Below are 72089 nucleotides of genomic sequence, written 5' to 3' on the forward strand. Positions count from 1 at the left end.
AGGTACGTAGGCAGGAGATGAGCTGATCTCTCTGGGCGCCCTTTTTCTTTTTCAACCCTTTTGTGTGTGTTGGAGTCTGACATAAGCCCAGCGATTGGCAGTCGGTTTCCTGTGTCTTGTGTGTGTTGGAGTCTGACGTAAGTCCAGCGATTGACAGTTGGTTTCCTGTGTGTGTTTGTTGGTTCGGAGTCTGATGTAAGTCCAACGATTGGTGTTCGGTTTCCATGTTTGCCTGTTTGTGTGGAGTCTGACGTAAGTCCAGCGATTGGCAGTCGGTTTCCTGTTTGTGTTTTGTTTGGCGTGCGTTAGCCGAGCTACGAGTGCTCAGATTCTTCTTCGGTCAGAGAAGATACGTATGCATAGGATGCGACATCCTAGCGAGCACGTTTCCTCTGTTCCCGAACTACGTCGACTCTGATGTCTGTGTCTGACAGACTACGTAGGCCCAGGATGTGATATCCTGCTGAGTCCCGTTTCTTCCGTCTTTCATCTGTGTTTCAATTCAGTGTGTGTGCAGTTTGTGAGCAGTCTTTAGCAACCTTTCTTCTATTCTTTTTGAGCGTGGATCCCGTCGAGTACGACGGATGCGTAGGGGTGCTAATACCTTCCCTTCGCATAACCGACTCTCGATCCTATCAATCTCTGGTCGCGAGACCATTCCTTTCCAGGTTTACTTCGAGTGTTTCCTTTCCCACCTTTGGGATAAATAACGCACGGTGGCGGCTTTGTTGTTTCGTTTTCCTGCCGGTTTTTTCGCGTGATGCGACAGCTGGCGACTCTGCTGGGGATAATAGAGAAGTTGACCTCTTGCTGGTCCATCTTCCCTAAGCGAGTCAGTCCTAGCGCTCTGTAGGATAGGGTTGGTTGCTTTTACTGCTTTATTTATTGCATTTATGATTTTGATGTGATTGTTTATGTTTACATTTATGTTTGCATTTATGTTTGCATGCATCATACTTTCATTGTGCTGGCTGTCTGTCTCTTTGTGGGGTGGGAGTTACAAGAGGTAAAAGGCCCAATACCCAGGCCATGAGTGAACTTTAGGACACCTAGGAATAGAGTGATTCATGGGAAGCGGGTGGTATTGTGCCACTTAGCGGAACATGATATCACGAGCAGTTCAGATCCTAATGGGGTATTATCGGTACCTACATCTGGTGTGTACAGGATGATATTCTTGAAAGGGTTGTTTATCCTGCGTTTCTCTTGACCTTACCCTGCCCTAGATGACACCCGTGAGTGGGGAGGGAATGAATCATTACAGGTACAGTTGGTGACTATTGATCAGTTGGTGACTTGATCTGTTGGTGACTCTTGGTCCTGTTGGTGACTATTGGTTCCCGTTGGTGACTTGGTTCAGAGATATGGGTTTCAGATGACTTTGTGGTTCCGAATTCAAGCCGAAACTTTGAACCTGTGCTCCGTGATACACAGCCAACCAGTCGTGTTTGCATCATTTGCATCATAGCATGTTTATTTTCGAAAAATAATGCAATAAAAAATGATGATAAAAAAGAAAAGAGAAAAGCTAATCTCCTCATGCATATCATTTCTCAGGTTCATTCAGGAGTCTGTTCACTATGAGAGATGGCAACCATTCCAGGGTCGAAGAGGAAGAACTGCACCTACAGTTTTCACCGTGAGCCATTGACATCCTTGATAGAGTTGAGCAATCTGGTGACCGGTTGTAATCAGAAGATGTTTGATGACCAGTATGGGGATATTCTGACACTGTTGAAGATGGTGGTAGATCCAGTACCGTTGCAGAATCTCCTACAGTTTTATGATCCAGAGCTCCGTTGCTTCACTTTCCAGGATTATCAGTTAGCGCCCACTCTCGAAGAGTATTCTATTCTGCTGAATGTCCCGATCAGATTCCAGGTGCCTTTCCTGGATGTGCCAAAGGAGGTTGATTTCAGGGTTGTTGCTAAGGCTCTTTATTTGAGTATCAAGGAGGTGAGTGACAATTAGAAATCAAGTGGTGATGTTGTGGGTTTGTCTTTGAAGTACTTGGTGAGCATGGCTAAGGAAGAAGCGAAGAAGGGGAATTGGGAAGCTTTCAATGCTCAGTTAGCTATCATGATCTATGGAGTTGTGTTGTTCCCTAGCATGCCTAATTTTGTGGACCTTGCAGCAATTACTATCTTCATCAGAGGAAACCCGATTCCTACCCTGTTAGCTGACACTTACTATGCTATCCATAGCAGGCATGGTAAGGGTGGAGCTATCAGGTGTTGTCTCCCATTTCTACTTAGATGGTTCTTGTCCTTGTTGCCAACCAGTGGACCTTTTGTGGATACTCAGAGCACTCATAAATGGACTCAGAGGATTATGTCTCTCACATCCTATGACATCAAGTGGAAAGCTTACAGGTTGAATGTGCGTAGTGTCATCATGAGTTATGGGGAGTTTCATAATGTGACACTCATAGGGACTAAGGGTTCATCAATTACAACCCGGTTCTTTCTCTTCGCCAGTTGGGGTTTGTTATGAATGGAAGACCACTAGATGCTGAGATAGCTGAGAGTGTGTATTTTGAGAAGCGGAGTGACCCGGCTAGATTGGAGCAAGTGGGAAGAGCTTGGAAGACTATTGGTGTCAAAGATGGATCTGTCTTGGGAAAGAAGTTTGCCATTGCTATGCCTGCCTACATTGAGTGGGTCAAGGATGGAGTTGGAACCTTGTTGTTACCCTATGATAGAATGGAACCATTGCAAGAGCAACCACCTTTGATCCTTTCTGAGAGTGTGCCTGCTGAGCACTACAAACAAGCCTTGATGGAGAATCGTCGGTTGAAAGAGAAGGAACAAGATACCCAGATGGAGCTTTACAAAGCCAAAGCTAACAAGTTGAACTTGGCTCATCAACTCAAAGGCATGCAAGGTGAGAGTGCAAGCAGGTTGGGAAGCAAGAAGAGGTCCTATGAGGAGGTAGAAGCAATGTTGGATGGAGAACACCGTGAGCGCTTGAGGTTGCAAAGAGCGGAAGCCAATTACCAGAAGAAGATACGAGACTTGGAAAGGCAGCTTAAAGACAAGGATATTCAGTTGAAGAAGGAGGTAGACCTGAAACTTGCATCAGAGAACCAGCTTGGAGAAGAAGTTGTGGAGCTCAGAAGGCAACTGAAGGAGAAGATCACCCCTTTACCTGATTGTTCAGAGTGCGACCGTTTGATTGATAAATGCCAGTACCTGAAGACTCTCATTCCTGGAGGACGATTTCCGTAGTTTATCTTATTGTTTGTTTTGAGAATCACCTCCAGGATTGTTGGATGGGATCCCTTGTTGTACTCTGATGTTATATTTGATTGAACTATATTTGTATGACCTTTATTGCTCATGTCTATAGATGAGGTTGTTGATGTTTCACCTTTTGTTCTTATCCTGTGTAGGTTGTTTCTTTGGTGTTCTTGTTGCAGGTTGCCATTTTCCCAAAGTGAATAAGGCTCTTGAATGCTTGAGGAATGATAAAACATATCATATGCATCATACACATCATGTGCATCATACACATATCATTCTTACATTACAGGTGTTCTTGAACAAGACTTCTCATTCTGGTTCCTGTTTCAGGCAGGATTGCTGATCAACGTCCGCACCGCTACGCGACAAGGTTGAATCGATAGAGAAGCATGGACCAAGTTCAGGCTGAGTTGGCAGAGATGAGGGCTAACATGGCCCATTTTATGAATATGATGCAAGGGGTTGCGCAAGGTCAAGAGGAACTGCGAGCCTTGGTTCAGAGACATGAAGTTGCAATTCCACCTGTCAACCATACTTTGCCAGAGGGAGGCCCAATCAATGACAACGTTACTGCTACTGCTCCTATCAATAACTATGCTGTGGGTGATGAGTTGAGGGGTATCAGAATCAACGGTCAACCTATTGCTCCAGAGACAGCTAATGCCAGAGTGACTCGTGCTCCAGTCCGTAATCCTGCGCCATTGGTTGATAGGCAGGAGGATATGTTTACTCTCCTCAGTGAGGATGATGAAGTTGTGGGAAGAACTGACGAAAGGGATAGGAAGGTTGATGCCCTAGCTGAGAAGATCAGAGCCATGGAGTGTCAGAACTCTTTGGGGTTTGATGTTACAAATATGGGATTGGTTGAAGGGCTGAGGATCCCTTATAAGTTCAAAGCACCTTTTTTTGACAAATACAACGGTACTTCTTGCCCTCGCACCCATGTGCAGGCTTACTACAGAAAGATCTCTGCCTACATAGATGATGAGAAGATGTGGATGTACTTCTTCCAGGACAACTTATCTGGAGCGTCCTTAGACTAGTACATGGAGTTGAAGAGGGAGTCCATTAGAAGCTGGAGGGATCTGGGTGAAGCCTTCTTGAGGCAATACAAGCATAATATGGATATGGCTCCCAGCCGAACTCAGTTGCAAAGCTTATGTCAGAAATCAGGAGAAAGTTTCAAAGAGTACCCCCAGAGATGGCGGGAATTAGCTGCAAGGGTGCAACCTCCTATGATGGAAAGGGAGTTGACTGATATGTTCATCGGGACTTTACAACGTGTGTTCATGGACCGGATGGGGAGTTGCCCGTTCGGTAGTTTCTATGATGTGGTAATTTATGGAGAAAGGACAGAGAGTCTCATTAAATCTGGAAAGATTCAGGATGCTGGTTCTTCATCTTCAAAGAAGCCGTTTTCTGGGGCACCCCGTAGAAGAGAGGGAGAGACCAATGCTGTGCAACACAGAAGAAATATGAATAGCGGACATTACTGTCAGGTTGCTGTTGTGACTATCCCAGCACCTCAACAACGTCAACCTCAACAACAAAGAGCACCACCACAACAACAACAACAACGTCCGTTTCAGCCGAGACAGAGAATGTCGGATCGTCGCTTCGACCCGTTACCTATGACATATGCTGAGTTGCTGCCCGAATTGCTCAGGTTGGGATTTGTTGAGTTACGCACTATGGGTCCTGTGACGAAGATACCTGTTGGGTATGATGCCAACGTTCGTTGTGACTTCCATTCTGGTGCACCGGGGCACCATATTGAGAACTGTCGGGCTTTTCATCATAAGGTCCAGGACTTGATTGACGCCAAAACAATCAATTTTTCTCCTGTGCCTAATGTTGTGAACAATCCTATGCCTCAGCATGGTGCGCATAGGGTGAATAATGTGGAAGGTGAGGAAGCCTTGGATTTGGTGGCTAACGTTGATGAGATTCAGGCACCATTGCTGGTTGTAAAAAAGCGTCTGCTGAATGGGGGAGTGTTCCCGGGCTGTGATGAGGATTGCTCAGGCTGCGAGGCTTCAGAGAATGGGTGTATGCAGTTGAAGACTGGTATCCAGGGTTTGATTGATGAGGTCTGTTTGTAGTTTGCTATGGCCGTGAGAGAACGTGGGATGGTCTCAACTGTCACCATTTACTTCAAACCGTCTGATTCTGGACGTGGCCAGAGAACTGTCAATGCACCTGTAACCGTTGGTACTCCAGTAACCATATCTGCACCAGTAACTGTCAGTGCTCCCACTACTATTGTTGCTTCTGGAAGGAGACCTGTTGAGAATAGTAGGGCTGTGCCGTGGAAGTATGATAATGCTTATCGCAATAACAGAAGGGCAGAAAGTCAGATCAGACCTGTGAGTCAGGTTCCAGTGACTATTGGTTTGCCGAGTAGAGCTCATGTGATTGTTGGTCCAGTTGTGGACAATGTAGGGGGACCAGGAGGTTTCACGAGAAGTGGTCGTCTGTTCGCACCGCAGACCTTGAGAGACAAAAATGATGAGGCTCTCGCCAAAGCGAAGGGTAAACAAGTTGTTGTTGAGGAAGAAGAACCTGTACAGAAGGAGGCGCCTGAGGGGTCATTTGAGAAAGATGTGGAGGAGTTTATGAAGATAATTAAGAAAAGTGACTACAAGATTGTAGATCAGCTGAATCAAACTCCGTCCAAGATTTCTATACTCTCATTGCTATTGTGCTCTGAGGCACACCGTAATACCTTGCTGAAAATGTTGAATCTGGCTTACGTGCCTCAGGAGATCTCTGTCAACCAGTTGGAGGGTGTTATTGCTAATGTGAGCACAAGGCACGGTTTGGGGTTCACCGACTCGGATTTGACACCTGAGGGTCGTAACCACAACAAAGCTCTGCATATCACTATGGAGTGTAAAGGCGCAGTATTGTCACATGTGTTAGTGGATACTGGATCGTCTTTAAATGTGTTTCCCAAGAAGACTTTGAGCAAGATAGATGTTGAAGGGGTTGTCCTCACTCCAAGCGATCTTCTTGTTCGTGCTTTTGATGGATCCAAACGGTCTGTTTTTGGTGAAGTCACGTTGCCAGTAAAGATTGGCCCAGAGGTATTTGATATTATCTTCTATGTGATGGATATCCAACCAACATATAGTTGCTTATTGGGACGTCCCTGGATACATGGGGCTGGGGCAGTTTCGTCAACTCTCCATCAGAAGCTGAAGTATGTTTGGAAGGGTCAGATTGTAACAGTGTGCGGCGAGGAGGACATTCTGGTGAGTCATTTATCCTCTTTCAAATATGTGGAGGTGGATGGCGAGATCCATGAAACTTTATGCCAAGCGTTCGAGACCGTTGCTATTGAGAAGGTGGCTTTCGCTGAGCAGAAGAAGCCAAGTGCCTCGATTGCATCATACAAGCAGGCTATGGAGGTTGTCAACTCGGGCAATGCAGAAGGCTGGGGCAAGATGGTTGACTTGCCCGTCAAAGAAGACAAATTCGGTATTGGTTATCAACCTCTGCAGGCAGAGCAGTGTGAGCAGAAAGGGTCGAGTACCTTTACCAGCGTTGGGCTGATGAATCATGGAGACGTCTTTGCAGCCGATAGTGAAGACGGGGACAGTGATTGTGATCTGAACAACTGGGTTCGCCCGTGCGCTCCAAGGGAGTCGATCAACAATTGGACAGCCGAAGAAGTGGTCCAAGTTACTCTTCAAACAAAGTAATTTTCTTTTGTTTTTCATTTTGCACAAAACCCTACGTTCTGCCCAAGGCGTAGTGGTTCATTGTAGGGCCTCATCATGTTTTTCAATGATATCATTAATAAAGGACGTTTTGCAAACAATTTTGTGATCCCTGTCTTTTCGTTTTTGTTTTTCATTTTTCAAAACAATAAAAATGGCAATGTTTTTGTTTTTGTGACTTTTTTGAACTCTTTTTTCTAAAATAAAGCATTAAACATGCAGAATCGATCTTACAGACTCCACTATAAACAGTTCTGTTATGGCTCAATATGATTTCAATAATCCCATCTACCAAGCTGAAGAGGAGAGTGAGGAAGATTGTGAACTCCCCAAGGAACTGGTCAGATTATTGAAGCAGGAGGAAAGGGTCATCCAACCTCATCAGGAAGAGTTGGAGATTATTAACCTTGGTACTGAGGACGCCAGAAGAGAGATCAAGATCGGGGCCGCTTTGAAGGAAGATGTCAAGAGAGGGCTGATTGAAATGCTGAGAGAATATGTGGAGATATTCGCCTGGTCGTATCAAGATATGCCTGGATTGGATACAGATATTGTGGTGCATAGGCTACCTCTCAGGGAAGATTGTCCTTCAGTCAAGCAGAAGCTTCGGAGAACTAGTCCTGATATGGCTGTCAAAATCAAGGAAGAGGTTCAGAAGCAGTTGGATGCGGGTTTTCTATCAGTTACTACTTATCCCCCGTGGGTGGCCAACATCGTTCCCGTGCCGAAGAAGGACGGTAAAGTCAGGATGTGTGTCGATTACCGGGATTTAAACAAAGCCAGTCCAAAAGATGACTTCCCATTACCTCACATTGATGTATTGGTTGATAATACGGCTCAATCCTCGGTTTTCTCTTTCATGGATGGTTTCTCTGGTTATAATCAGATTAAGATGGCGCCAGAGGACATGGAAAAGACGACATTCATTACACCTTGGGGCACGTTCTGCTATAAGGTGATGCCATTTGGGCTGAAGAATGCCGGTGCTACCTATCAGAGGGCTATGAAGACTCTCTTTCATGACATGATGCACAAAGAGATTGAAGTGTACGTGGATGATATGATTGCGAAGTCTCAGACAGAAGAGGAGCACCTGGTGAATTTGCAGAAGTTGTTTGAAAGGCTGAGAAAATTCAAACTGAGGCTGAATCCAAACAAGTGTACGTTTGGAGTGAGATCCGGGAAACTGTTAGGTTTCATTATCAGTGAGAAAGGGATTGAGGTTGATCCAGCGAAAGTCAAAGCTATTCAAGAAATGCCTGAACCGAGAACGGAAAAGCAGGTTCGTGAGTTTTTAGGAAGATTGAACTACATTGCACGGTTTGTATCTCACCTAACTGCCACGTGTGAACCGATATTCAAATTGCTAAGGAAGAATCAAGCAATCAGGTGGAATGATGACTGTCAAAAAGCTTTTGACAAGATAAAAGAATATTTGCAGAAACCTCTAATCCTCATACCTCCAGTTCCTGGGAGGCCTCTGATAATGTACCTGTCAGTGACTGAGAACTCGATGGGGTGTGTATTGGGACAGCATGACGAGTCTGGTCGAAAAGAGCATGCCATATACTACCTTAGCAAAAAGTTTACCAACTGTGAAATAAGATATTCGCAGCTCGAGAAAACTTGCTGTGCTTTGACTTGGGTTGCTCGCCGACTAAGACAGTATATGGTGAACCATACTACCTTGTTGGTTTCTAAGATGGATCCAGTGAAGTACATCTTTGAGAAGCCGACTCTCATCGGTCGTGTTGCTCGTTGGCAGATGATCTTAACAGAGTATGATATCCAGTACACGTCACAGAAGGCCATCAAAGGTAGTATTCTGTCAGACTACCTTGCCGATCAACCGATTGATGATTATCAGCCGATGATGTTTGAATTCCCTGATGAAGACATCATGTATCTAAAGATGAAAGATTGTGAAGAGCCCCTTGTCGAGGAAGGACCGGATCCTGATGACAAGTGGACATTGATGTTTGATGGGGCTGTGAATATGAATGGTAACGGTGTTGGGGCAGTGTTGATTAATCCAAAAGGGGCTCACATACCTTTTTCTGCCAGATTGACTTTTGATGTAACCAACAACGAAGCTGAGTATGAGGCTTGTATCATGGGGATAGAAGAAGCCATCAATCTAAGGATCAAAACTCTGGACATTTATGGAGATTCCGCTCTAGTGATTAACCAGGTCAATGGAGATTGGAATACTCATCAGCCGCATTTGATTCCTTACAGAGATTACACCAGAAGGATCCTGGCTTTCTTCAAGACAGTGATCAGCCTCCTATGTTGGAAAAGGAAATGGCCAACATGTTCATGAATACGCTGCCTGGACCTTATCTGGAGCGTCTGGTGGGGTGCAATGCTTCCAACTTTGCTGATGTGGTCTCTACTGGAGAAAGGGTGGAGAATTACCTAAAGACCTATAAGAGCCAGAGTGGAGGTGGATCCTCATCAGGGGTGAAGAGGCCGTTCATTCAGGGACAGAAGAGGAGAGAAGGGGATGCAAATGCCATATCTTCTTATCAGAACAGGGATAACCGGAGGAATAATTTTCAGAATTATCATCAGCAACCGTATGTTGCGGCTGTGACCATTCCAGCTGCAACGCCACTACAACAACAACAATCACAACGTCAACCAGCTCAGTATCAACAGCAGTAGCAACCGGGTAATAGACCCGCTTATCAACAGAGGCAAAGGATGATGGACCGGCGTTTCGACACCCTTCCAATGTCGTACGCTCAGTTGCTTTCTAGTCTTCAACAACTACAACTTGTGCAACTGCGCACTCTGGCTCCTCCTATTGGTAGACTTCCGGTGGGTTTCGACGCCAACGCTAGGTGTAGCTTCCACTCTGGGGCACCTGGCCACAATATTGAGAACTGCAAAGCTTTTAAGCACATAGTTCAAGACCTCATAGATTCAAAGGCCATCGACCTTGCACCGGCTCCGAATGTCGTTAACAATCCCATGCCCCAGCATGGTGGTGCGAACGTTAACATGATAGAGGGAAAAGCCAAGTCCATTAAGGATGTGTTGAAGTTGAAGACTCCATTGTTGGATATCAAAGGATGCTTGCTGAAGGCCGATGTTTTCCCCGGTTGTGGGAAGGGTTGTTTGGATTGTGCCACTCAGGGTGGAGGTTGTTTGAAGCTACAGCAGGGTATCCAGGCCTTGCTCGACAAAGGTATCCTCCAGGTTGAAGATTTGTCTGTCGAAGAGTTTGTGGAAGGGGTTGAGGAAGAAGGATTTGAAGACGCTACTGATGAATTCGCAGATGTTGTTCCTACTGATTCTGTAATCCATGATGATGTATTTATTTTTTCCAATGTGGATGATCTTGATGTAATTGAACTTGATTCCGATGTTTCGGATGCTTGCATTTCAATGAATGAGATTTCCGAGTACGGCTGTGATGTTGCTACTATCACTATTTTCTATCCAACTAATCAGATCAGTGTGCCAGAAGCGCAACCCGTGCCACCAGTGCGACGATCTACTATGACCATCACAACCCCTGGTCCTTTACCTTTCACCAGTGAAAGGGCCATTCCGTGGCATTATGGGGGGAGTGTGTATATGCACGATCATAAGGTGGAACGGCCACTGAAAGTAGAAGAGGGTCAGAAGCCTGAACTTGACGGTCCCGCAGTGGATAATGTCGGTGGAATCGGCCGATTCACCAGGAGTGGTAGATTGTTCTCACCACCGGTTACCCAAGCTGATAATGCTGATGCTGTGGCGAAAACCAAAGGCAAGCAAGTCGTGAATGAGGGTACCTCTGCACCCCAGGATGGTTCTGAGCCCACTTTTGCAAAGGATGTGGACGAACTTCTGAGAATCATAAAGAAAAGCGACTACAAGGTAGTCGATCAGTTGATTCAGACTCCGTCCAAGATATTCATTCTCTCACTCCTGTTGTGTTCGGAGGCACACAGGGAGGCACTTCTGAAGGTTCTTAATGCTGCATATGTACCCCAAGAAATCTCGGTAAACCAACTAGAAGGGATCGTCGCCAATGTGCATGCAAGCAACGGGTTGGGTTTTACCGATTCTGACTTGACACCAGCCGGACGCAATCATAACAAGGCTCTGCACATCTCGATGGAATGCAGAGACACCGTGCTATCGCATGTTCTGGTGGATACAGGCTCCTCTCTCAATGTGCTACCCAAGAGAGCCCTGTCGAGGATAGAAGTAGAGGGTTTGGTCTTGAAACCTTCAGATCTTATTGTGAGAGCCTTCGATGGTTCTAAGAGATCGGTGTTTGGAGAGGTAGAATTGCTAATTCTGATTGGATCACAAACCTTCAACACTGTCTTCTACGTGATGGATATCAGTCCTTCCTACAGTTGCCTGCTGGGTCGTCCTTGGATCCATAATGCTGGGGCAGTCTCTTCAACTCTACATCAGAAGATTAAGTTTCCGGTCAATGGACGAATTATCACCGTCTGTGGTGAGGAGGACATCCTGGTCAGTAACCTGTCTACATTCAAGTATGTAGAAGTAGAGGGTGAAATTCATGAGACTCTGTGTCAGGCTTTTGAGTCAGTTCAAATCAAGGATGCAACTCCGGTGGAAGAGGTTAAAGCGGGTGCCTCTACCTCATCCTTTAAGCAGGCACGGGCCGTGGTGGATTCAGGTGTTGCTCCCGGTTGGGGGCGTCTGTTGGAATTATCAGTGAAAGAAGATAAGTTCGGGATTGGGTATCAGCCAGTTTTGACTTCTACAACACTTTAGGGGCCGATCACTTTCTCCAGTGCTGGCATCATTCAGTATGGTCAAGTCTCTGCAGTCAACGAAGAAGATGGGGATAGTGATTGTGACATTGACAACTGGGTGCGTCCGAGGATCCCGGGTGAAGTCATCAACAATTGGTCTTCTGAAGAGATTATCCAAGTCACTCTTCTTGAAGAGTAATTTTCTTTGTTTATTCATGCATATCCAAGTCTTACGTTCCGCCCAGGGCGTAATGACTCATTGTAGGGCCCGTCTATGTGACACTTGCATTTTTATCATAAATAAAGGACGTATTTTTGCATTCAAATATTTTGTTCCCTGTCTTTCTATTTTTGTAGTTTTTCAAAATAAAAAAATGGCAATGTTTTGTTTAGTTTTCACTTCTTGTTCACACTCATAAGCACATACCATCACTCATGCAGATGCACATCACCGGATCCTATTGATAACGTTTCTGCTACGGCTCGTTTCGACTTTGAAGAAGAGGGTGATGAAGACTGTGAACTCCCTGAAGAGCTTACCAGGTTATTAAAACAAGAGGAAAGGGTTATTCAACCACATCAAGAGTCTGTTGAAGTGATTAATCTCGGCACCGAGGACGCCAAGAGAGAAATCAAGATAGGGGCTGCTTTAGAAGACAATGTGAAGAAAGGGCTGATTGAATTGCTGCAAGAATACATTGACATCTTCGCCTGGTCTTATCAGGACATGCCTGGGCTGGACACAGACATCGTGGTACACCGCTTGCCTCTCAAAGAAGGTTGTCCTCCGGTCAAGCAGAAGCTCAGAAGAACAAGACCAGAGATGGCTGTCAAGATAAAGGAAGAAGTGCAAAAGCAGTTGGATGCAGGGTTTCTAGCAGTCACCAATTATCCGCCATGGGTTGCAAACATCGTCCCAGTACCTAAGAAGGATGGAAAGGTACGGATGTGTGTCGACTACCGGGATCTGAATAGAGCTAGCCCTAAAGATGATTTCCCATTACCTCACATCGACGTTTTGGTGGATAATACAGCTCAGTTCTCGGTATTCTCTTTCATGGATGGCTTTTCTGGCTATAACCAAATCAAGATGGCACCAGAAGACATGGAAAAGACAACTTTCATAACCCCATGGGGCACCTTCTGCTACAAGGTGATGCCGTTTGGTCTGAAAAATGCCGGAGCAACATATCAACGAGCTATGGTGACTCTGTTCCATGATATGATTCATCATGAAATCGAGGTTTATGTGGACGATATGATTGCCAAATCTCAGACAGAAGAATAACATTTGGTGAATTTGCAGAAACTGTTTGAGCGTTTGAGGAAATTCAAACTGAGACTTAATCCGAACAAGTGCACTTTCGGGGTGAGATCGGGAAAATTGCTGGGTTTTATTGTTAGCGGAAAAGGGATTGAGGTGGATCCCGACAAAGTAAAAGCGATACAGGAAATGCCAGAGCCAAGAACAGAGAAGCAAGTCCGTAGTTTCTTAGGGAGGTTGAACTACATTGCAAGGTTCATCTCTCACCTAACAACCACGTGTGAGCCAATTTTCAAATTGCTGAAGAAAGATCAGGCTATCAGGTGGAATGAAGATTGTCAAAGGGCTTTCGAGAAGATAAAAGAGTATCTACAGAAACCTCTGATCCTTATACCTCCAGTTCCTGGGAGACCTCTGATAATGTACCTGTCAGTGACTGAGAACTCGATGGGGTGTGTATTGGGACAGCATGACGAGTCTGGTCGAAAAGAGCATACCATATACTACCTTAGCAAAAAGTTTACCGACTGTGAAGTCAAATATTCGCAGCTTGAGAAAACTTGCTGTGCTTTGGCCTGGGCTGCTCGCCGACTGAGGCAGTATATGTTGAACCATACTACCTTGTTGATTTCTAAGATGGATCCAGTGAAATACATATTCGAGAAGCCAGCTCTCACCGGAATGGTCGCTCGTTGGCAAATGATTTTAACAGAGTATGATATTCAGTACACGTCACAGAAGGCCATCAAAGGTAGTATTCTGTCAGACTACCTTACCGAGCAGCCGATTGATGATTATGAGCCAATGAAGTTTGAATTCCCTGATGAAGACATCATGTTCCTCAAGATGAAAGACTGTGAAGAGCCAGTTGTTGAGGAGGGACCTGATCCAAACGAAAAGTGGACTTTGTTGTTTGATGGGGCTGTCAATGCTAGAGGAAGTGGAATTGGTGTTGTCATTACTACTCCGAAAGGTGCCCACATGCCTTTCACCGCTCGTTTGACTTTTGAGTGCACAAATAATGAAGCTGAGTACGAGGCCTGTATCTTGGGTATTGAGCAAGCCATTGATTTGAGAATCAAGACTCTGGACATCTTCGGAGATTCAGCTCTGGTGATCAATCAAGTGAATGGTGACTGGAATACTCTCCAGCCCACTCTGGTCCCCTACAGAGATTACACGAGAAGACTGTTGACTTTCTTCACAACAGTAAAATTGTATCATATGCCTCGTGATGAGAGCCAGATGGCAGACGCACTTGCTACTCTATCCTCCATGATCAAGGTAATTCGTTGGAACCATGCTCCCAGGATCGATGTGATGCGCCTTGACAGGGCCGCGTATGTGTTTGCTGCTGAACTGGTAGTCGATGACAAGCCCTGGTATCACGATATCAAGTGCTTTCTGAAGAATCAAGAGTACCTTGCAGGGGCATCCAACAATGACAGAAAGACTTTGAGAAGATTGGCAGGCAGTTTCTTCTTGAACAAAGACGATGTGCTGTATAAGAGGAACTTCGACATGGTTTTGCTCAGATGCGTGGACAGACAAGAGGCGGACATGTTAATGCAGGAAGTTCATGAAGGTTCCTTCGGTACTCATGCCGGCGGACATGCAATGGCTAAGAAATTGTTGAGAGCGGGTTATTATTGGATGACCATGGAATCAGATTGTTTCAAGTATGCTCGGAAGTGTCATAAATGCCAGATTTATGCTGATAAGGTGCATGTACCGCCGAATCCTCTGAATGTGATGTCTTCGCCGTGGCCGTTTGCTATGTGGGGCATTGACATGATTGGAAAGATTGAGCCGATGGCTTCCAATGGGCATCGCTTCATCCTTGTTGCCATCGACTATTTCACCAAGTGGGTCGAAGCAGCGTCGTTCGCGAATGTCACCAGACATGTGGTTGCCCGTTTCATCAAGAAAGAAATCATTTGTCGCTATGGGATTCCCGAAAGAATAATTACTGATAATGGTTCTAATCTCAACAACAAAATGATGAAGGAGTTGTGTCAGAACTTCAACATTCAGCATCACAATTCTTCCCCTTACCGCCCTAAGATGAACGGCGTTGTTGAGGCGGCAAATAAGAACATAAAGAAGATTGTGCAGAAGATGGTCGTCACGTACAGAGATTGGCATGAGATGCTACCTTTCGCCTTGCATGGGTACCGCACTTCAGTACGTACATCGACCGGGGCAACCCCTTACTCCCTGGTGTATGGTATGGAAGCAGTTCTACCTGTTGAAGTGGAGATTCCTTCTCTAAGAGTCTTGTTGGATGTCAAGTTAGACGAAGCCGAATGGATTCAGACAAGGTTCAATGAGTTGAGTCTTATCGAAGAGAGGCGAATGGCAGCCATTTGTCATGGGCAGTTGTATCAGAGTCGGATGAAGAGAGCCTTTGATCAGAAAGTGCGTCCTCGTTGTTTCCAAGTCGGAGATTTAGTGTTGAAAAGGATCCTTCCTCCTCAGACAGATCACAGGGGCAAGTGGACTCCTAACTATGATGGACCGTATATTGTCACCAAGGTTTTTGATGGTGGGGCTTTAATGCTTGCAACTATGGATGGTGAAAACTTCACTTCCCCTGTGAACTCAGACGCAGTTAAAAAATACTTCGCATAAAATAGACCTGCTACACAGTAAAAAGAATAGTCCAGGCAAAAATGGGCATCCCGACGAACCAAGAAAATGAAAAGGTTCGGGCAAAAATTAGGGATTAAAAATGAAAAGATCGTACACCCGATAAGTTGAAAACCTGAAAAGGCAACTTAGGCAAAAATGGGTATCCCGGTGGATTGAAAACCCGAAAAGGGCGATCCAGGCAAAAGTTAGGGATTAAGCGAATGATTGCGTTCTGAGTTAGTTCTGAATCTCATCTCATGTCGATGACTGGAAATTTTCGAAAGGTAGGAAACAGTTTAATCACCTTTTCAGAAGGCTGATCATCTGGAGGATCTTGAAGACGGGCAGGTCATAGCAGAATTGGAACCCAATAGAAATCCATTTCACATTGCCATTAGATTAATTTCTGTTTTTATCTTTTGTGCGATTACCTCTTTCCAGGGATTGCTTCCTGATGTAAATGCCTATTCAGAGGTCATTCAATCAATAAAATCATGTTATTCAGTATATCTCTGTTTTCATTTTCATTTTACTGTTTTGTTTGCAAAAATGACGTCCGAATTTTTGATCAAAATTGCATCATGACACATAAGGGCTTTACAGGTACATGCTTAATAAACATTTAAAATTGCTATAAATTTTAAGTGCTTTGGATCGTCTATTCAGAACAGATACCCTCGGGGCATTTCCTTAAAATCCCCTGCAAATGATCGTGAATATCTTCCCCAGTGAAGTCGCCAACAGACGAATCCGGTGTCTTATCCCTGCAGAGCTGATCAGAGTGTTGGATTCTTCAATCCCCAGCAGGTTCTCACCACTGTACTTCCCCAAGCATTTGTTTCAGGACATATACTCCCCAGCGGAGTTGACAGTGCCAGACTGTATCTTCCCAGCAGAAGTGGCTGCTCCTTAGAGTTCGAGGCCAGATCGATAATCCCAATGCCAGATCCATGGTTTCTTTCCTTGAAGCAGAACCTCGGTACCGTATCAGTGTTTGCTTCCCCTGCTGAGTCATCTCTCGCAAATCGTGGTTGCCAGAACCACTATCGCTTTCCCCAACAGCAGGTTTTCAGTGTCGTTCTCTCCCCAGTCAGAATCTCGGTATTTCGTCATTGCTAGAACACCGTGTGGCGGGTCATTTCCCCAAAGAATTCTTTGCGCTGTGCATCTCCAACAGCCTTGCCAGGGTCCAGAAGATGGTGATCATTTCCCCAGTAGATCCCCTTGCCTCAGCTTGGCATTCTACCCAGCATTTCGCATCCCTGCATGTAGAATCATGTTGCATTGCATCCTCCCAAATCGCGTAGCATTTCCATTTTCATGGAGCACTACGCCATTGAAAGATTCAAACATACGCATGTAAGCATAAAACATTCTCGGTATCCCAAGTGATAAGCTAGAAGTTGTTTCCAGTAATCAGACTGAAGATTGTTCATGACCCACCTTGGTTATCCCCAGCAAGTGTCATTGGCCCATGCGTCGCCTCTATTTTCTTTCCATATTTCTGCCGATGCTGACAGGCATGAAGTTTTTCCAGTATTCAGATCGAAGTGGCGTTCAGGTCAGTTTCCGGTATTCAGACCGAAGTGGCGTTCAGGCCAGTTTTCTGGTATCCAGACCGAAGTGGCATTCAGGCCAGTTTTCCGGTATCCAGACCGAAGTGGCATTCAGGCCAGTTTTCCGGTATCCAGACCGAAGTGGCATTCAGGCCAGTGTTCCGATGTTCAGATCGAAGAAGTTTCCGACGGTCAGGTCGATGCGACTTGTGGCATTCAGGCCAGTGTTCCGATATTCAGATCGAAGTGGCATTCAGGCCAGTGTTCCGATATTCAGATCGAAGTGGCATTCAGGCCAGTTTTCCCGATATTCAGATCGAAGTGGCATTCAGGCCAAGTCTTTCCGATGTTCAGATCGAAGAAGTTTCCGACGTTCAGGTCGATGCGACTTGTGGCATTCAGGCCAATTTTCCGATGTTTAGATCGAAGTCCTTTCCAGTATTCAGACTGATGAGCGGCATTCAGGCCATGGTTATTTCTGTGTTACCATTTATTTTGGTATCCAGTTTAACATTCTTTTTCGATATTCAGACTGACTCTCACCGTACCAGACGGATTCTTCTTTCAAGGCCACCTCTTTGCCGATTCTGATAGGCATTGTCACTTCACTTCACTTCAGTGCAAATTTTTGGGCTTTTATTGTATTCAATCCCTTGATACCTCGAAAGTACGAAAGCAGTTGCCATCTTCTTTCCGGGTCTCCAGTTGATTGAATAGGGGCAGCTGTAATACCCCAAAATTTACCCTTCATTTTTCCTGGAAGCATACGCTTTACACCTCATGCATGCATTCATTTTTAGGTCATTTAACATTAGATACATTGCATTTCATCATGTCAATCAGAATTAGATCCAAGAAACTTTAAAAAAAAAAACAAAAAAAAAAACAAAAAAAAACAAAAAAAAAAAAAAAGTTAAAAATAAATAAATAAATAAAATTAATTAAATAAATAAATAAAATATAACAAATTTTTTTTGGACTTGGGTCTCCCTCATTTGAGCCCACTACCCACGAAAATCAGTCTATAAATACTGAAGTTTTAGTAGAGGAAAACACACTGGGAGTTACACTGAGAGATTCACTGGAGAAAGATTTTGAGAGAAGGAAACCTAGGAACTACTCTGCAGCGACCTTCAGGCAGCCCTGAGAAGTTCACTCTGCCTCACACAAACCCTAGTATTACTTTGCAGATCCGGTCGTACCATTCAATCTTAATCAATCTCTCTCATCAGCTGGAGAGATCTCAGGGTTGCTAATCCTTTAATTGCTGTAACTTTGGATCTTTATCCGTGTGGTAATTTTTTCCTTTTCTCGTACTTTATCGCTTTCTTAGCTGGAAGACCTCGATAGGAGGCAATGTTTGAGCCCCTTGGTGGCATTTTACTTTGAGATACATGTTTTGTGTTTTGTATTCATATCCCCACATGTAGCGCGGTTCCTTCGTCAAGGACTGCCTGTTTGCCCTCGCGCATCCCAAACCCTAAAACCCAAAGCAACACGTTTACTCTGAAGGTGAGAAAAACAAGAAAGGGGGGGTTTGAATTGTTTGGAAAAATAAGCGCTTTTCAAAATGAAAATCACACAAGGATTTTATACTGATTCGCTTATAACACAAAGCTACTCCAGTCCACCCGGCCAAGGTGATTTCGCCTTCAACAAGGACTTAATCCACTAATCTTGAAAGATTACAAACAACGTCTAAGATACAAAATCTCTTAGCCCTCTCAAGTATACAGACTACACAGAGTCACTTGAGGAAATCAACAAACAATAGAAGAAGGATTTATGTAAACTAGAGTGCTTCTAAGAAAGCAAGTATTACAAAATTAAGAACAAGAGTTTTTCACGTAATAAGCAAAAGTTTCGTGAAGATAGAGGGCAAGAGTGTTTTTCTTGTTGATGTTTCAGTATGATTTTTCCTCGTATGTGTGGTACTGAAAATTGATTTTCAATCCTTTATATAGATCAGTTGAAGAGTAGTTGAAACTAGTGGATATTGAGATGAAGTTACGCCATCACATAATTAGCTAATGCAGGATGACTTTTTCTTCTTGAAATGACTTCTTACCACAAGTAGTATTTTCTTTATTGAGATTGGAGATTAACGTCTCTTTCTCAATTAGGAAATCCATTTGAAAATCTTTACTTGTCTTCAACGTTACTCTTTCATGATTAGCAAATCCATAATCAGAGTATTTGTGTTTCTGGAGAACCTTGGAATCTTGCTTCTGATGTTGATCTAAATAGATTCTTCAGAAAGCGTTGTTCAGAGTCAGAGGTTCTAGGACTTACTTCCTGTTAAGATGCTTCTGATACTTGTTGTTTAGTTCAGAGTTTGACTTTCTTGAACTTGTTTCTTCTTCAGAGCTTCTCATCATTTGATAATATGCTTCTGATCTGATACTCTATCTGATGACATCATCAGATTTCTTACTTCTTTCTTTAGAACCCTGCACACTTAGAAACTTTTCGTTAGGGTGCCATTTTTGGTTTCATCCTTTGTTATCATCAAAATCAAGGAATCTGTTGTAGAACAATTTTTGTTCTTACAATCTCCCCCTTTTTGATGATGACAAAACATCTTAAATTAGCAGATGAAACATGAATAAAATTAGATCAGATAGACAGAAGCTCCCCCTGAGATAGTACTAGGGAGTTCAGAGGTTCTGAAGTTCTTACCAGAGTTTTTTAAGTAAGGAGGTTTCTGAGATTTTCTGCAATTTCTTAAGTCCAAGTTAGATAATTTTGTTTATATATATAAAAAAAATGTTGCAGAATGCTTGATGGTTTTAGACAATATTTTCATCAGAGCTAATAATTACTTTCTCCCCCTTTTTGTCAGAATCAAAAAGACATAGTAAAAATAAGTAAAAAAAAAATAGATAAAGAGAAAAACTTAAAAATCATAGATAGAAGCACAAAGGCAACAAACAAAACATTAGGTTCAAAAGAACAAGAAAAACATCAGAGTCAAAAGAAGACAGAAGCAAAACAATAGGCAAGCAAAAATAAATCCTAAGTGCCTAAGGGTTCGGAGGCGGAGGCATTCTCTGAAGCAGCATAGCAAGCATGTTCTGGATGTTTTCGTTGACAGTATCTTGCTTGTCCATTCTGGCCCGGAGTTCATTCTGATCTTGCTTGAGTTCTTTCAGAGTCTGAAGAACCGTAGGAATCACAGAAGAGGACTCCCCCAGAGTCAGAGCCTGCTGAGCTTCAGCTTCTGCAGCAGCTTGTGCTTCTGCATCTGCCAGAGCCTTTGCTTCAGCTTCCTTTTGCCTTAGGATTTCAGCTTCCTTAGCAAGTCTTTCTTCTTCTAGCCTTTTTGCTTCTTCTTCAGCTTCCTTGGCCAACCTCTCTTCTTCTAGCCTTCTGGCTTCAGCTTCTCTTGCAAGTCTCTCCTGGAGTCTTGCCTCAGCATTTCTGATGTAGTCATTTCTGACTTGTTCAGATATGCTCTTCAGCCTAAAGGACTCAGATGTCATCCAGCCAATGACTCTGTTCCAGTGTGTCCTTACAGATTCGGGATCATCACTGATTTCAGAGTTAGTGACCAGAGAATCAACCTTTTGAGCTGAAGCCTCTGCAATCATAAAGATGGCTTCCTTAAGGGTAGGTTTAGAAAGCTCAGGTTCAGGTTCTGGTTCAGAGGTGTGAGGTGGAGAGTTTGGAGGGCTGAGATTTAAAGTGAGAGGTTCTGGTTCAATTTCTGGTTCAGGTTGAGGTTCAGAAGATTGGGATGAAGCGTAAAGAGGGTTTAAGTCTAAGGGTTCAGATTCTGCTTCAGGTGCAGTGGGAATTTTTGGTGGGGTGATATCAGAGGTGTGGGGATCAGATGGTTGAATTTCAGAGGGTTGAGTTTCAGAGGGGATGGTGGTTGTTTGTTGTAGTGGTGAAGTTATTTCAGGTTCTGTGGTTTGTGTTTGTTGTGAAGCAAGTCTATGAGCGTAAAGTGTGGCTATAGTTGGGGATTCAGGGTCAGAAAATGCATGGTCAGAAGAGACAGAAACATAAGGTGGTGATTCTGGCATTGAGGATGATGAAGATGAAGTGCTTTGATGGGTTTGTGCAGGTTTAGAGGGAGGTATGAAGGTGCGGGCTATATTTAGAACTGGTGTAGGTTGGGAGGTTCTGGTGATTGAGGGTGTAATGTCAGAGGTGGTATAAATGGGTTGTGAAGAGAGAGGGTAAGAGGAAGCCATCAAAAATTCAGAGGTAGCAGGAGGAACAGACTTACCAGTAGAAAATTGCAGAGGAGCTGAAGATCCGCTTCCAGAAGCTCCTTCAAGTCTGGCCTTCTTTGCTGGTGGTGCTATCTTCTTTTCAGAAATACCTCTCTTGTATCTGACTAAATCTTCCTCAGAGTCCAGACAGTCATCGAGGCTGAAATCAGAGACATCAATACCTTCTTCCAGCAGACGATGAAGATAGAGGGCAACAGCGTCTCTGGGTTCGTTCTTGAAGAATCTGGCAAGGCCATGAGGCATCTTCCTCTGATCTTTCAAACTATCCCAGGATATATCCAGAGTTGGCTTGACTTTTATTTTCTTGATTATCCCCATACTCTTGAGGTTTCTGGCATTCAGAGGCTTCCCCACATCAATTGCCAGATCATCCATCAACTTGGTCTTTTCCAGCTCATCTACCAGTCCATGCTCAATGAAGACGTCAGATAGAAATCTTCCCAGAGGAATGTAGGATCTGGGCTTCATGTTATTCCTGGTTTCTCTGACTGAATCTCTCAGATATCTGAAGAGGAGAGTAGGGAGGTTGATCTTCACACCTTTCTGGATACAGTACAAAATGCATTTCTGGTCTGCATTAATGTAATCAGAAGAGTTGGAGGCTGGACGATGGTGGATAGTTCCCAGAATAATCTTCAGCCACACTCTGAGGTTCTGGTGTAGCTCCTTGTTCTTAGATGGGTTTCCTTCAACATTTGGTTTGAAGATTGTTGGGTTTATCACATCTGTTATGCGCTTTGACCTAGGAGGAATGTTGTAGATCCTTTTTCCTCCACTACTTTCCATATTCAACAGAGAGGCAATGGATCCTTCTGTGATAACTATCTTCACTCCCAGAACAAATGAGACGATGAAGTTGTCATCTGCATCTGCATGTCTCCAGAACTCCTTGACCAGAAGAGGGTAAATTGGACCATACAACCTTTGGAAATAGTTCTCCCACCCTTGTTGACGCAGTTCTCCAGTTAGATCAACGCCATTTCTTCTTAGGTTGTCGAAATCAACCAACGATTCGCACAACACATCCAAACCTTCAAAGGGGGTTGAAAGGTTAATGTGGCGTTCACGGTCAAGAACGTGAGGTTCTTTGTAAACAGGGGTTATGGTGACGCCAGTAACCGTTGGTGTTTGAGTGTTTGAGGTTTGGGGATTAGAACTTGATTCCATCTGTTGAGAGAAGTTAAAAACTTCTTGTTGTTGAGCATCCATGAAGAAGAAGATGAAGATTGAAGAAGAACTTGCAGAGAATGCTTCGAAAGAGGGTTTAGGGTTTTAGAGTGAGTGAGAGTGATAAGTGTGAAAAGTGAGAGAAAGTGTTTATATACCCTAAGTTCAAACACATGCAAAACGACACACATTCCAGCGTTAGCACAAAAATCAAAATAGCACGTTTGGGGGGAAAAATGATTACAGCTAATAAATGAATGTCTAATCCCAATAGTACGCACACTGCTCTAGGAGATTTCAAACGTTCTGACCTTTGATTTCTTTTGACAGCTGTCTAGAAGTTCTAGGGTTAGACGTTTAATGCTCCACGTGTTGATGTATCTGATCTTCAGGAATACCAAAGGATTGGTTTCTGAAGATTTCTAACTCAGATATCTTCTTAACTTGGTAGAAGTATCAGAGTCAGAGGCAGAGGTATATTTGTTTACATCAGAGTCTCACTTTACTTTTTCAGAGCCATACTTCATTCTGGGCAATTTTGAATGTTCAAATTTTTTAAGATAAAAAGAAATCTATCTTCAGCTAGAGGCTTAGTAAAGATATCTGCCCATTGATGTTCTGTATCAATGAACTTCAAAGTTACTATCCCTTTCTGAACATAGTCTCTGATAAAATGATGTTTTATTTCTATGTGTTTGGCTCTGGAATGTAGAATGGGATTCTTACTTAAACAAATAGCAGCAGTATTATCACAAAAGATAGGAATGTTACTCTCAAAGATTTGTAGATCTTCTAGCTGATGCTTCATCCAGAGCATCTGAGTTGTGCACAGTGATGCTGAGATATATTCTGCTTCTGCAGTTGATAGAGCAATAGTTGACTGTCTTTTGCTAGCCCAGGAGATTAGATTGTTTCCCAGAAGCTGGCAATTCCCAGATGTGCTTTTTCGTTCTATTCTATCTCCTGCATAATCTGCATCACAATAACCCGAGAGTCTATACTCTGATGTTTTCTCATACATCAGGCCCAGGTTAGGAGTTCCTTTCAGATACTTAAGAATTCTTTTAACTGCTGTTAAATGAGATTCTCTAGGATCTGATTGGAATCTGGCACAAAGACAGACACTAAAGAGAATATCAGGACGAGTAGCAGTCAGATAGAGGAGAGAGCCTATCATACCTCGATAGAGCTTCTGACAAACCTTGTTGCTTACCTCTTCCTTCTCCAGAATGCAAGTTGGGTGCATGGGAGTTTTTGCAGAGTTGCATTCAGTCATGTCAAACTTCTTCAGAACGTCTTTAATATATTTACTTTGATGGACGTACGTGACTTCTGGAGTTTGATTAATTTGAATTCCCAGAAAGAACTTTAGTTCTTGCATTAAACTCATCTCAAATTCTGCCTGCATTAACTTAGAAAATTCTTGGCAAACAGAGATATTAGCAGAACCAAAAATAATATCATCAACATAAATCTGGCATATCATGAGATCATTATTAAGGTTTTTACAGAAGAGTGTAGAATCAACTTTCCCTCTGATAAAATTTTGTTCCAGAAGAAAATTGCTTAAACGTTCATACCAAGCTCTGGGAGCTTGTTTAAGTCCATATAAGGATTTCTTAAGTTTAAAAACATGTTCTGGAAAGTTTGAATTTTCAAAACCTGGAGATTGATTGACAAACACTTCTTCTGAAATATAACCATTAAGAAATGCACTTTTGACATCCATTTGGTATAATTTGATAGAATGATTAATAGCAAAAGATACAAGAAGACGAATAGATTCTAACCTCGCGACTGGAGCAAAGGTTTCATTATAGTCAATACCTTCTTGTTGACTGTAACCTTGAGCTACCAGTCGAGCTTTGTTTCTGACAACTTCTCCTTTCTCGTTCAGTTTGTTTCTGAAAACCCATCTGGTTCCAATGACATGAGTGCCTCTGGGTTTAGGAACAAGATCCCAGACATCATTCTTGGAGAATTGATCTAATTCTTCTTGCATAGCTGCCACCCAATCGTTATCTTGAAGAGCTTCATCACAGGACGTAGGCTCAATCAGAGACACTAGTCCCAGAGGAATATCTTCAGAAGTTTTGAAGGTAGATCTGGTTCTAACAGGTTCATCTTTGTTTCCCAAAATCAAATCTTCAGATACGTTAATACGACTTTTAACTTTCCTTGGAATTTCTGGAGATTTAATTTCTTCAGAGTCTTGAGTGACAGTTGCTTCTGGAGTTTTCTCAGATTCTACAAGAGTGATTTCCAAATCTGCAAACTTTTCAACTAGCTTTGACTTTTCAGGGTCAAGCTTATCATCAAATCTGACATGAATTGATTCCTCCACAATTTTGGTTTCTGTGTTGTATACTCTATAGCCTTTAGAGCGTTCTGAGTCTCCTAACATAATACCTTTCTGTGCTTTGGAATCAAACTTGTTCAGATGTTCTTTAGTATTTAATATAAAACAAGAGCATCCAAAAGGATGAAAATATGAGATGTTGGGTTTTCTTCCTTTACACAGTTCATAGGGAGTCTTTTCTAGAATAGGTCTTATAGAGATTCTATTCTGAATGTAACACGCTGTATTTACAGCTTCTGCCCAAAAGTGCTTTGCTACATTATTTTCATTGATCATGGTTCTGGCCATTTCTTGGAGTGTCCTATTCTTCCTCTCTACAACTCCATTTTGTTGTGGAGTTCTAGGGCAGGAGAAATCATGGGATATTCCATTAGAATCAAATAATTCTTCAAAAACTTTATTTTCAAATTCTCCACCATGATCACTTCTGACTCTAACAATTTTGGAGTCAAATTCTTTTTGCACTTTGGAACAGAAACTGGTGAATACAGAGTGAGACTCACTCTTGTGCTTTAGGAATTTTACCCATGTCCAGCGACTGTAATCATCAACAATGACTAGTCCATACTTCTTTCCATTAACTGATGCTGTTTTCACAGGACCAAATAAGTCAATGTGAAGAAGTTCCAGAGGCTTAGAGGTAGAAACAACATTTTTCTTTTTAAAAGATGTTTTTGAAAATTTTCCTTTCTGACAAGCTTCACACAGAGCATCTGAAGAAAACTTCAGTTTAGGTAGGCCTCTGACTAACTCGAGTTTAGTTAGCTGAGAAAGTTTCCTCATGCTAATGTGGCCCAAGCGTCTATGCCATACCCATTGCTCTTCGTGAACTGACATTAGACATTTAACATTTTGATCTTTTAAATCAGAAAGATTTATTTTGTAAATGTTGTTTTTCCTCTTGCCTGTGAAAAGGACAGAGCCATCGTTCTGATTAATGGCTTTACATGTTTTTTGATTGAAGATTACATCATAACCGTTATCACTTAATTGACTTATGGATAACAAGTTATGCATTAATCCTTCTACATAAAGAACATCAGATATAGAGGGAAGAGTACCATTACCAATAGTTCCGGAGCCTCTGATCCTTCCTTTCTGATCTCCTCCGAAACCTACGAATCCAGCATCTTTAAGTTCCAGGCTTTGGAACATAGACTTTCTTCCCGTCATGTGTCGCGAGCATCCAGAGTCCAGGTACCATGACTGGTGTCTGAACTTTGCTGCATAGGATATCTGCAACATAGATAATCTTATCTTTCGGTACCCAGAATCTCTTGGGTCCTTTTAGATTAGTTTTCCCAGAGTTTCTTATAACTTTGGGTCTTCTAGCATTTTTAAATTTGTGTTCTTGTGTGTAGTGATATGAAAAAGGAGATTTAATTTGGTCACTGGTAGAAGTTTTATCTTCCTTAGGATCATAACCAATTCCCCTTCTATTGTTCTGACTTACTCCATAAATCATGGATGCCATAATACTCCTATCTATCCCATTCTTCAGAAATTCTTGAAAGGCTTCTTCATATTTATAAATAATTTTATTTGAAGTTTGTGGTGCTTGAGACAACGCTTCTTCTAATTCTAAGCTATTTCTCTTAGCTCCATCTCTTTCTAATGTTAAAGATCTAATCGTATCTTCTTGTGCTAGAATTGTTATCTCAAGTTTACTACACTCTTCAAATTTTGCTTTAAGACAGCCTTTAATGTTTTTAAACTTTTGTTTCAATTTCTGATAAGAGGTAAGAGTTTCTGACAAACATGATTCTAAGTCAGATCGAGAAAGTTCAGAAAATACCTCTTCAGATTCTTCATCTGAGCTGCTGGATGTGATAGCCATAAGTGCTACGTTGGCCTGTTCATCAGAGTCAGATTCTGATGATCCAGATTCACTATCGTCCCAGGTGGCCATCAGTCCTTTCTTTGTTCTGAAAGTGTTTTTCTTGAAGCTTTCTTTCCTAGGGTTGTCTTTCTTCAACTTGGGGCATTCATTTCTGTAATGACCTGTTTCTTTACATTCATAACAGGTAATATCTTTGTTAGCTTTACCTTTTGAAGTTGACTCTGATCGATCCCCTCTGGGTCTTGGTCTTCTGAAGTTGTTGTTCCTCTTTTTCCAGAGTTTCTTAACTCTTCTGGTTAGTAGGGACAACTCTTCTTCATCATCAGAGTCTTCAGGTTCAGAGTCGTCAGTATCTTCAGTTTCTGCCTGGAGAGCTTTGGTTCTGTCAGGTTTCCGTCTTTCAGATCTGGACTTTAGCGCTACGGACTTGTTCCTTTTCTGAGGTTCATCCTCCTCTAGTTCTATCTCATGACTTCTGAGAGAACTAACAAGTTCTTCAAGGCTGATATTGTTCAGATCCTTTGACAGCTTCAGAGCAGTAACCATAGGTCTCCATTTCTTTGGCAGACTTCTTACTATCTTCTTAACATGATCTGCAGTCGTGTATCCTTTGTCTAGCACTTTAAGACCTGCAATAAGAGTTTGAAATCTAGAAAACATAGCCTCTATAGCTTCGTCATCTTCCATTTTGAAGGCTTCATATTTCTGGATAAGCGCCAGAGCCTTCGTCTCCTTGACTTGGGAGTTTCCTTCATGGGTCATCTTCAGAGAGTCAAGTATATCTTTGGCTGTCTCTCTGTTGGTGATCTTTTCATATTCGTTGTATGATATAGCATTTAGAAGTATTGTTCTGGCCTTGTGGTGATTTTTGAAGACACGTTTCTGATCTTCTGACATCTTACTTCTGGAAACTTCAGCTCCATTTAAGACTGGAGGTGTGTATCCATCTGTGACAATGTCCCAGAGGTCAGCGTCATAACCAAGAAAGAAACTTTCGATTCTATCTTTCCAGTAATCAAATTTTTCTCCATCAAAAACAGGAGGCTTGGCATTGTAAGAATCTCTTTCATTTGAGTGGGCCATTGTTTTTCTCGTACTGGATCTCTCTACACGGTTAAGTGTTTGATTAGAAAATCAATAACAGAGCCGGAGCTCTGATACCAATTGAAGGTGAGAAAAACAAGAAAGGGGGGTTTGAATTGTTTGGAAAAATAAGCGCTTTTCAAAATGAAAATCACACAAGGATTTTATACTGGTTCGCTTATAACACAAAGCTACTCCAGTCCACCCGGCCAAGGTGATTTCGCCTTCAACAAGGACTTAATCCACTAATCTTGAAAGATTACAAACAACGTCTAAGATACAAAATCTCTTAGCCCTCTCAAGTATACAGACTACACAGAGTCACTTGAGGAAATCAACAAACAATAGAAGAAGGATTTATGTAAACTAGAGTGCTTCTAAGAAAGCAAGTATTACAAAATTAAGAACAAGAGTTTTTCACGTAATAAGCAAAAGCTTCGTGAAGATAGAGAGCAAAAGTGTTTTTCTTGTTGATGTTTCAGTATGATTTTTCCTCGTATGTGTGGTACTGAAAATTGATTTTCAATCCTTTATATAGATCAGTTGAAGAGTAGTTGAAACTGGTGGATATTGAGATGAAGTTACGCCATCACATAATTAGCTAATGCAGGATGACTTTTTCTTCTTGAAATGACTTCTTACCACAAGTAGTATTTTCTTTATTGAGATTGGAGATTAACGTCTCTTTCTCAATTAGGAAATCCATTTGAAAATCTTTACTTGTCTTCAACGTTACTCTTTCATGATTAGCAAATCCATAATCAGAGTATTTGTGTTTCTGGAGAACCTTGGAATCTTGCTTCTGATGTTGATCTAAATAGATTCTTCAGAAAGCGTTGTTCAGAGTCAGAGGTTCTAGGACTTACTTCCTGTTAAGATGCTTCTGATACTTGTTGTTTAGTTCAGAGTTTGACTTTCTTGAACTTGTTTCTTCTTCAGAGCTTCTGATCATTTGATAATATGCTTCTGATCTGATACTCTATCTGATGACATCATCAGATTTCTTACTTCTTTCTTTAGAACCCTGCACACTTAGAAACTTTTCGTTAGGGTGCCATTTTTGGTTTCATCCTTTGTTATCATCAAAATCAAGGAATCTGTTGTAGAACAATTTTTGTTCTTACATACTCCTTCTACTACAGGCGAGTAAGTCTCCAAAGGTCGAGCATCCGGTAGATTGCGTAGTGACGTCGTTCGTCCAAAACCCAATCCCCAACCCCGTAGTTAGCCGAACTACGGCTTGCTCTGATTCTCATTCCAGATGAGATACGTAGGCATAAGACGCGATGTCTTAGCGAGCACACATCCCCCAACCCATAGGTCAGCCGAGCTACGAAGACTCTGATTCTCATATTCAGATGAGATACGTATGTAGTGGATGCGACATCCGCGCGAGTCATTTCTCTTAACCTTTTTAGTAAATAAACACATTAGGTAAACCCACACCCTTTAGACGAAAACCACAAAAGTGGATCCCGTAGAGTACTATGGACACGTAGGGGTGCTAATACCTTCCCTTCGCATAACCGACTCCCGAACCCAAGATTTGGTTGCGAGACCCCATCTTGTCCTTTCCTTTTTCAGGTTTACTTCGAGCGTTTCCTTTCCCTCCTTTGGGATGAATAACGCACGGTGGCGACTCTTCTGTCTTTTTCTTTCGCCGGTTGTTTTTTTCGCGCACTGTATTTTTCAGGTTGCGACAGTAGTTCCCCAACGAGCCGGAAGATTATTGTTCCCCAGCGGAGGTATCCATGGATAGTTCCTCAGCAGCCAGGTTTGAAGTGCTGTAATCCCCATCAGGGTTGAGTTGACAGTTTCCCCAGCGGAAGTCTGCAGTGTTATTTCCCCAGCGGAGGTAGGAATCGTTTGTTTATTTCCTCTGCGGAATCCCCAAGTGGATCGGGTTCAGTAGAGGTCATCCCCAACGAGGATCATCTATTCCCCAGCAGCAGTGTTGTTCCCCACTGAAAGGCGGTGTTTTCCCAATGGATGACTCCCCAGTTGGTTTAGTTTCTCTGTCGTTCCCAGAGTGTCAGATCAGTAAAGCAGTCCCAGCAGTGTGTCTCCCCACAGAGCTGGAAGAACAACTCAGAGTTGTTCGCTCGGAAGCGGTCGTGTGCTTTCCCAGCAGGAGTTCTCCTCCATTTGCATTTTGCATGTAGTAATCGTCATTTGCATCTTCAAATTGCGTAGTATTTCCATTCAATATGGAGCATTACGCCACAAAAACTCAAACATATGCATATATATGTTACACCGGTTGGATCATATCCCCAGTAGAGGCGGATCGTATTTCAACATCTGTATGCCATATTTGCAACAGTTGCTCCTGACAGCATTCAGGATTGATATTCCCTAGAGAGGTTTATTTCCTCACTCGTTCGTGAAGGGAAAGTTTTGATTGACGCCCCCAGTGTAGTCCCTGGCAGGTGCTTGCCCTATCTTGGCATATGTATATGTCATCCTTGTGATACCGGTTAGTGTCATATAAACACTCGTGTGTGTTCTTTTTTGGTGTCGGTAAACATCAAGTCTCATCCCAGTCATCGTTAAATGTCTGGTTGTATATTTTTTTCCAGTCATCGGTAAATGTCTGGTCGTCCCTTTTTGGTGTCGGTAAACATCATCTTTCGATGTCGGTAAACATCGAGTTTTTCCCAGTCATCAGTAAATGCCTGGTTGTGAAGTATTTCTCTATCAAATCCCCAGTAGAGTCGTCGGTAAGCGTTTTGTCTGTTTCCAGTTGTAAATATCTTTTTCCTCCCCAGTTGGAGTTTGCCATCGGTAAATGGTACCGTTTTCCTTGATATCATGTGTATATCAAGTCGGCTATTCCCAAGCCGCCATCGGTAAATGGCCTCGTTTTCTTCGATATCGGTAAATATCGAATCCCCAGCTTGTCCACCATCGGTAAATGGCCTCGCTTTCTTCGATATCGGTAAATATCGAATGCCTAGTTCAGCCGCCATCGGTAAATGGCCTCGCTTTATGTGACATCTGTTTTCCAGCAGCCATCGGTAAATGGTCTTGCTGACTTCGATATCGGTAAATATCAAAGGTTGTTTTGAAGTCACCATCGGTAAATGGCCTTGCTTCCTGTAAGTATCAGATCCCAGTTGAAGCCACCATCGGTAAATGGTCCCGCTTCCTTTGGATGTTGTTTCCCAGCCGCCATCGGTAAATGGCCTCGCTGACGTTGATATCGGTAAATATCAAGTTTCCAGTAAAGCCGCCATCGGTAAATGGCCTTGCTTTCCTGAGGTTTTATTGAGCATCCGCCATCGGTAAATGGCCTTGCTTTTCTTTGATTCATCCCTGCAGAGTGCAAATTTCTACGGTTCTTTGGTATTCAATCCCTGTGTACCTTGAAGGTCTGACAGTCGTTGCTCTCATCCGTTCAGGCTCCCAGTTGATTGAATAGGGGCAGCTGTAGCACCTTAAATTTGCACCTCCCATTTGTACATTCATTTCATTTTTAGGTCATTAACATTGCATTTAACATTGCATAGTACCTTGCATTTCCTCAGTCAAAACTAGCATCAAGGAGTTTCATCTGTGCAAGAGAACAAGAGAATTTCCATGAGGTGAAGGCCCTATGGTTGTTCTAGATAGCTTACATGACATAAGGTTCATTTTGATGCAAGTTGGCCAAGTGTTGAAGGCTCAAAGTCCACAGTGCATGACCAGGTCATCTAAGGCCCATAAAAGTCAACTGTAAGTCAACTGAGGGCTAGGAGATGGAGAATTGGTTTGAGACACTCCATTCATGTCTAAAAGAGGTTTATTCTTCATGTTAAACATTTATCTTGAAGGATTTGAAGCCAGATCAAAAGTTTCCAAAAATGGAAGATGACCTGTAATTTTCAAGTTTCCAAAAATAGAAAGTTTTTGGACCAACTTCAACTCAACTTTCCAATATCAAAGAAGCTTCAAATGAAATTTTGTCCAACATGAAAGTTGAATATCTTTCTCTCCCATTTCCAAAAAGTCCAAGATCATGAATTTCTAATGAATGGTTAAGGAGTTATGATCAAATCATGACAAAGTGTGCTTGAAAATTCAAATGGCCATATCTTTTGAACCAAGACTTCAAATTTGGTGGTTCTTTTTGCACTTTGCTTCTCATAACATGTAGTTTCCAAAACATCCATTACATGGCATGAATCTCATTTGCATGATCATTTGCTTGTTCATGAAGTTTTTTGAAGGAAAATTGCTAAAATCATTTTGGTTGATCACATGCATGAAATTCCAATTCTGATTGGTGCATGGGCTTATTTTGGATGAATTTGGGCCTTGGTGGTGCACTGTTCACGTGGCCATCTCATGCATGGAGTGAAAATACAAATTGATGCATACACCTTGTAACTTGCTAATCTCATTTAGTTTTGGCTTAAGCTTACTTTCAGAATCATTAGCAAGACATATATAAGCATAATCACAACTGCATTTGCCATTAACAAAGTTCAGATCTAGAAATTGGTTTTTGCTCTCAATTTTCATCTTGCTCGATTTTGAAAATTCTTCACATAAACCTCATTTCTCTTGGTAAATTCATGATCCTGGAAAAGTTTAGAGAAAAGTTGAACGTGAATCTTGAAGAATTCATGATCCTGGATTCACATGTGTTTGAGCTTCATATTCTTCATCAATCATCTCCACAAGACTTCTAGAATCGATCTGGACCATTACAAGCCTTGGATAGTGCAGTTCAAAGGTTCTGCTCTTCAAGAGGTTAATATTCGATCTCACTTATTCTCAAATCCATGTGTATGTTTGTGTAGATCTTGGTTTGTTCAGAATTCTGGTAGAAAAATCAATTGAAATGGTGCATTATCCATGAAGTTATGCATGATTAAAGTTTGAGATGCAAAAATGTTTTTCTTCGATTTGATCTTGTTATGATGAATTAGGATTAAATGTTTGTTGATCTTTGATCTACATGGAAAATGCTTTGCAATGATGTTCTTGTTTTTGATTTCTGAGATTTTCTGGATTTTATGGAAATTTGAAGATGAATCTTCATCTTCTTCGTGATGAAGATGATGAATCTTCATGTTTAGCTACGAAGCCTGGGAAATTAGCTACGAATGTTCATCATTGGCTACGAATCCTTGCATTTAGCTACGAATTTCTGGGCGCGCTTAGGGTTTTGGTGAAAACGACACCGTTTTGGTGAGGCGCGCTCACATTTGAATCTGGCCAAGGATCGATTCCCAGCGAAGGCAGTTTTTCAAATTGCTTCACATTTTCACATTTTCCCTCCATTTGCCATGCCTTGATCATGTTTGACTTCAATTTTTTTTCCCAACTTCATAAAATCATATAAAATTGAGAAATCATCCAATTCAATCCCAATTTTTTGCAAAATGCTCCTTGTTTCGTCTAGTTTTTTATGATCATGAATTGGAAAGTTTTGCATGGCTGGAAAATTAATTTGCTCTAGGATGATTGAACACATGTACATTTATGACCTTGCTTTGTTCAAACTATCATGAAATGCTTGTTTTTAATCCAATGGACTTGAAATTTTACATGCTGATTCTAAACACATTGATGGACATTTTGGATTTGGTTTGGTATTTTTCTCATGCACCATTTCTGTTTTATGCTTGTGTTAACATGGTGTGACAATTTGTGTCACACCTTTTGATGCCCAACTTGTGCAATTTAATTTCCATGCCAAATCACCTCTAATGCTTCTGATTTTTCGTATGATGGATGTTTTGGATGTGTTGTATGATCATGATATTTTCCAGAGTTATTTGAACCATTTCTGATGTGATTTGGAATTTTGAATCTCATTGTCCATTTGTATGCCTTGAATTGGTCATTGACTTCTCTTGCCTATTACATGAACTTGCATGATGATTTTGCTTTGGTCCTTTTTAGGACTTGTTCTTGATTGGTTAAATATGATTCATGTTGAGTTTGAGCTTCTGTTTTGGATTTTTGATTCCCTTTTGACCCTAGGCTTTGACCTAGTGGTTTGTTACTTACCATTTGAGTTGTGATTTCAGGTTCAAGTGTGCATCTCCTTGATTGATGTTGCTCCTTCATTTGAGCTTGATCATTTGTTGTTGTTGGCTAACACTTGCTTGTTTTGTAGGCTTTGAGGATATTCACTTGTGTTTATGGCTTATGTATTGCATATTGGGTTGTCTGTTTGATATTGACTGTTGACTATTGTTTGAGTTTTGTACTGATTGGTTTAGCTGTTTCCACAGGTACCTAAGTTGCTTTAAGTTCATTTGAACTTTGCTTTGCTTGCTTGTGGTTGGCATTACCACTGAGGTATAATTCCTTGATCTTCATGTAGTCTGGAAGACCTACTGTTATTGGTAGGCACCTGTCTGAAGCCCTCCTTAAGAGGCAATGCTTGTGTTTGTTTAATTTTGTGCCAAGCAGGTAAAGTCCTCTTAAGAGGCAATTGGCAGATAAAAGGGATGTGCAATCCATCCCCTGCTATTCAGTTGTGTCACTCACTTTGCTCACACCATGTATTGATGCATTGTGAGTAAGAACCCAAAATCTAGTCCATAGAGTCAGTCATTTGTGGAGAAGAGTTCCTTCATTCTGAACTCCCACACTTTTTATTTGATTCAAGCTCTCCCAGGCCAGAGGTAAGAGCTGTGAGGTCTTACCCTCACTTCCCATTTCATCTTCTTCACCCTAACTCTCAATGTTAGGGTTAAGAGCTAAAAAACACCCCACTCCAGTTGGCTTGTTTCTACAGCCTAGCCTTGTATGAGCCCATTGTTTGCATATAGTGTGTGTGCTTGCTTTATTGTGCTTGTTTGCTTGATTGTGCTGTTTAGGCTAGCTTGCTTCCTGTGCAAGTTAGGATAGAAACCTCAATATAGGGTTCGTATGCATGATAACTTCTAGGCTCGAGTCGTAGTCTCCCTAGTAGCTTGTTATCTCCCTTTGTCTCTGGTTAAGTTAGAAGTTCTTTCCCTGTTAAGGGGAACTACATCGCCCTGATCCTCATACCAGATGAGGTACGTAGGCAGGAGATGAGCTGATCTCTCCGGGCGCCCTTTTTCTTTTTCAACCCTTTTGTGTGTGTTGGAGTCTGACATAAGCCCAGCGATTGGTAGTCGGTTTCCTGTGTCTTGTGTGTGTTGGAGTCTGGCGTAAGTCCAGCGATTAGCAGTTGGTTTCCTGTGTGTGTTTGTTGGTTCGGAGTCTGATGTAAGTCCAGCGATTGGCGTTCGGTTTCCATGTTTGCCTGTTTGTGTGGAGTCTGACGTAAGTCCAGCGATTGGCAGTCGGTTCCTGTTTGTGTTTTGTTTGGCGTGCATTAGCCGAGCTACGAGTGCTCTGATTCTTCTCCGGTCAGAGAAGATATGTATGCATAGGATGCGACATCCTAGCGAGCACGTTTCCCCTGTTCCCGAACTACGTCGACTCTGATGTCTGTGTCTGACAGACTACGTAGGCCCAGGATGCGATATCCTACCGAGTCCCGTTTCTTCCGTCTTTCATCTGTGTTTCAGTTCAGTGTGTGTGCAGTTTGTGAGCAGTCTTTAGCAACCTTTCTTCTATTCTTTTTTAGCGTGGATCCCGTCGAGTACGACGGATGCGTAGGGGTGCTAATACCTTCCCTTCGCATAACCGACTCCCGATCCTATCAATCTCTGGTCGCGAGACCATTCCTTTCCAGGTTTACTTCGTGCGTTTCCTTTCCCGCCTTTGGGATAAATAACGCACGGTGGCGGCTCTGTTGTTTCATTTTCCCGCCGGTTTTTTCGCGTAATGCGACAGTAATCATCAAGTACTTGATGAGCCAAATGATCAGCTAACACACTTCCTTTGATTGCTTTTTGGGTAGTATACTGGATATCATACTCTGTTAAAATCATCTGCCATCTTGCTATTCTTCCGGAGAGAGCAGGTTTCTCAAATATATATTTGATAGGATCCATCTTAGAAATCAATAAAGTGGTATGATTCAACATATACTGTCTTAGTCGGCGAGCAGCCCAAGCCAAAGCACAACAAGTTTTCTCAAGCAGTGAGTATCTTGTTTCACAGTCGGTAAACTTTTTGCTAAGGTAGTATATTGCATGCTCTTTTCGACCAGACTCGTCATGTTGCCCCAACACACACCCCATTGAATTTTCTAACACGGTCAAATACATGATTAGAGGTCCTCCTTCAACTGGTGGCATCAGAATTGGAGGTTCTTGGAGATACTTCTTGATTTTGTCAAAAGCTTCTTGACATTCATCATTCCATATTATCTCTTGATTTTTCCTCAGTAATTTGAAGATGGGTTTGCAAGTAGCAGTCAAATGGGAGATAAATCGGGCAATGTAATTCAAGCGTCCCAAGAAACCTCTGACTTCTTTATCTGTACGGGGAACTGGCATTTCTTGAATAGCTCTCACCTTAGCCGGGTCAACCTCAATTCCTTTACCACTGACAATAAAGCCCAAGAGTTTACCGGATCTTACTCCAAAGGTGCATTTGTTCGGGTTCAATCTCAACTTGTATTTCTTCAACCTCTCAAACAGTTTGTATAAATGATCGAGATGTTCTTCTTCAGTATGAGATCTGGCTATCATGTCATCCACATATACCTCTATTTCATGATGGATCATATCATGGAACAAAACCACCATAGCACGCTGGTATGTTGCCCCTGCATTCTTTAAACCGAATGGCATTACTTTGTAACAGAAAGTGCCCCATTGTGTCACAAACGTAGTTTTCTCCATGTCTTCAGGTGCCATCTTAATCTGGTTATAACTTGAGAATCCATCCATGAATGAGAATACCTTGTGTTGAGCGGTGTTATCTACCAGAACATCAATGTGCAGAAGTGGAAAGTCATCTTTGGGACTTGCTTTATTCAAATCTCTGTAATCTACACACATTCGCACCTTACCATCCTTCTTTTGCACTGATACCACATTAGAAACCCATTGAGGATAAGAAGTAACAGCTAGAAAACCTGCATTAAATTGTTTCATAACCCCGGCTTTGATTTTCTCAGACATTTCAGGACGCATGCGACGAACCTTTTGCTTAACAGGATGACAATCTTCCTTCATCGGCAAACGATGTACTACTATATCAGTATCCAGTCCTGGCATGTCTTCATAAGACCAAGCAAAAATCTCTACATAGTCATGTAACATCTGAATCAATCTTTCTTTGACACTGTTTTCCAAGCCTGCTCCTATTTTGACTTCTTTCTTGTCTACTTAGTACCCAGATTTACAATTTCAATTGATTCCTCATGCGGCTGTATAGTCTTTTCTTCTTGCAGTAACAGTATGGCAAGCTCTCCAGGCACTTCGCAATCTTCCTCACTTCCATCCTCGGCTTGGTAGATCAGATTTTTAAAGCCATAATTAACAGTAGCAGAATTATTATCAACAGGATCCATAGTGGATATGGATCTGCAATTTGTTACGTGAGTGTGTGTAAGAAAACATAGCTTATTTGAAAGATGACAGGAAAGATAAAGAGCGCAATATTTGAATGCACAAAGTCCATTGATTTATTGAATGTGAATATGCTTATGAAAATGACAAAACCCTTAACAAATTAGCTATTGTGCCCCGGGCATAGACACAATGCTTTAAGAAGTTCAATTGTTCATAATAAAAACTACAAAATTTGAAACACTAAAATAAGCAATAACAATTACTCCTGACAATTATTGAGTCTGTCACCAATTTGTGGGAAAATCCAGCTATCCAAGTCACAATCTCTATCAGCATCTTCTACAACATTAATTTGATCTTTGACTATCTTTTCAGAGCTAAACCCTAGGCCAAATTTATCAGACTTGTACGGTACATCGATCAGTTGACCCCAGCCAGTACGACCACCATCTTCAGCCACGACTTGGGCATCTTTCAGAGAAATCATAGTAGGAGGAGCACGAATAACCTTGGGCACACGGGAAGTTGGCTTAAGGACAGGACTGGTCGGAGGAACTACTTCAAATGACTGAGAAGGAGTCTCAAAGAATTCACCATCCATCTCGACGTATCTGAAGGTATGCACACTACTGACAATATACTCTTCTTCTCCGCACACAGTGACAATCTTGCCCTCTATTGGATACCTCAGCTTTTGATGGAGAGACGAAGCTACAGCACTTGCCCCATGGATCCAAGGGCGTCCCAGCAAGCAGGAATAGGCAGGACGGATGTTCATTATGTAACAGGTAGTGTTGAAGACTTGAGGTCCTATCTTGATAGGGAGAACCACTTCACCATGGACAACACTCTTCGCACCATCGTAAGCATGCACCACAATGTCACTAGGTTTCAATTCAATGCTTTTACAGTCAAGCTTATCGAGCACAGCTTTCGATAGCACATTCAAAGAAGAGCCATTGTCGATCAATACATGAGACAAGGTGATCCCCTTACACTCAATGGAGATATGCAGAGCTTTATTGTGATTCTTTCCTGCTGGTGTCAGGTCAACATCAGAAAAGCCTATGCCATTATCAACAGCCAAGTTAGCAACATAATTTTCTAACTGATCGACAGATGTCTCCTGAGGTACATGAGCAGTCTTCAAGAATTTTATCAACGCATTGGCATGAGATTCAGAAGATAACAACAAGGATAACATCGAAATTTTAGACGGAGTATGCCCCAGCTGTTCTACCACATCAAAATCACTCTTACGGATGATTTTCAGCATTTCTTCCGTTTCCTGCTTGGTAACATCTTCGGTAGTAACTTCGACTGGTGTCTTTGACTGAGAAGGATTGATTACTGGTCCCTTTCCTCGAGTTTCAGGGGCGGGAGGTGAGATTTCTGGAGAGAAGATCCTTCCACTTCGAGTAATTTTACTAGTCCCAACAATGTCAACGTCATTAGGATTAGCAGAATTATCATCTTGCTTTATGCCGTGGATGTAAACATCACCTCCATAATTCCACGGAATGGCTTTGCTTGAGGAATACGGTACTAGGCCAGGTGCAGTAATAATTAGGGGAGCTACCTTGGGTTCAGCAGTAATCTTCACAGGCACTCTAGTAGCAGTAATCTTCATTGGAACTTTGGACCTAGCAATCACAGATATTTCTTCAATAGGGTTTTCCACCTTAGGAATCTTTTCAAAGAGAATTGTACGATCATCCATCAGTCGTTGAATACCATTCCTCAACTTCAAGCAATCATTGGGTCGGAGTATACAGAGATCGCAATTTTTAGCAAAACCTGGAAATAAACCAGCTTGCAATAAATTCTTCTTGATGATCAGGAGAGGAGATGCTAAGTCAGCTACATTAGTAACGTGAGAATTGTCATCCACATCATTAACAGTCTTGTCATGATTAAGCATAGGAGCAGTGATGACATTAGGAGTCTCCGGAGGATCAAATTCAATTTCTCCAGCGTCGATCATATCCTGAATCTTATTCTTCAACAACCAATAATCGTTTGTATCATGCCCGGGGCTATCGGAGTGATATGCATACCTGGCATTAGGATTATAACGAGGAGAAATAGTGTTGGGATTTGCAGGAGGATCTCTGAGGGTAATTAAATTTGCTTTTAGCATACTCTGCAGTGCTTGTGCTAAAGTCATATTGATCTTGGTAAACTGCCTTCTTGGCCTATCTGGTCTGTGTTGGAAGTTTTGAGATGGCGGTGCTGCAATCGTAACTGCTCCAACAGTATGGTCACGATTTTTCTTGTTATGACCCCTTTGACCGTACACAGCATTTGATTCATTCTTCCCCTGATAGGACTTTTTGGTGCTTGCAGAGGTAGCCTCCTGTATCTTTCCACTTCGAATGCCGCTTTCAACACGTTCACCCGTCAATATAAGTTCAGTGAAACCCGATGAGGAACTTCCCAATAGATGGCTGTAGAATGGGCCAGTCAGTGTACCCATGAACATGTCTACTAATTCTCGATCAGTCATAGGGGGTTTGACTCTGCCAGCCAAGTCTCTCCATTTTTGAGCATATTCTTGAAGCTTTCTTTAGAGCCCATAGTGATATTCTGCAGCTGTAGCCGAGTAGGCGCTAATTCAGGATTATACTGGTAGTGCTTGTAGAAAGTTGTCGCTAAATCAATCCAGGTGCGGATGTTAGAGCTCTCGAGCTGATAATACCACTCTAACTGTGTGTCAGACAGACTCTCTTGGAAGAAATGGATCCATAGCTTCCTGTCAGTGGTATACGGCTGGATCTTTCTCACATAAGCTCTCAGATGCATCTGAGGACAAGACGCACCATCATACTTAGTGAAAGCGGGGACCTTGAATTTGCGAGGAATGACCACATCAGAGACCAAACCTAAGCTTTCGAAATCCAGAGCGGTCGCCTTCTGACCCTCCATAGCTAGCATACGTTCTTCCAGCAACTTATACTTATCATCTTTCGGAGAGTACTGTTCATTTTCATAATTTTCATAGTCGTCCTCAGGGTTGAAGGGATCAGCATTCTCATCTTCCGAATCATTTTCTGTCTCATCTTCTCTATCCTTCGGAATTCCAATCTTGACTCAGGGACAAAATGTACTATGTGTTTATGTAGCTATTGGTCAAAAAGCATCTTCTGTGGCTCAAGTAGTAACTACTTTACAAGAAAGAGGAGCAATGGAATACACTATTATAGTGGCTGAAACAGCAAATTCCCCAGCTACATTACAATACCTCGCGCCTTATACAGGAGCAGCTCTGGCTGAATATTTTATGTACCGTGAACGTCACTGGAGCCTGTCCTTTAAGCCTTCTTCCCGGGTTAATGTAACTCACAGATTTCTTGTCTTTCTTCTTCTCGAGCAATAGAGTCTTCAGTTCCTCCTGCCCCTTGGATAAGTTCAAGATCATCTCCTGGAATTGAGCATTCTGAGCTTGGAGATCCTTGACAGTTTGTTTGAGGGCCATTTTTCTATTTGAGAGGAAGACCGTGAGAACATTGATCCTTTAGAATACCTGTTATGCAATGTTATGTTATGCTATGCAATGTATGAAATGTTTTCAAGGACTTTTGGAATTTAAGTTTGCGTAAACCACCAAAAAGGGGAACTTTTATTAATAATTTCTTTAATCAATGTTCATTACAAGAAAAAATGAAAGCTCAAGTCTCCCAGGGACGGCTTCTTTTTGGGCGGAGATATGCATTGAGACTTCGTTCCTCATTAAGCTGGCTGGTGAGCTCTAATACTTTCTTCCTTTCAGCACATAACTGAGCTTCAAAAGTATCCCTTTCCTCTCTCAGCTAGATCCAAGATTTCTTCAATTCTTCAACATTGGTAGGCATATCTGGATAAGGAATAATCTGAGGGGTACCTCCTTCAACTTTTAATTCAACAATCAGAGGTCCGATTGCAAGATATGGCATGATAAGCTCACGAGCTCTGGCGCGTACCCATCTGAGATAAGGTTCCATAGGAATAGAGTTTTTCTGTCCTAAAGTAATTCTTTTCACCATGCCCCAAGCTCGTACAAACCTTTGACAGAGACCTTGAGAGTCGTTGTCATAGTCAAACACAGTGCCTTGGATAATTATTTCATGTGGACCATCTCTTCGAGCATAACCAAACTGACGTAGGGCTAAAGCAGGATTATAAGTAATACCTCCTCTTATCCCCAGGAGTGGTATGTTAGAGAGTTCTCCACAACGGTCAATGATGATAACATTTTCTTTGGGTTGGGGACACCAATGGATGTCTGAATGGGAGAGCGACATTATCCTTTGAGACCATTTCAAATTTTGCTCATTCTTCAAGACTGATTGAGGAAGGTGCGAAATAAACCACCTAGATAATAAAGGTATGCATCACATGAGAGTCCCTTGCCTTTTCATAGTACGAGTGTGAAGGGAATGCAAAATGTCTCCAAGCAAGGTGGGCACAGGGTTATGAGTGAGAAATATCTTAACAGCATTCATGTCTATGAATTGATCCGGATTAGGAAATAGCACCAAACCATAGATTAGTAATGCTAGAACATCTTCGAAAGTGTGAACACTCATAGCTTTTAGGAATTCTCGGGCCTTATTTATCAGAAATTTGGCAAGTAAACCCATAACTTCACTTCTTGTTACCCAATTAGTTTCAATGTCGGACTTTGTCATGTGTAAAGCCGCGGAAACCTCTTCAGACCTCAGAATCTTTTCTAAACCACTGAAAGGTGTTTGATCAACGATAGGTATCCCAAGCAACCTGGAAAATTCTTCTAATGTGGGTACCAACTGATAATCTGGGAAGGTGAAGTAATGATGTTTAGGATCGAAGAACTGGAATAGAACTCTCATCATATCTTCCTTGAAACCGGTGGTAACTAAATTGAGGAGATAACCATGTTTCTTGAGTTGAGGAGAGGTCGCTACAAAATTGATTCGGATGGTCTTCCAGGAAGCCATAGCCCTACAAAACAGAGCAAAGTTAAATCCCTAAGTCCTCGAAATGGTTAGTACAATGCCATGATATCATGATGTTATGATGTTATGATGTCAAGTAAGTAACAAGCACAAACAAGTCACACCACAATCATTCCTAGGTTTTAAGGCTTACATGAGTTCCATAGGTAAGTACCCTCCCCACTGAAGTTTGGTTGGTTCAACCTGTCCTAGAATAGTAACCGGGTTCTACAAGGATCTCAAATCATTGACCTTTCCATAAGTCCACTTCAGTGCAACACCAAGCGGTTGACCAAAATTTCCCTAAAGTCCAATCTCAAAGAGTGTAGTATCGAGTATCAACCAACCCCAGTCGAAACCGAAGTCAGTTATCTCACTACTTTCTAATGGCTAGGAGGAGTCAATTAAGGTTCTAAAGGTCTGGTTAATGCTTTGATGACACCACGCAGACGCCAGATTTTTCCTCAAGTAAACTTGAGGAACATCAGGACATCCAAAGTGTCACATTAACCGTAGCCATCATTTTAACCATTCCAGTATACGCCGGACAGTCGTGATGATCTCTTGCTACTTACCTAAGGTACACTAGATCCGGGTGTAGGATCTTTCACTCAAGCATAGAATACCCAAACAATCCCTTAAAAGTAAATCAGACAAAGAAACAATTCGAAAACATAAGTGATCTTATCTTTAAGGTAACCTCTCTTTTTAAGATTCCCCAGCAGAGTCGCCAGTTCTGTGATACGGTGAACTGACTTTGTGTTTTTGCTTTGAAAAGCAATGTTGCGGATAGCAAGAGTCGCCACCGACTTTTCTTTTATCCAATAAGGAAAGGTAGAAAAGAACAGGAAAGACCTTGATTAGATTTTGAGTTCGGGAGGTACATTATACAAAGGGAAGGTGTTAGCACCCTTTGTATCCATGGTTATCCATGGGCTCTTAATTGCTTAACTCACTTATGTTTTCCTTGTTTGAGAAAGTGTTTGAGAAATATGGTGTGTTTAGAAAATATTTTGAAAGGAGAGTTTAACTTTGTAATGATTCTTGTACGGATGTATACAAAGTGTTTATCTCGTTTGATTTTGAAAGATGTTTAGAAAAATATAACTCGGCGATGATTCTGGTGCGAATGTATACCAAGTGTTGATCTTGTAAAAGATGTTTTGAAAAGTGTGAGGTGTGAAAAGTATTTTAAGCTGTGAGCAAGCATTTAAGAGTTATACCTAACCAAGGTCTTTATAGGTATTTCCTATCCTTAGGAGGGTAAAACTGTCCTTACTATTGAGAAGTAAGTAGTCTTATCCTTTGGATGTAAAGGGACATCGTGGGGTCGTCGATTGGTCATTGAAGGCAACATTTGTAAGGATACCTTAGCATTCGAAGGGACGATCATCATTTAATCGTAGGCTACAACGAAGGGTCATCGAGGGACAAAGTCATATATTCGAAGGCAACGTTCGAGGGACAAGGTCATATATTCGAAGGCAACGTTTGAGGGACTATGATTTATCTTGTAGGGACATTGACATTTTGATCGAAGGGACTATGACTTATCTGTTTAGGGATGATGATGATTTAATCGAAAGGGTCTTTGCTAAGGGTATCCCCACATTCGCGGGACATGACCGTAATATCGTTAGGCAATAAAGAGAGGGTTACCCTAGAGGTGCAAGTGTGGAAATGATTGGATTCAGATATATTATCTTGAATTAATTCATCTAAGTTCGATTATTTATCTTTCCATGCAATCCTATTAGCATACATGTAGACAGTTATATTCACAGTATGGAAAAATTAAAGTGCGAAAAATAAGACTACGCTATTACGTGGCTTCGGGATGGGGGGTACATAATTTAAAAGGGGATATAAAATATCTAAATCTTAATTAGCGAGTACAAAATTAAAAGGGCATACAAAATAATAAGACCTAATTAAACTAAAAAGAAAGAAATAAAAAAAATCCTAATTAAATCTATTACATAGAAAGTTCATGACAAATGAAATAAATAAACTAAATTTAAGAATGAATTAAGAATACTTTTAGTCTATAATAATAGAAACTTTTTATTTATTTATGAATTTATGGAAAAACTTAGACTAAATTGATAGATATTTTAAAAGAAAAGAGGAAAAAAAATATAATTAGATTTTTATTATTCAAAATAGCCCATTTTAATTAATTAAGTGATATATGAAAATTTAATTAATAAACTAGATTAAATTATATCCTAGTTTAAATAACTAATATAATATATTAATTAGAAAATTAATTAATGGGTTTTATTTTAATAATAGAAAAATAGTGGTGAATTAATTATAGTGGAAAGGGAGTAAACATAGTAAAAACATTGAAAAGCTAAAAAATAGGTCCTGAGGGCTCAAACCCAGGACCTCTACGTTGCAGTGAGGGGGGAGCTACCAACGAGCCATGTTGGTCCATTCGTTATTTATTCGCCTTCATTAAAATATATATTAATTCTACATGGATTTTTCCATTTTGACACAACACCACCATGCATGTTACAACTTTCTCTCTTACGGCAAGCTACTTTATTTTTTCTCATGCTGTTTCTTTCATGTGAATACAATAAACCTGTAACTTCATCTTATATCAAACCACACATATAACATAAGATCATATATAATCATCATGCAATAATAAAAATAGCCATGCATAAATCAAGAAGCTTATATTATTTTGCTCATGTATTAGTTCTCTTTACTGCAAGTGATAATGATAAAACAAACCTTACACATACATGTTAAAGACAACCAATAATTTATATTATCACCGTTATATCATCATCATCATTATTATGTAATAACAGCATGTGAAATAAACATAATCATGCTAGAAACAACACTCATATAATAATAATTAAATGACAGATATAATTCTTTAATCATGCAAACCTTGTCTTATGTATCTTCTTCTGCTGTATCTCTCCTCTTTTTCGTCTTTCCCCCCCTCTCGCTGCAGCCATATGAAGTATTTATAATGGTGTGGATTAAGGTTTAACCTTGCTAAATATTTGGATCCCTTCCTATACTTTAGGGTTTAACCTTGCTAAATATTTGGATCTCTTCCTATACTTTAGGAGAGTTAGGGTTTAACCTTGCTAAATATTTGGATCCCTTCCTATACTTTAGGAGAATTAGGGTTTAACCTTGCTAAATATTTATTAAATACAAATATTATTATAAATAATGAATAATTTAAATAAAAATTAATTTAAATTTTAGTTATATAATTGAATTAAAATTTAAACCTATTTCTATTTTTACTTTCATCATAAAAAAAAATCAAAATTATTCTTACTTATATCAACCAAAATTATTTTATAATTTATGGGCTTAAAAAAATGTTACTCTTATAAATAAATTTTATTAAGTAAAAAACGTGAATTACTAAATAAATACTATTTATAAATAATGAATAAATGGAACATGAGTCACTAAATTATAAAAAATAGTTATTATAATTTAATGAGCTTTAACAAATAAAATTAATTTAAAATTTTAATTATACAATTAAAATTCAAATCTATTTTTATTTATCATTAAATTAAAACTATTTTATAAAATTTATTTATATCATACAGATAACCAAAATTATTATTATTTTTTATATCTGTATCACATAATAAATAAATTAAAATTTATAATTTATATGAGAATGTACGCTAATGAATGAATGCAAATGTGAAATGAATATCATGCATGAATCAATTTATCATAAAAATTAACAGGCAAATTTTGGGGTATGACAAGGGTTCATGACGGTACAAGGGTTGTGTTGTCAAAGAGTTATGCGATTAGGGTTGTGACTGCGCAATAGTTGTGCTTTAAAGTATCAAGTGTTGATGTGAAAAACGACGTTGATTTCAAATGAATTGTTCATTAAAATTTTGTGTCGGGGTGCTGCCCTTGCAACCCTAACCGGGCAGCGGAACCCCCCGGCTAACTCTGCTTCAAAGGAAGTACGCGCATGCAGTCAGATCTTCTGATATTGTTGTTAGGGATCTTTAGGATGACTAGTTTCCTTTCCTCTTGTATTTTCTACTTTGGTTTCTAAAATTGTACTCAGTGTAATCCTTCCGATTATATAAATAAAAGAGTTTTTATGGTCATATCAAATTATTGCAATTGTTATTATTATATATTTGCAAATAAAATAGTAAGTTCCTTGAAAATAAAAACAATCAAGCATTGCATTTCATGCATCATTTGCATAGCAGGTTTCTTTTTCGCCAGATGTCTCATTAGTTATTCTTCTATGCTTCAGCCAAGCTGACTCATAGATACAATACCCGCGCCAATCACTCAAGAGTTATGGAACATCTAGAGCAAGAGAACAGAGACTTGAAGGACGAGATCGCCCGCCTGACTACCATGATGGAGTCAGTGTTAGCTGCTCAGAGTAAATCTTCTCTAACACCTGCAACCCCTCCTCCTCAGAGGACTGTCACTTCTGAGGTGGCTACCTCAACTATTCCTGCCACTACTGCTCATTTTGCGTCTACCATGCTTGCCAGATTCCCGTGGGGAATGCCGCCCAATTTTGTGCCCGAAGGTTTCGCACCTACTTTTGCTTCCATGCCGGCATCTAGCCCGGTCACATCTGTGCCACCACCGATTATTCACACTCTGCCTCGTGTCGAGGACACCATCTACCATTCTGAGCCATCTGAGGGTACGAATGTCTATGAGAAGATGGACGAAATGAAAGACCAATTCCTTGAGCTGCGAAAGAAGTTTAAGACCTTAAGGGGAAAGGATTTGTTGGGTAAGAGTATTGCGGAACTTTGCTTGGTTCCTAATGTGAAAATCCCGATGAAGTTCAAAGTCCATGACTTTGAAAAGTATAAGGGGAATACTTGTCCGCTCAGTCATCTCGTCAGGTATGCTAGAAAGATGTCAACGCAAACTGATAATGATCAGTTATTGATTCATCAGTCTGACTGGTGCCCCTCTGAGGTCGTACTTGGGTTTGGATAGTGTGAGTGTCCGCACGTTCAACGATTTGGGTGAAGCTTTTGTGAAGCAGTACAAATATAATATGGATATGGCACCGGATATGGACCAATTGAGGTCATTGTCTCAAAAGGATAAGGATACATTTAGAGAGTATGTTTAGCGATGGAGAGAGCTTGCCGCTCAGATCACCCCTCCTTTGGAAGAAAAGGAGATGACCAAGATTTTTCTCAAGACCCTGAGCTCATTTTACTATGAGCGGATGATTCCCAGTACCCCTAGTGATTTTACCAAAATGGTAAACATGGGGATGATGTTATAAGAGGGTGTCCGAGAGAGACGGTTGTCTAAAAAAGGAGGTTTCGTCTAGCCAGAAGTACGGAAGTGGGTTTGCTAGAAAGAAAGAGGGCGAGACTAATGCAGTATCTGTTGGGAGGCAGAGGAGGCCTCATGTTAGAAGAAATCAACAACCCCGTCAACACCATCATCAAGTATCATATGTTATCCCAGTATTTTCTAACAATCAATCAACACCAATTCTACAACAACGTCAATAACAACCACAACAAAGAATAAACACCTACAACAACAACAATACCAATAATCATCAACAACCACAAAACTTTGAGAGGAAGAAGGTCTCTTTTGACCCTATTCCTATGACTTATACTGAATTGCATCCATCATTGGTTCTCAAGAACCTTTTGTAACCAAGAAATCTGCCTCAGATTCCTGAACCACTTCCATGGTGGTATAAATCGGAACTCCGCTGTGCCTTTCACCAAGGAGCTCCCGGTCATGATATCGAGAATTGTTACCCCTTAAAGTATGAAGTCCAAAAGCTGGTAAAAAGTGGAATGGTGTGCTTTGAGGATCGTGCGCCGAATGTCAAAGCAAACCCACTACCTGCTCATGGTAATTCATCTGTTAATATGGTGGACGGTTGTCCCAGGGAATTCAAGATATATGATGTTCACTTCACTAGAAGGTCCTTGGTGAGGATGCACAAGGATATCTGTTTGGTGAGTGATTGTGAGCACGACCATGATGGTTGTGCAATTTGCAGTGTCAACCCTCGAGGTTGTGTGATTGTGAAGAGAGACATCCAGAGGTTGATGGATGAAGGTATGGTCCAGATTTTCTAATCCCGTCACTTAGGTGATAATATGAATGTTATTATTCCAGTATTCAAGACTCCGGAGAGAGTGGTAATTCAGTACGACAGCAGTAGCAGTAACAGCGTCAGCAACAAATCAGTATCGCCGTTGGTTATACGGTTAGCGGGCCCTGTCCCCTGTGCATCCGATAAGGATATCCCATACCAGTACAATGCTACCATGTTAGAGAATGGTCAATAGGTTCCTTTGCCTACGACTAGTTCTGTTGTGAGTATAGTTGATGTTACGAAGGTGACCCGTAACGGTCGAGTTTTTGGGCCGGTGTTCCCGAAAAATGTAGAAGATGTATCTGCCAGTAAGAAAGTTGAAGTGCCCGCAGTAGATCCGGTTAGTGCCCCAAGATGTCAGTCTGGTGAATCCAGCGGTTGATGAGGTGCTTCGTTTGATTAAGAATTGAGAGTTTAATGTGGTGGAGCCGTTTCTCCAAACTCCCTCCAAGATTTCAGTGTTGTCTCTGCTCATGAACTCTGAAGTGCACAGAGAAGCACTACAGAAAGTATTAAAACAAGCTTATGTAGAGCATGATGTTACGGTGGATCAGTTCGATCATATTGTGGCTAACATCACTTCCTGCAACAATCTTAACTTTTGTGAGGAGGAACTTCTCGAGGAAGGTAGAAATCACAACTTGGCGTTGCATATTTCAATGAATTGCAAGGAAGATGCTTTGTCGAACGTATTGGTTGACACCATTTCTTTTTTGAATGTTCTTCCCAAATCAACTCTATCAAGATTGTCATATCAAGAAGCTCCAATGAGGTACAGTGGCGTGATCGTCAAGGAATTTGATGGTTCTCACAAGACTGTGATTGGAGAAGTGGACCTTCCTGTGAAGATAGGTCCGAGTGATTTCCAAATTACTTTCCAAGTAATGGATATCCACCCAGCATATAGCTTCTTGTCTGGAAGACCATGGATACATGAAGCGGGAGATGTTACGTCAACGTTCCATCAGAAACTGAAGTTTGTCAAGAATGGTAAGCTGGTTATCGTCGGTGGGGAGAAGGCTTTGTTGGTAAGCCACTTGTCATCTTTCTCTTATGTAGAAGATGAGGATGAGATTGGAACTCTGTTCCAAGCTCTATCTATTGCTGAGGAAAAGAAAGTTAGGGCACTTATGTCCTCGTTTAAAGACGCACAGAAAATTGTTGAAGACAGTAATTCTGATCTATGGGGCCAAATGGTAGAGGTCGCCGAGAATAAGAGCAGAGCCGGTTTGGGATTCCAACAAGGTTCATCTGTGATTATAGCTGAAGATGTGCAACCCAGTTTCCGTAGAGGAGGGTTCATTCATGGTAATGAACAACACTTAACTGTTGTGATAGAGGGTGATGAAGATGAAGACTGCACCAATTTTGTGACACATGGAAAAGCTTGCTACAATTGGACTGCTGTTGATATTCTTGTTATTGTGCATCGATCTAAGTAGTTGCTTTTATTGTTTTCAAAATCCTTCTCCTATGCCTAAGGGAGAAGTGAACATTGTTTGGCATTTCAAATTTGATCATTAATAAAATATAATTCTATTCATCCACATATGTGATGTTTTATTTTTACTTTTTGCTTTTTCTGAAAATGGTAATCACAAAAAACATAAATAAATAAATAATAACTGTCCATCTGCATAATATTTGGTCACAATTCACTTCTCTAAAATCAAAATATCACATCATTATGCAGGTTGGTTTCTAAACCCATTGAATACAATGATCCTACTCCTTCTCCAAACTTTGAATTCCCTGTGTGAGGCTGAGGAAGAAAGTGATGAAGAAGTATCTGATGAATTGTCTCATCTACTTGAGCATGAGGAAAAATCCATTCATCCATTCGAAGAGCTGATAACATGAAATTATATCACATTTTTGGACTCAATTTAATTAAATTATATTATTATTTACTTCAATTCATTTCATTTTATTAGATATTACGCGGTATTTTCTTTCTATTTATCTCAGGTGGTTTATTTGAAGCACAAGTAAAAAAGGAAGAAAAGGAGGTGCAAAAAGGAATGAAAAGAAGCAAATACCAAAGGCCAAAGCCCAGCCCAAAAAGCACAGGCGTTGTGCCTGTGACGAGCGTCACAAAGGCTGTGACGAACGTCACGCTTTACACACATGTGTGACGAGCGTCACACATGGTGTGACGGACGTCACACCATTCCCCTATATTTTTGGCACCAGGAACGCAACAGACCACGTTGAAGCTACTTCCACGCTTGACCCTTGGAACGTGAAGACCATGTACACGGAAAACCCTTGGAAGCAGTTATAAAAAGTAGCAGTATAAATAGTAGCTTTTTGGAAAGCTCTCGGTTCCACATACTTCCTCGCCGTTTTCTCCTTTTTGCATTTTTTCTCTTCCAGCAGCATAAGTATTTTACAGCATTATTTTTACAACTTTTATATTATTTCCTTTGCAGTTTCTATTTTCTTTTCCCAGCACTTAATTAATTCTTTTTCGCACAATAGTTTCTACACCGGAAACTATTGTGTACCTTTCACCGGATCTAACCTTACGTTAGAATCTAGTTTTTATTTTTATTCCTTCGCTTTTATTTTTCTGTTTGATTGAAGAATTCAAGAACAAATCCAACCGGCTTGTGGTGGAGTGTTCAAGACTGCTATTTAATTTCTCAGGTTCTTTAATTATTGTTTGAATTTATATATACCCTACTTTACTATTTATTTATATTATCTGCTTGAGATGAATCTGTTTATGCATGATAATTATTTAGATCTGTTTAGCATGTATGGCTAATTTATTTAGGTATCGGTATGTAAAGTAAGCGGAATGAAGGAATCAAAACCAAATTGGTTTAATTAAGTTTAAAATTAAAATCATTCTTTTTACGGTCTCAATTTACAGGTTTAATAACAAGGTTTTTGTACGAAAGTAAAAGACATAAAGAAGTTAAAAGCAATAGAACGAGAGTTTGAGTTTTTGACTGGACAGTGTAAATTGGACATTAATTCTAGATCAGGGCGAGAGCAATTTTTAGAGTTAATTAAATTCTAACCTTTTTTCAAAAAGTATTTTTAAAGATTGAATGTGAGGACGAGAGTTAAGCATTTGAATTTAATTATATAACCTAAGTCAACAGAGCGAGAGTTTGAGATAAGGGTGTTTAAACGATTAGTGTTTTCTTAAAAAGAGTTTCTACGGATTCTATTGTTTTCAAAAAGTGGTTTTTGACTTAACTATAAGTGACAGCTACGTTAATATAAAATCATAGTTTATTCAACAGAGCGAGAGTTTGAGATAAGACTTTTAATCAATAGTATCTACTGAAAAGATTTATTTTAAGAACCAAGAAACCAACAAAGATTTGATTCCCTAATTACGACGAACTACATACCGATATCCGCTTATTAGATATTTATTTTAGATCTTATTTTAGTTTTAGTTTTCCCCCAAACAATCAAAGTATTGCCTTCCTTAGCTTTACGAAGTAACCTTAGATAACGGTATATCGATTCATAAGTCCCTGTGGGATCGATATCTTTTAAAACTACGCGATAGAACTGTGCACTTGCAGTTTGTACCCCAATTTCGACTCATAAAGTCGCGATCAAGTTTTTGGCGCCGTTGCCGGGGACTTTTATTTAGTCGATATCGTAACTCTTCTGTTACGTTGTAGAGACTAAGGCAATTTTTTTTTCTATTACTATGTATCACCTAAACTTTCTCTACGATTATCACTCCCAGTATTTTGAGGAATCTCAAGATTCCTATAAATCCAACCTGGAAATATTAATGGAGGATTTCATTGAGACGCAAACTCACTCAAGGATAGAATCTATGATGGAACGCTTTGTGGCTACACAAACTCTTCAGAATGAAGAATTTAGAAAACAAAGTCTCTATACCAATGAAACCCTTACGCAACTGAACATTGTGGTCGAGTCCCTCGTCACTCACAACGAGGCATTGGAGACTCAAATCCCCCTACTTGCGCAGACACCTCTAGGACCTTTCCCTGAGAAACATGCGGATATGGTAACAACCACCAGTGAAAGATTGACCGAAAATCCTAAGGATAGTGATAATGAGGAGGGTTCAGGTGAGAAAAAAGTAAAGATTGAGAAAGTTCCACAAACACCACCCGAAAGGGAGGTTGTCAAAAAGGTAGAGAAGGAAGAGCTATGTGTTGTCCCTCCTCCCTATAAATCACCAATTCCTTTCCCGCGAAGGTTTGTGGAAGTTAAGGTAGACCCCAAATCCGAAAGAAATGAGGAGCTATCAGAAAATATCCACACCAATGCACCTTTATCTGCCACCCTGAACAAGAAGAGAGAATTTGAAGCCCATGAAATTAGGGAACTAATTAGTATAAAAAGGGGCAAACCATACTTTGAGGTGGTGTTTTCAAAAATTGAACCTAAACCTGAAAAGCTAGCTCCCAGAATAGAGCCAGAACCACCACCACAAGTTCAGGAGGATAAACTACCTCGCAGAAGAAAAAGAAGAAAAAGTGACGGATATGAGAGATGGATTGATAAGTGGCCATGGAAATCAAGGATAATTAAAATTTTGACCGAGGATTCATCCTCGAAAGAACCACCATGAGTACTTACACTCCTAAGTCGCCGCGCTATCGACGTAAAACATAGCGAATATTTCCAGTTCTATTAATGTCACTTTTTCTCTCTATCCATTTTTTCCCTCCCTTTCATAAAGTCAATCCGTATTTTTCTTTAATAACCATTACTGACTTAATGCCAGTATCTACTTGAATTCATCGAGCTATTGACTTTCATCATGCAACCAGTAGATACCATTTTCAGAGGCAGTGTTCAGAGAAAGCGGTATGATTATCTAGCCCAGAAGGATATGGCACTGACCATATATTATGGACCGACCATGGATAAATTAGGCATCTGAGATATCATTCCTGTTTATGTTTAACCAGCTTGGGTAGGAGAACGCAGCCATTAAGAGACGGTTTGTCACGTACCGTGAGCTAACCTTAGAATTCCTGATTTCCCTTGTATACATCCCTGAACATGGTTACGGACTTAACAAAGGGTTAATATCCTTTATGTTATTTAGCATGGACTTCACCTACACCCGTCGAGACCTTGCTGACCTCTTAGGATTCCCTAGCGGCCCTTTCGTCTTTAATACCCGCCAGGAGGACCTTATTGATGACATTGATCTCGATGACTTCTGGGGTTGCATATCCGGAGAACCCAACCCAAACCCGAATGAGATTCACTCACAAAAGATCCATAACCCTGCTATCCGATATTTTCATAAAATACTAGCCCACACCTTATTTGGTGAGGAAGAGAATAACACCTTAGTGGCCCGACTATTTACCTTGCCTAACCATGAGAGAACGAGTGTTCACAACCACAATAGCTGACTTTATGACTTAGATGAACACCCTATTGATCCACCTCCATCCTCCCGACGTCGTCGCAGAAGGAGGCCAGCAACTAATGAGGATATCATGGACGCCATTGATACCATGCAGGCGCAGAATGTCGAAGTGATGCAACTGATGCGCCAGATGCAACAACAACAGGAAGCAAGGAATGCAATAACCGACCAGCGGTTCACTGAGTTGCTTAGTAGGTTTGACGACTTAGGAGTACGTCAACGATCACCAGGTCTCAGAACACGAGGCGGAAGGCAGCATTGACTTTTTCTTTCATTTTTCTATTCATTTTCTTTTGTTTTCTTTGAAACATTGGGGACAATGTTTCATTTAAGTGTGTGGGGGGGGGGGGGGGGGGAACCTTGTTCTTTCAACCTTCCCTTTTCAAGTATGTTATTTTCCCTTTCATTGTTATTTCCCTTTCTTATTATGAAAAAATAAAATAAATTATTATAATATATATTTATTTTAAGTCAAGTCCCTAGTGTGAAAAATTCTTATTATCTATTCCCCTCAATTTTCTTGAGCCATAACAAAAATTTAACACACCCAATAAGTATAAAGGTCGCTTATTTTATAAAACTTGAGTGAAATCAAGACAAAAATTATTACCATAACAACGCTCTAAGAATCTCAACATGTTAGATCAGGATAAGTACCTATTATACCAATCCCTTGAACTTTTAGTTTTATAGTAACCCCGAGTAGTTTATACGAGAAGTCAGCACCATCTTAATAGCAAACTACGTGGAGAGCCGATGAATATAAGTGAATGATTCCCAAAGTAACATAAAAATATATATATATATATATATATATATATCAGGAAAGGCACTAATTAAGTTAGGTGATCCTTACCAGATCATTTAATCTAAAGGTTGCAGATCATACAAAAGCATAATATGAAAGATCCATTATAAGTTGGTTCAGCAGGTATCTGGTGCTGAACTTGGTAGGGCGGACTACGGTCCGATCCCCCGGAATTTGCAATGGACTGAATAACGAAGTTATCCGACTTATGTACCAGAACTTCTAGCTAAAAGGGGATCAGAATCACTAACCGGTTACTCCACTATGTGCGCGAAAAGATAAAGGGCTTAATGTGATTTCGCTAGAATGAAAACGGGTGAAATAAGAGTAAAGGAACTAGGATAACTATAATGGCGTTACTCGAACTGGTTTGCATAAGGTGGGGTTATCTGAGATTGTGACGGTGGTTGTTGATGTCAAGATTAAACTCAAGTTACTTCTAAAAAAGGTTTACACGCAACCTAGTACGAATTGATGTGTGTTTTGAAATTTCATCTGGCTAAAATTTTTAAAACAAGTTCTATACTGTATTTTGCTTGAGGACAAGCAAAGATCTAAGTATGGGGGAGTTTGATAACATGAAATTATATCACATTTTTGGACTCAATTTAATTAAATTATATTATTATTTACTTCAATTCATTTCATTTTATTAGATATTACGCGGTATTTTCTTTCTATTTATCTCAGGTGGTTTATTTGAAGCACAAGTAAAAAAGGAAGAAAAGGAGGTGCAAAAAGGAATGAAAAGAAGCAAATACCAAAGGCCAAAGCCCAACCCAAAAAGCACAGGAGATGTGCCTGTGACGAGCGTCACAAAGGCTGTGACGAACGTCACGCTTTACACACATGTGTGACGAGCGTCACACATGGTGTGACGGACGTCACACCATTCCCCTATATTTTTGGCACCAGGAACGCAACAGACCACGTTGAAGCTACTTCCACGCTTGACCCTTGGAACGTGAAGACCATGTACACGGAAAACCCTTGGAAGCAGTTACAAAAAGTAGCAGTATAAATAGTAGCTTTTTGGAAAGCTCTCGGTTCCACATACTTCCTCGCCGTTTTCTCCTTTTTGCATTTTTTCTCTTCCAGCAGCATAAGTATTTTACAGCATTATTTTTACAACTTTTATATTATTTCCTTTGCAATTTCTATTTTCTTTTCCCAGCACTTAATTAATTCTTTTTCGCACAATAGTTTCTACACCGGAAACTATTGTGTACCTTTCACCGGATCTAACCTTACGTTAGAATCTAGTTTTTATTTTTATTCCTTCGCTTTTATTTTTCTGTTTGATTGAAGAATTCAAGAACAAATCCAACCGGCCTGTGGTGGAGTGTTCAAGACTGCTATTTAATTTCTCAGGTTCTTTAATTATTGTTTGAATTTATATATGCTCTGCTTTACTATTTATTTATATTATCTGCTTGAGATGAATCTATTTATGCATGATAATTATTTAGATCTGTTTAGCATGTCTGGCTAATTTATTTAGGTATCGGTATGTAAAGTAAGCGGAATGAAGGAATCAAAACCAAATTGGTTTAATTAAGTTTAAAATTAAAATCATTCTTTTTACGGTCTCAATTTACAGGTTTAATAACAAGGTTTTTGTACGAAAGTAAAAGACATAAAGAAGTTAAAAGCAATAGAACGAGAGTTTGAGTTTTTGACTGGACAGTGTAAATTGGACATTAATTCTAGATCAGGGCGAGAGCAATTTTTAGAGTTAATTAAATTCTAACCTTTTTTCAAAAAGTATTTTTAAAGATTGAATGTGAGGACGAGAGTTAAGCATTTGAATTTAATTATATAACCTAAGTCGACAGAGCGAGAGTTTGAGATAAGGGTGTTTAAACGATTAGTGTTTTCTTAAAAAGAGTTTCTACGGATTCTATTGTTTTCAAAAAGTGGTTTTTGACTTAACTATAAGTGACAGCTACGTTAATATAAAATCATAGTTTATTCAACAGAGCGAGAGTTTGAGATAAGACTTTTAATCAATAGTATCTACTGAAAAGATTTATTTTAAAAACCAAGAAACCAACGAAGATTTGATTCCCTAATTACGACGAACTACATACCGATATTCGCTTATTAGATATTTATTTTAGATCTTATTTTAGTTTTAGTTTTTCCCCCAAACAATCAAAGTATTGCCTGCCTTAGCTTTACGAAGTAACCTTAGATAACGGTATATCGATTCATAAGTCCCTGTGGGATCGATATCTTTTAAAACTACGCGATAGAACTGTGCACTTGCAGTTTGTACCCCAATTTCGACTCATAAAGTCGCGATCAAGAGCAAATTGAGCTAGTCAACTTAGGTTCCGAGGATGATGTGAAGGAAGTCAAGATTGGATCTCGATTGTGTCCTGAAGTTAAGAAGGGGTTGATTGATCTTCTCTGAGAGTATTCAAACGTGTTTTCTTGGTCCTATCAAGACATGCTTGGTTTAGATTATGAAATTGTGGAGCATAGATTGTCGTTGAAGCCAGAATGCCCGCCAGTCAAGCAGAAGTTGAGGAGAACTCATCCTGATATGGCAGTGAAGATCAAAGAAGAAATGAAAAAGCATATTGATGTTGGTTTCCTGGTTACTGCTGAGTATCCATAGTGGGTGGCCAATATTGTGCCTTTCCGAAGAAGGATGGAAAAGTCCGTATGTGTGTTGATTATAGAGATTTGAATAAAGCCAGTCTGAAAGATGATTTCCCTCTACCACACATTGACATGTTGGTAGAAAATACAACTAAATTCAAAGTCTTTTCATTTATGGATGGATTTTCTGGATATAATCAGATCAAGATGGCACCCTAAGATATGGAGAAGACCACGTTCATTACACCTTAGGGGAACATTATGTTATAGAGTGACGCCTTTCAATCTGAAGAATGCTGGTGCAACTTACTAAAGAGAAATGACTAGTCTTTTTCATGATATGATGCACAAAGTGATCGAAGTCTATGTTGATGATATGATTGCTAAATCAATTAATGAAGAGGAACATGTTGAGCATTTGTTGAAGCTATTCCAGCGTTTGAGGAAGTACAAACTCCACTTGAATCCCAATAAATGTACTTTTGGTGTTCGTTCTAGTAAGTTGTTGGGCTTTAATGTCAGTGAGAAGGGTATTAAAGTTGATCCTGCCAAGGTCAAGCAGTACAAGAAATGCCTGCACCCAAAAATGAGAAGAAAGTAAGAGGTTTTCTCGGTCGCTTGAATTATATCTCAAGATTCATCTCACACATGACTGCCAAATGTGCGCCTATATTCAAGCTTCTTCAGAAAGATCAGTCTTGTGATTGGACTGAGGATTTCCAGAAAGCTTTTGAAAGTATCAAAGAGTATCTACTTGAGCCTCCGATTTTGTCTCTGCATGTTGAAGGAAGACCGTTGATCATGTATTTGACTGTGCTTGAATAAAGTATTGGTTGTGTTCTTGGTCAGCAAGACGAAACTGGAAAGAAAGAATATGCTATTTACTACCTCAGTAAGAAATTCACTGATTGTGAGACTCGGTATTCTATGCTAGAAAAAACATGTTGCACATTGGCTTGGGCTGCTAAGTGTCTGTGTCAGTATATGTTCAATCATACCACTTGGTTGATATCCAAAATGGATCCAATCAAGTATATTTTTTAGAAGCCTGATTTAACTGGGAGGATTACCCATTGGAAGATGTTGTTATCAGAGTATGATATTGAATACTGATCTCAGAAAGCAATTAAAGGTAGTGTCTTGGCTGACCATTTGGCTCACCAACCGATTGAAGATTACTAGTCAGTGCAGTATGATTTTCCCGACGAAGAGATCTTGTACCTGAAAATGAAAGATTGTGATGAACCATTGCTTGAAGAAGGGCCAAAACCTGGTTCCTGTTGGGGCATGGTATTTGATGGAGCTGTTAATCAAAATGGTAATGGCATTGGGGCAGTGATTATTACTCCTCAAGGCACGCATTTTCTGTTTACAGCTAGATTAACTTTTAAGTGTACGAATAATATGGATGAGTATGAAGCTTGCGTTATGGGGGCTTAAAGAGGCCATTGATGTCAGAATCAAGTATTGAGACGTCTATGAAGATTCAACTTTGGTCATAAATCAAATAAAAGGTGAATGAGAGATGAATCAACCCGGATTGGTACCATATAGAGATTATGCGAGGAGGATTTCAACTTTCTTTACAAAGGCAGATGCTCTTGATACATTGGCTTCAATAATTATAGTGAAGTATTGGAATGAGGTTCCCAATTTGACTGTAATGCATCTTGATAGCCCAACTCATGTGTTTGCTGTTGAAGAAGCCAAAGATGAGAAGCCGTGGTATTTTGATATCAAATGTTTCCTCCAAAGTCAGATTTACCCGTCTGGGGCATCTTTGAAAGATAAGAAGACTTTGAGAAGATTACCCGGAAATTTCTACCTAAATGGTGATGTATTGTACAAGAGAAATTTCGATATGGTTCTGCTCAGATACGTGGATAGACACGAAGCAGACTTATTGATGACTGAAGTCCATGAAGGTTCCTTTGGTACTCCTTCCATTGGACATGTTATGGCAAAGAAGATGTTGCGAGTAGGTTACTATTGGCTGACAATGGAATCTGACTGTTGCAAGTTTATGAAGAAATGCCACAAGTGTCAAATATATGGAGATAAGATTCATGTTCCTCTGACACTGTTGAATGTCATTTCCTCTCCATGGCCCTTCTTCATGTGGGGAATTGATATGATTGGCCTGATTGAGCCCAAAGCTTCAAACGGACATCGTTTCATTCTGGTGGCTATTGACTACTGATCAGTCACCATTTATAGTAAGTTTTCATTACTGATCCGACGCAAAACAGAGACATTTGATACACTCATTTAAGGTACAATTCGAGTAGTTTTACTTCCGTTATTTTATTTATGCATTTTTAGTCTTTGTTATGTTTTACTTTGATTATCTTGATTTTATGCGTGGGATAGCTATGTTTTTGTCCGACAGATCCAGGCAGAAGAACCGGAGAACTCAGAACACGAAAGTGCGAGAGTCCGGCACGTAAAAGAGCAGAAAACCCCGGTACAGGAGGCCTGACACAGCCACCTGTGTCACCTGACACGGGCCGAGTCAGGGCAAGGGAAGTAGAAGAAGGAAAACAGTAGCCTGACACGGCCACCCGTGTCAGCTGACACGGGCCGTGTCAGGCAGAAACCCCCCGTGTTAGGCTTGCCATGGGCGTGTCAGTAGAAACAGTAGGCTGACACGGCCACCCGTGTCAGCCCAAGCCCAATATTTCCAATTTTCTTGGGCTTTTCATTCTTCGGGCTTTGTGGAGACATCTTTGGACCTGTCCAACTGCTGCTGGGAACTTTCATTATAAAAAGAGGTCTTCTGCCAAAGGAAAAATCATCTCGAAATACAGCAAACCATAGTATTGTGAAACAATCAAGTATTACAGAGATCAAGGCATTTGGAGAGCTGAAGAGATTCATGAGCGGGAGCGATTGAAGATCAAAGTCATCCAATTACTTGTAATGTGTAATTTTTATCTTGAATTTGTTTTAAACAATATGAGTAGCTAAACCCCCCAATGCTAGGGGGTGTCCCTGATTTAGAATTGTAATGAATTTGAGTTTACATTTGCATTTATAATATTTTGTTTACGGTAACCTTTTGATGTGTTTATTGCTTTCTCTTTCGGACCAATTGAGATTGATCTATGGTTATCACTTAGGCTGGACCGCCAGTGATAAGGTTTTCATCAGGTTACTCTGTAGTAGATATCACCTAGGACTAGGGATACCCTATATGAACAAGAGCATTCTTGATATTATATAGCTTAACTTCACCCTAATTTGCTATGGACATAGGAATTAGGGTAGATTGATTAAAGGTTTTCTCACCAAGGACTTGGGAGAAAATACCCTTGAGAACTGGTAGTAATTGATATTTATTTATGCTATAGTAACTCAAAGTTGTTACAGGGATAAATCATACATCTTCCCTGGCATTGTTCGTTTTTCTCTATAAACCCTTATTTTCATATTTCTTTATTATTTTATTTTTACACTCAAAAAACCAAATTTATACTTTTTGTTTGATTGAATGATAATTTAAACTCAATACTAACGTGCAGTCCTTGAGATCGACATTCGGGGAATTTCCCCATTATTACTATAAAAGGAAAAATAGTACACTTGCTATTTTCCCGATGAAGTTTTTGGCGTCGTTCCCGGGGACTGCTAAAAATATAGAGTTTAATTCTATTTCAATTAAAATTTTGTTTCTCTGCAATAAAATTATTTTTCTGTCATTTATATTTTTCTAACCAGTGTATGCGAGGAAAACCCTCAGCTGAAATTATTTTTGACGCAGAGATCGAGAGAACCCTTCACAGAAGACGCAGAGAACAAAGAGTGGGTTCTACAGAAGAAAGTACCTCGGATCAACCAGAAGTCAAGGAACCAATGGCTGAAGTTCCTCCAATTCCACCTCCGGAAAGACTCCTAGGTGACAATGGAGGTGCAAACGCACCGGGTGGTCGACTGACCATTGTTAACCAACCGGTGAATGTGACAAATTTTCAACTGCATCCTAGCACGATCAATCAATTGGAAAGAAAACCTTTCACCGGAAAGGTTAATGAAGATGCCAACAAACACCTGCAGAGATTTCTGACCATGAGCACCACCTTGAAAATTGACGGTCACACTGATGAAGCAAAAAAATTAAGAACATTTCTGTTCACTTTAGCTGAAGACGCGGAAGAATGGTTCTATTCTCTCCCGGTCGGTAGTATCACCTCCTGGGAGGAGATGGAAACTGCATTCTTAAATGAGTATTTTCCAGCATCAGTATTCCTGAGAAAAAGGTATGAAATTCTGAATTCCAAACAGAAGGATGGTGAATCATTGGGAGACACTTACAAAAGATTCAAAAGGATCTTAGTCGCGTTGCCCCACTCAAATATGGATCAGATAGAACAAATGCAGATGTTCGTTAATGGGCTGAAAATAAAGACAAAATAGTTGATTGATACAGCTGTCGGTGGCTCAACAAATTTCTCAACAGCCACTGGTATCAAGAGGATTATTGAAGCAATAGCTGCTAATGAGCATATAGAGCTATATGACAGATGTACCAGGAAGCCAGATGGGGTGATTGATCTAAAATTAGAGACAAATAAAATCCGTCTGGAAGACACTGTTGCTGCCGAAGTAGACAAAAAGCTGAAAGCTATGAATATAGGTACTCAACAAATAGTGCAGGTGCAACCAACTCAGGAGAGCACTTGTAAAATCTGTAATGGACCTCATCAGACTGTCTATTGCTTTGCGACTCCCCAACAAATTGAAGAAATCAAATTCTTGAAGCAGAATAATCCCTACTCTAACACTTACAACCCAGGTTGGAAGAATCGTCCACACTTCTCCTGGAAAGATCAGAGAGGGAATGTTCTGCAACAGGGTACATGGCAATATCAGACTCAGTATCAGCAACAACAACAACAACAACAACAGGCACCTAAAAAGGCAGACTGGGAGATTGCCATTGAAAACCTGGCAGCTCAAAATAGGCAATTTGAAGAAGAGACTAGAAACAATCAGAAAAACACCATCGCCTCCCCAAAGAATCTCGAAGTCTAGCTGAGGCAGATAGCACAACAACTGGCAAGTTCTCGAACACCAGGGTCCCTACCAAGTGAAACAGTTCAAAATCCGAGAGGTCAGGAGAATGTTAATATTGTCATGACTATAGAGAAAAAGGCTGCTAAAAAGAAAAAAATTATATCACCGAGTGAGCCGACTAAAGAAGAAACTACAAAAGGAACTAAACCGGTGATTAAGTTGCCATACCCTCAGAGAATGACAAAGAAGGAACCTAGTGAGTCAGACTTGGAGAAATTCATGACAATGTTTAAAAGGATTGAGGGTCATATGGCCTTGTTTGAAGCACTTGAAAGGATGCCCGTGTACAAGAAATTCGTGGAAGAGGTAATGGCTGAAAAGAAACCAACCACTGAAGGACAGGTATCCGGTAAGGAACAATATAATGCAAACTCACTGGAGCAGAACATTTCTAACAAACAAAAGGATCCAGGAACTGTCACAGTACCATGCACAATCAAAGAAAGAACCTTCAAAAAGGTACTAATAGATTCTGGAGCTAGTGTGAATCTGATGCCATTATCGATCTATCACAGGTTGGGTATTAAAAATATCAGTGATATAAAGACCAATCTGAAGTTTGCGGATCACTCAAGAAAAGATGCATATGGTATAGCTGAAGATGTGCTGGTAACAATAGCGGACTTGACTTTTTCAGTCGATTTTGTAATCCTAGACATACCTGAAGACAATGAGGCACCCATCATTCTGGGTCGACCTTTCATGAAGACGAGTCGATGCAAGCTCGACATGGATGAGTTCACGTTAACCTTGAAAGTTCACAACAAGGAAATAACATTGAATGCTATTAAAGACCAGGAGATGGAGGAAGATACAGAATCTCAGTATCAAGTAGGCTTAATCAGGACATTGAATACTATCGAAATCTCACCACTGCCAGTAGCCACCCTAAACGGAAAGATTCCTAACACCGAAAAGAAGGTTAAAAAGGAACCGTGGCACAAAGGAGTCCACACTGATAAAAGAGACAACGTCCAAGTTGTAGACAAGAGATGCAACAAGGTTCTGAACCTGAAACACCCCCCATGATAAGGGAAATGAACCGTCGAGCCATGCGACGTTAAACGCAGCGCTTTGTGGGAGGCAACCCACGCTTTTTATTTCTAAGCATTTGTGTGTGTTTGTAGGTTTACAAGAGTCCCACAAGGAGGAGCCAGAGAAACCAATTGTTGACCTGACAAGAAAACAAAAAAAAGGCCAAAAGGACAGCCTGACACGGCCACCCGTGTCACCTGACACGGGCCGTGTCAGGAGAGGGAAAATGCTTGAAGGAGGTTGGAAAACAGTGGCCTGACACGACCACCCGTGTCAGCTGACACGAGCCGTGGCAGGAGCACTGAAGAAAAATTGATTTGTGGTTTGGTAAAATAGTGGCCTGACACGGCCGGCCGTGTCAGGATCACTGTAAAAGAAGTTGGAGGAAATGGTAAAACAGTAGCCTGACACGGCCACCCGTGTTAGGCGTGCGGATTTTTTGAATTTTTTTTGAAAATTTTAAATTTTCGTGGGGCCCACCCACTTAAACCACTCTTAACCACATTTTTTCCCTTATCACTTATCATTATCAGATTTTTACCACAATTATCATCATTCTCTCTCATACTTTTTCATCTTCTTCTCTCACTCTCTCACAAACTCCATTAAAACTCACTCACCTCACCACACAAAACCCTACATGCAACCAAGTTCCACTCACCTATAGCCCAAACACCCTTCACAAATATTTCCCACCTCGCCGTCCCGATCGCAACCACGATTTTAGATTTTTCTAACTTAAAAGTTCGGAATTTTGCTATTTTTGCAGGTCCAAATGTCCTCGAACAGAATCCTTACCGGAAAGCAACAACGTGCAGAGATGGCGAAGTTCCGGAAGCGCCCAAGCCGGAATCCTAATCCCCACAATATTGTGTTTGACAACCCGGAGCGAGAGCGACGTTACCAAATTCACCGGAAGCGCAAGCTCACGCCGACCAGGTATATGTGTGAGAAGACTCTGACCGCTCTAGGGCTGAAAATTGAGGTAGACCGAATGTTCCATGTTTTGGGCATGCTCGAGTTTATGAGTTTGGAGGCGTCGACCTACGAACGCATTACTCTCGAGTTCCTCAGCACCTTGGAGTTCCAGCTGGAAAAGCGGTGGGTTAACACAACCACGTATTATTTTGGCACCTTACGCTTCCGATTGTTTAACAATTATCACGAATTGTCTGTTGAGGAGTTAGCTGCCATACTCCGACTCCCGCTGAACGGACCCGGAGTGGTCCCAAACGGGTTTTCTCCTAAGGATTTCTGGATCGCCATAATTGGGAGGACGGATTACTCCTCCAAAGGTTCGAAAGCCTCGGGCATCCAGAATCCCTGTTTCAGGTACGCCCAAAAAGGTTTAGCCTACACATTGTTCGGCAGAGGCGACAACACTGGAGTAGCTACTCAGAGAGAGATATTCTTCATGTACTCGATGGCTCAAACCAAGACCATCAATGTAGCTGCCTTTGCAGCAGACTACCTGGGGAGAGTCAGCTGAGCGAACTCCGGAGGCATCTCCGTGGGAGGTATGATCACCCAAATTGCATTGCATTTCGGGTATCAGGCTGTTTTACTCGAGGACACGCCAATTGCAGGTAATACAAAAACTGACATGTCTGCTCTGATTTCCCAAGGTATGATTGTGGTTGCCCCTACCTATTATTCCGTCCTCATTCATAAACGGTTTATCATCGCTCTGCCGGATCCGGATAGAGCTCTGTCGGATCCGGATAGAGTGGCTATTACTGATTGTGCAAATTAGTTGTATGTGAGCGCCGATCTCGATGCGGATGAGGGCCACGACACTGACCATTTTTATGCAGGTGAGCAATTTGTAGATGATCAGGCAGAAGGAACGGCAATAGAAGAGGAAGATCCTCAAGCACCTTCTGAGCAGTTTGCCCCACAGCATCAAGATCCCACCCAGCAGACGGCGGGTTCCTCATCATGGTCAACTGACCAATGGAGCTGGGTACATACCGAGATAGGTGACTTGAGGACTGAACAACAAAGGCAAGGCATCGAGCAAGCCCTTCAGGGCGCGATGTTGGATGAGATGAGCAGCATGATGCGACAGTTGATGTTGCATTTCCCGCACCCTCCTCCTCAGTAGGATCCTGTGAGTTCCATCCTCCGCGCTTGTTCACAAACATTGTGGACAATGTTGAGTTCAAGTGTGGGGAAGATTTTATGTCTTTTATTTGTAATTTGTTTTGTGTTATTTTTACTTTTTAATTTTGTATTCTAGATTGAATTTGTCTGTTGAATGTACATTATGCTGCAATTGTGTGTGTCAAGTCTGTGTTGACAGGTTGGAAAAGTAATGATCACAATTGAGAATGGATGAAAGATCACACCACTCACCATGGCTTGTTGTGAAGGATCTCCCTAGAAAGTGACACCGCTGAAAGTAAAGATCGGATGCAACGTACACAGCTTAACCGACACGAGTATCCTGCACACTCCGAAGTAAGAAAGCAATTGCACCAAATTAAGGAGCACTGTGGATCCTGTCAAAGCTGAACCAAACCAAGTGAGTCAGAAAAGGCCAAACACATTAATCATCATGAGCGTCATTCAGGTTTGTCTTTATCACTCTAAATTTGTGTAGACTCTCTGGGACTGTCACTGCATGATACACACACTGAGGCTCGTTGTTTGTAATTAACCCCAAGCCTTTCTAGCCATCCGGCATTATTATATCCTTCGTTAACCCCCTTTGAGCCTATATCCAATTTTTTGTTTAAAACCCCATGAATGTAACCATTGGCCAAAATACTTCCTCACCTTGTTCAGAGTCATGAGAATGTATTCAAGCTGTGTTGAAAAGCTAAGTTTGGGATAAAAAAACCCCAAAAGCTCTCAAAGCCCTCGAAAGTGCAAAAACAAAAGAAAAAGAAAAAAATTGATGAATCGAGAAAAAGAAAGAAAAATAAAAATCAAATACTCGATGATTCAAAAGAAAGAAGCACGGAAAAGGGCAGTCGGTAAAAGTTCAAGAAATAAGAAAAGAAAACCGAGGAAATAAAAGAAACAAACACAGGATATAACATCGACTCTGAACCAAAAGCCCCTTGTTTTCCTTTTTGAATCCATACCCTAACCCAAGCCAAGCTACAACCCGAAAGACCTCAAAAAGTGTGTGTGTTGTGTGTAGGTGATGAGAAAAGAGAGACTATTCAAACTTGTGAGTGATATTGCATACTTCGAATTATGAGTGTAAACAGCTAACCCCGAGAGAATTGGTGAGAATGTGAAATAAGCTGACAGGTGAAACGGTGCTTTAAAGTGGAAGTGTGAATGATGACTTACGAGGATGGGTCGGACTTGTGGAAGGAAAAGGGAAGACGTTCGCGAATGATCTCAGCAGTGGTGGAAAGCATAAAGAATTCTGGGGAGTGATAATGAAACATTACTTGGCACAAGCAATGAGCTAAGTTTGGGGTTGTGATCAGTCACCATTTATAGTAAATTTTCATTACAGATCCGATGCAAAACAAAGACATTTGGTACACTGTGCAAGCATTTAGGATACAATTTGAGTAGTTTTACTTCCGTTATTTTATTTACGCATTTTTAATCTTTGTTATGTTTTACTTTGTTTATCTTGATTTTATGTGTGGGATAGCTGTGTTTTTTTCCGACAGATCCAGGAAGAAGAACCGGAGAACTCAGAACACGACAGTGCGAGAGTCCGGCATGCAAAAGAGCAGAAAACCCCGATACAGGAGGCCTGACACGGCCACCTGTGTCACCTGACACGGGCCGTCTCAGGGCAAGGGAAGCAGAAGAAGGAAAACAGTAGCCTGACACGGCTACCCGTGTCAGCTGACACGGGTCGTGTCAGGCAGAAACCCCCCGTGTTAGGCTTGCCATGGGCGTGTCAGTAGAAACAGTAGGCTGACACGGCCACCCGTGTCAGCCCAAGCCCAATATTTCCAATTTTCTCGGGCTTTTCATTCTTCGGGCTTTGTGGAGACATCTTTGAACCTGTCCAACTGCTGCTGGGAACTTTTATTATAAAAAGAGGTCTTCTTCCAAAGGAAAAATCATCTTGGAATACAGCAAACCACAGTATTGTGAAGCAATCAAGTATTACAGAGATCAAGGCATTTGGAGAGCTGAAGAGATTCATGAGCGGGAGCGATTGAAGATCAAAGTCATCCAATTACTTGTATTGTGTAATTTTTATCTTGAATTTGTTTTAAACAATATGAGTAGCTAAACCCCCCAATGCTATGGGGGTGTCCCTGATTTATAATTGTAATGAATTTGAGTTTACATTTGCATTTATAATATTTTGTTTACGGTAACCTTTTGATGTGTTTATTGCTTTCTCTTTCGGACCAATTGAGATTGATCTATGGTTATCACTTAGGCTGGACCGCCAATGATAAGGTTTTCATCAGGTTACTCTGTAGTAGATATTACCTAGGACTAGGGATACCCTATATGAACCAGAGCATTCTTGATATTATACAGCTTAATTTCACCCTAATTGGCTATGGACATAGGAATTAGGGTAGATTGATTAAAGGTTTTCTCACCAAGGACTTGGGAGAAAATACCCTTGAGAACCGGTAGTAATTGATATTTGTTGATGCAATAGTAACTCAAAGTTGTTACAGGGATAAATCATACACCTTCCCTGGCATTGTTCCTTTTTCTCTATAAACCCTTATTTTCATATTTCCTTATTATTTTCTTTTTACACTCAAAAAACCAAATTTATACTCTTTGTTTGATTGAATGATAATTTAAGCTCAATACTAACGTGCAGTCCTTGAGATCGACATTCGAGGAATTTCCCCATTATTACTATAAAAGGAAAAACAGTACACTTGCTATTTTCCCGATCAACTACTTCACAAAGTGTGTTAAAGTGGCATCGTATGCGAATGTAACCAAGCAAGTTGTTGTGCGGTTTATTAAGAATTAGATCATATGCCGTTATGGTGTGCCAAGTAAGAACATTACTGATAATGGATCGAACTTGAACAATAGTATGGTGGAAGCTCTTTGCAAAGACTTCAAGATTGCACACCATAATTCTTCTCCCTACAGACCTAAGATGAATGGGATTGTTGAAGCTGCAAACAAGAACATCAAGAAGATCATTCAAAAGGTGGTTGTAACCTACAAGGGTTGGCATGAGATGCTCCCATTTGCCTTGCACGGGTATCGTACATCCATCAACACCTCAACAGGGGAAACCCCTTTCTCACTTGTTTATGGCATGGAAGTTGTGCTCCCAGTAGAGGTTGAGATCCCATCGCTGCGTGTGCTGATGGAAGCCGAGTTGACAGAAGCTGAATGGTGTCAAACCAAATTTGACCAGCTGAATTTGATTGAAGAGAAGAGGTTAACCGCCATGTTCCATGGTCAGTTATACCAGCAGAGAATGAAGAAAGCTTTTGATAAAAAGGTCAAACCTCGTGTGTTTAGAGAAGGTGACCTTGTGCTCAAGAAGATTTTATCTTTCAAACCAGATTCTAGGGACAAATGGACTCCTAATTATAAAGGCCCATATGTTGTTAAGAGAGCTTTTTCTGGCGGTGCTTTGATTCTTACAACTATGGATGGTGAAAAGTTAACTCGTCCTGTGAACGTCGATGAAATCAAGAAATACTTCGCCTAAAAAGAAAAGAACAGCTCACTAAGTTGAAAACTCGAAAGGACGACTTAGGCAAAAATGAGCGTCTCGGTGAATTGAAAACCCGAAAGGGCGATCCAGGAAAAAGTTAGAGACATAAAATAGAAAAATATTTATCCCGATAAATTAAGTACCCCACCATGGGAAAATTTATACAAAAATTAGGGATTATGACAAGTAACTGCATCCTACTGATCTTCAATTTTTAAGACATTCTTGAGCAAGTTGGTCAAGTCTGACTCATCTTCCCCAGTAAAGCGGCCAAAGAGCATGGTGGATATCAAGAGTTGGTAGAAGGATTAGTGATCATTGTATTCAATGTAGCCCTTTTCAATGTAAATTACCATTTTTCAACTTTTGTAAATATTTATGGAGTCTTGTCATTTACAGACTCCATAGGTTCAAATTTGTTTCTACTCTCAAAATGTGGAGCATCATTTAAAATGTGGATAAAGTTGAGCTTTTATCCAATTGTTTCTACTCTTATTTATTATTCATCCAAAATAGATTCAAATTTGAATGATGATCATTTTTTAAATTAAAATTTTAAATCAAAATCTTATTTTCTTAAATATATAAAAGCAACAATTTTAAAAGCAACTGATCTCATTTAAAGAAATATCAACAGCGGTTTGAAAGCGGTGAGCCCTAAAATGTGGAGCATCATTGGTTCTCCCCAAGCAGTGGGCGTGATCCTTTTTTCATCCCCAAAAGCATTTTTAAACAACCGAGTTGTTGGTTTCCCCAACATAGTTTGTTGGTGTCCCTTGAGTTGCAAGCCTATTATTTCGGCAAATCGCACGATTTCGGCCGAATTTTTGCTTCTCCGCAAGTCGTCAGAGCAGTTCCCTGATTTTGAGCAGCTATCTGTGATTGTCTCCCCTGCAGGGTTGTCTCCCATTTTGATATGGTATTGACCTAAAATTCCCCACAGAGCTTGATAGCAGTTTCCTCAGTAGATTCTCTCCTTGTGCTTTCCTCATCCAGGATCGAGCCTTCGAGATAATTGATCTTTTCTCCAGCAGTTGTTTCCCTCTTGTGTGGATTGGCCGACAATTGTATCGATGATTTAAATCAATGACATTTGTATCCTTTATGATCGTTTTGTCAACATGATCATCATATATACATACACATATACATATAGACATTCATAAATTTCATTATCGCATTATTTCACTTTGTGATTCATTATGCCTTTGATCCTCTACTATGGTGGTACCCTTTCCCCATGCAGATTTGGTTTTGTCTGTCCTCTTTCAATTGTAGAGTGTCAGCCCAGTAAGCAGAAAGACTTTAACCTTTCTCTTTCCCCACTAATTTATTTCCTCGTGGATGATTATTATTTCAGTTTCCTCCCCAGTTGATTTTCGGGATGGAATCGCTCCCCTTGAGGTATATCCTCATTGGGTTGAGTCTTTGATTGACCGTTTCTTTCTAGATATTACCTAGATAGATGTCTTTGGTCCCCTGAGAGACTATTATCCAGTAACTAGTAATATTCTTCTCATGTTTGTTACTTCCTCCTGTAAGACCCCAATTTTGACCATAAGATCCCTCATGCAATTCCATCATAAGCATTAGCATTGGGATCATGCCTTGGCATCCTCCTTACCCCTCCTTCATTGGGTTTGTTTTAGGAGAGATCACCAAGCATTTTATGATTATATCATACTTGTATTTTATCATTTCACTAACCAAAATACCAAAAATATGCCTTTGCATTTGTCTAACTCTTTTGTAGGTAGGGCATGATCTCATTGATTCATCAAGATCACATCTAGGGTTTGAGACCCTCATGAACAAAGAGAACAACCAAGAATTGATTCAAGAATGGTTATAAGTATCATATATGAGTCCCATTGATTACTACATGTTATATTGGTCAAGTTTTCTTCAAGAGTTTATGGGTGATTTGCCTTGGAAACCCTAGTTTGACTGGGTATCTTGAGTAACTTCTCCAACAAGCTATCTCACCAATTGATCAAATTTCTCAAGGGACACTTCAAATTTCATCATCTTATGCATATATTATCTACCATGAGCCAAGAAAGTCCAGAGATGGAAATTAGCAAGTTGGTTGGTGGTGGTTGGCCAGATGAATTCATCTGATCAAAATTGGGTCTCCCTAGACCCTATCTCCTACAATTTTCACTATATTGTAGCGGGGTATTCGTTACCATTAGAGATATTGACTAAATCCAAGGTAAAACATACAAGTCGAGTCGCCACCGCACTTCTATTTATCTAAAGGAATGGTTAGAAAGCGAACAAAAACCTAAAAGTTTTATCGAATCAAAAACTAGTAAAAATGTCAGAGATCTGGGTAAGGGGGTTGGTTATGCAATGGGAAGGTTTTAAGCACCCAAAACATCCTAGGTACTCCTAGGGAGCCCTTTTCATAAGTGTTGTTCTAGTCTAAAGGGTGTAGGTATATCTAAAGTACTATTTACTAAAAGGAAGCTTAAAAGAAAATGACTCGCAAGGATGTCGCATCCACTGCCTAAGTATCTCATCTGAGTATGAGAATTAGAGTCTTCGTAGCTCGGCTACCTACGGGTTAAAGAGAAGTGTGCTCGGTAAGACGTCGCGTCTTATGCCTACGTATCTCATCTGGAATGAGAATCAGAGCAAAACGTAGTTCGACTAACTAGGGGTTAATGATTGCCATCTGAACATGGACTTACAAAAGAGGACACCAGCTGTGTCAAAGAAGGGTGGGCAGTGTGTTCAACTTCCTAGTAGTAGGTGTCGCAGCTCGCTGAATCGAGTCTTAGGCAGTTACCTCTTTGCAATAGAACGGACTGACATGCCACAAGATCGGAGACGCACGGAAGGTCTAAAAGTGGGGAAGCTCTGCTCTAGAGTTGTCATGCAATATGGACCTATGTGTTAGGATTTACAAAGGGGAACATTTACCTAATGTTAGCATGCAAAGAATAAGGGAATTCTACCTATGTTATCATACAAAGGGTTCTACCTAATGGGTGCTACCTAAACGGGACAAGAGTCGACATATGGAGCGTGGAGAGGAGTTATGGATAAGGGTAAATGGTGATGCCGGAAGCAATCGACTTACAGGTAGATGGTGATGCCTGAGGCAATCGACTTACAAGAGGATGGATGAATGCGTGCTGGTTCTGTTAAGTTTTGAAAATGATTACGAGACGTTGGATCGTGCTTTTGATCTTATTTTGAAATGGTTA

The sequence above is a fragment of the Lathyrus oleraceus genome, chromosome 3 (genome assembly GCF_024323335.1).
Source record: "Lathyrus oleraceus cultivar Zhongwan6 chromosome 3, CAAS_Psat_ZW6_1.0, whole genome shotgun sequence".
In the NCBI taxonomy this organism is placed as follows: Eukaryota; Viridiplantae; Streptophyta; class Magnoliopsida; order Fabales; family Fabaceae; genus Lathyrus; species Lathyrus oleraceus.